This window comes from Myotis myotis, unplaced genomic scaffold, assembly GCF_014108235.1.
Source record: "Myotis myotis isolate mMyoMyo1 unplaced genomic scaffold, mMyoMyo1.p scaffold_m19_p_62, whole genome shotgun sequence".
Classification (NCBI taxonomy): Eukaryota; Metazoa; Chordata; class Mammalia; order Chiroptera; family Vespertilionidae; genus Myotis; species Myotis myotis.
In genome coordinates, this window is record NW_023416371.1 from 474,057 (window position 1) to 544,785 (window position 70,729).

The window sequence follows — 70,729 nt, forward strand, 5'->3', positions numbered from 1 at the left end:
TTTCCCTGCATGATCTACAATAATAATCTCTTCATGTTGATATTTACTGCTGTGTTGCTGAAAATTACCTGAAAGAGAAGTTGGGGTGCTTCACTGGGCTGGAAAAAGTTTAGCTACATCAGAAAGCAGGTCTAAGTAAGCAAGTTTATTCTATATCTATAAAAGGCTAAGTTGACTCGCACATGTGCGATACATATAAAGCTCTTGCTGGTGCCAATTGCATGCGTGTGTTTCGATCTGTCATTGTCGATCATGAGTTTGGTTGACACTTCTATTATAAAGAAAGGGCGAATAGTGATATTTAAATATCTCTTCTAATTAATTTCCTTTCAATGAATCCATGCACTGGGCCACTAGTTATAACATAATGCACCTAGCAACGGAGCCCAAAGACACAGAAAGCAAAAGCTGGCAGAACTGAAGAGAGAAATAGACAATTCAACAATATTAGTTGGAACTTTCAATCCTCCATTTTCAAAAATGGATAAAACACCTAGTCAGAATATCAACAAGAAAATAGCAAACGCTATAAACAACTAGATCTGACAAATATCTATAGAACTCTCCACCTAACAATATACATTTTTCTCAAGTGCACATGGAACATTCCCTGGAATGAACCATATGCCAAACCACACACAAACCTCAGTAAATTTAAAATGATCAAAATCATACTACACCTGTTATCTGACCACAATGGAATAAGTTAGAAATCATTAACAGAAGTTTGGGAAAATCATAAATATTTGGAAAATAAAAATACAGCCCTAAAAAAAAATCAATGGATCAAATAAATAAATCACTAGGGAAATTAGAAAGTACTTTGAGATAAATGAAAATGAAAACATACCAAAATTTATGGAATGCAGTTAAGCTCTGTCTAAAGGGAAATTTATATGTTTGAATGGCTACATTAAAAATCTCAAATCAATAGCCATTAGGTTTTTTTCCACCTTAAGAAACTTTCCACCTTAGAAAAGGAAGTGTAAATCCCCAAAAAATAGAAGAAAAAAAGATTAGACTGGAAATGAACGAAATTGAAAATAGAAAAACAATAGAGCAAATCAACATGACCAAAAGTTGGTGCTTTGAAACTATCTTCAAAATAGACAAAACTTTACCTAGACTGACCAAGAAAAAAAAAATTAGACAACTCAAATTACTAAATTTACTACAACACAAATAAAGAGGATTATAGAGGAATCCTATGAACAATTCTATGCCAACAAATTAGATAATTTATATGAAATGGGCACATTCCTAGACAGACACAAACTGGTGACGCTGACACAGGCCTCTAGGGAGTATGTATACACGCCAAGCTTACCAACGGGTGGAATTTAAGAGTGTGTGACTTATTGCCTGTTGATTTTACCCAAGTACCAAATGCAGCTGTTCAACACACACGAAGTTGAGGCACCTGAAGGTGCTGCTGAGCCCCCATTCGGAGAAAGTGCTTCCTAGGACTCAGACTAAAGGATCTTAAGACTGGGGGGCCCTTGGACGCTGCCATCCCCCACCTCCAGGACCCAGCCCACGGGAGGAGAGCAGGCAGCGAGGCAGACCACTTCTTGAAATAGAGTGGAGCCTTCACAACTCAAATCGGTCAGAGAGCAGTCAGCGATTTACTCCCTCGAAGCCTCAGCAACAGCAACGATCCGAAAGCGGTCACGGGGAGTAAGGGAACTTTTGAAGATGGCTCTCCTCGGGCCCTGGAGCGAAGGAGAACCCGAGGACAAAGCTGAGTTGGGCAGGCGGCATTCCGGTTCGGTACAGTTTCAGGCCGGCCCGTTCACGCCAGGGTTTCTTTTCCAAGTCGACCCTATAAAACAACGGACCGAGACCCGGTGGAAGTAGAGGAGCTGCATTTCCTAGCGGACCGTGGGCGCTGCGCCTCTTTCCGGCGCTGCAGAGGCGTGCTTGCAGCCGGCGTGCGGTGTTGCATGGATCCCGGCGGCCGGTGGCGGGGCTTGCCCGGCGGGCCCAGCCTCAAGCACCTGACGGATCCCGCTTACGGGGTCCCCCGGGAGCAGCAGAAGCCGGCGCTACAGGAGCTGACGCAGGCGCACGTGGAGTCCTTCAACTACGCGGTGCGCGAAGGGCTCAGCCACGCGGTGCAGGTGAGTGCGGCTCCTCCGGGCTCCCTGCAGCTCGGCGCTCGCTGGCGCTGCTAGGTCGGGCGGAGGAGAGGGGCCCCGTGGGGCTGGAGGCGGGCGGCGGGTGGGGAGACCCAGGAGGCGGGGTGAGCCGAGCACTGGCCGGGGACAGGGTCCCAGACAGAGGGGATGGCTGGAGGTCACAGTAGAACCCCAAATAGTTGTGCTTCTTGATCGTGGCAGCCGCAGCTCGGGGCTTGAGCTCAAGCCGACCGGGGGAAGATGTGTCTGTGGTTCCTGGATTTTTATGGGATTGGGAGCCGCAGTGCTTTGTAGGACAGTAGGTGCTGGAGGGTGAGGAAGTGGCCCGCGTGGGCTGAGCTTCCAACCGTAGCACATTGTCCCTAGCTAACACGAGGAGAGCTCCGTGGAACAGCAGAGCTTTTCCCGGGGAGGAGGGCGGGTACCGAAAAGCAGATGCGGTGAAGGGGGGGGCGGGGGGCAGGGAACCTGGTGGTACCACCTTTCCCTTGGCATGTATGAGACCACGTGGAATGAAATGCACAACTATCAGCCTAAAGAATGACACTAGAGTGTCCGGTCCTGAGTCAGGAGGTGCTTCCATAACTTCGCTCTGTCAGCAGTCCTGTCAGTCTTACTACCCGTGGAGAAGCTACAAGGTAAGGAGAGAGCGGGCAGGCTCTTGGTTCAGAGGACAGCTCTGTTCTGCACACAGTGGTCACCCTAGAGCAGTGGTTCTCAACCTTCTAATGCTGCGACCCTTTAATACAATTCCTCATGTTGTGGTGACCCCCAATTTCATTGTTACAAATTGAACATAATTAAAGCATAATGATTAATCACAGAAACAATATGTAATTATATATGTGTTTTCCGATGGTCTTAGGCGACCCCCAAAGGGGTCGCGACCCACAGGTTGAGAACCGCTGCCCTAGAGCCTGCTGCAGAAGCTGACACACGGTAGACATTCAGATGTCCGAGTTAACGCCGGATGCTTTTTGGTACATAGGGATGGTGTGAGTAGACTGGATGTAGCTTTAGCTGTTGTTTTAATGCCACATTAACATGAGAGGCAACAGTGTGTGTAGGAAATTCATGGGCTTTGGAAGAGTCTCAGTGAAGAGGTACCTGGGACATGCAAGCAGTTAATAATGTGAATTGTATTTCAGGCTATACCTCCCTTTGAATTTGCTTTCAAAGATGAGCGGATCTCTCTCACTATTGTGGATGCCGTCATCAGCCCCCCCACCGTTCCCAAAGGGAGCATCTGCAAGGAGCTCAGTGTTTATCCTGCAGAATGCCGGGGCAGGAGGAGCACCTACCGGGGAAAGTTGACAGTGAGTACAAGTGACAGTACGCGACTCAAACGCTGGACATGTCTGCGAATATTGGTGTCCAATAAAATGTAACCAGAATTCTGCTTTGTGCTGTCACCCAAGAGATCTCTTCTTTTAAATCTGAAGCATAAAATCATCTAGTATATGGTCTTTTTCCTCTTTTAAAATACTCATTTGTTCTTATAGCTCCAAATACTTTGGTTTTTTCGTAACTAATTTTTTTCATTTAGGCTGATATCAGCTGGGCTGTAAACGGAATCTCAAAAGGAACCATTAAGCAGTTTCTTGGCTATGTTCCCATCATGGTGAAGTCTAAGCTTTGCAACTTATACAACCTTCCTCCAAAAGCCCTCATTGAGCACCATGAGGAACCAGAGGTAATTTCAGGGGTGCAGGGCACTGAATGGGCAGACGACAATAGGAAGGGCCCGAGTTGGGAGTGAGAGGATATGAAGCTTGCCAGAGGGAGTCAGTGTTTCTTTCTCTGCCTCTAATTTTGGATAGATAACGTGGAGCATTGATCTCTTGTCTGCGTACTGTGCGCGGCTCATAATGAGTCTCAAATGAAGCAATGTATGAAAAACTGGCTGTGCAATTAGGTGATTATTATTATGATGGGGAAATAATTGGTAGGTTTTTCGCTAATTTTCTGAATGGTGTATATTTAGAGATATTTCTGTTTTTAAAGCCATCTTAAACGACAAAACTGTTTTCTAAGATGTCTGCTTTACCGAACAGTAAGATTCTGTGAGGATATAAAGTGCCTTATATGCTTTCCCTTTGGCATTTCTTTTTAGCTGTGTCAGGTGGCTTTGCAGCATTGAGTTGAAGTAATCAAGATTACAGATGGTCTGTAATAGAGACTGTTACCTGAGGGATGAGGGTTTGGTGTCAGATCTGGGTTTGGCATTCAGCTGCTGTCTTACTGGTTGTATGGCTTTGGAAAGTTTAATCTCCCTGAACCTGTTTCCTCTGCTAAAAATGGGCACAATAGCTATCTTACTCATTGTTATGAGGACTAGATGTTAGGATAATATAGAGCACCTGGTATGTTATGCCTACTTAATAATAGCTCTTTATTACAGAAATGTGATATTGACGAGCAATTAAAATAATTTTCCTATTAACTTTAATATCTGATTTCAAGAGATTTCATGTTGTCATCAGTTGTTTTTTTAACGTATTTGGGAAATCATACTTGTCTGGAGGCAAAATGTTTGCTATTTTCATTTGCAGACTTTTCTTTGGAATAAGGTGTTTGTTTAATGTCATTTGAAGACTAAGGTCATTTGGAGGACAGAAAGACAAATTAGATCAAAGCTGTCTGATAGAGAAAGTACTGACTTCCTCCCATACTTCCAGGTCCCTAAACCTTTTTCATGTACTTGAGAAGACTTAACTTACTGACAGCTTCCCGGGGATCCATGGCCCCCTTCACCTGCACTTTCCTCTCTTCTGCACTTAGAACAGGGTCTGCTAGGAGGTTAATTTTTGCAGTTAGTCAGTTTCATATTCCCAGTTACTTATCTTTGTTTAACAAATTATAATTCATCTCTTTGGCAGGAAATGGGAGGCTATTTCATAATCAATGGCATTGAAAAGGTCATCCGAATGTTGATTATGCCTCGGAGAAATTTCCCTATTGCAATGATAAGACCAAAATGGAAAGCTAGAGGGCCTGGCTACACTCAGTATGGTAAGCTCTAGTGATTTTTAGAATGTTGTCTTAGAAAAGTTTTAAGCTATTTTTTAAAAAAGGAGCTGCATCTAGAGTCTTTGACATTTTTCTCTTGTATGTATATAAAATTTTATTTTTCTGTTAAGCATTTCTGTGTTAAGATTTCATAGTAGCAGACCTACTTTCTGACATCTTTCAAACTGAAAGAACGTGTGTATATGTTAGTCTGAGGCTGGAGGCCGGCCTAACTTTGCCAGAGGTGGGTGTGGGCCCCAGAAGTCTTCTGGTTCAAGTACCATGGCACTCCCCTCAGGGTCGCGAGCTGGCAGCCAGCTGGCCTTTGTTTGGGGGAGATTTTTGCACTTTGGGGGAAATTTGACAAGGTCTGGAGACGTTTTTGGTTGCCCATCTCGGCTAAACTTAGTGTTATGGCTCTTAATTATCTCTAAGAAGGTAAAAATAATTCAGAATGAAATGATTGAAGCAGTTATAGTGTTACTGAGTTTCCGGCTTTTTGTTCTGTTTCGACAGGAGTGTCAATGCACTGTGTAAGGGAAGAACACTCTGCTGTCAATATGAACCTTCACTACTTGGAAAATGGCACAGTTATGTTGAACTTTATTTACCAGAAAGAACTGTTTTTTCTTCCTTTGGGATTTGCACTTAAGGTGTGCCTTGCTGAGTTTATTTCTTTTGTTATGAAGGGAGTCATTGGAAGCGTGTCCTATGCAGAATGAATAGGTTCTCCTTATCAGAGATCATGCTGCACTTGTTACCTACTGCTCCATAACACATTACCTTGGAATTCAGCGGCTTAAAACACATCAGTGAACGCTTCTCCCTCACAGGTTCTGTGGGCAGGAATGTGGGCAGCTCTGGCTGGGGTCTCAGAGGTTGCAGAGCGATGTCGCAGGGGCTGAGCCAGGGGTGGGCAAACTTTTTGACTCGAGGGCCACAATGGGTTCTTAAACTGGACCGGAGGGCCGGAACAAAAGCATGGATGGAGTGTTTGTTTGAATTTAATATAAATTCAAAGTAAACATCATTACATAAAAGGGTACAGTCTTTTTTTTTTTTTTTTCGTTTTATTCATTTCAAATGGGCCGGATCCAGCCCGCAGGCCGTAGTTTGCCCACGGCTGGGCTGAGCTGTGTAGAAGGCTTGACCAGGGCTGGAGGATCCCTTCCAAGGTGGTTCCTCGGGGCTGGCAAGTCGGTGCAGGCTGTTGGCAGGAGGTCTCAGTTCCTCTCCAGTGACCTCTCCATGGACTGCTTGGGGCGACCGTCTTCCCCAGAGCGTTAGCCCAGTGAAGGGAGAGAAGCTGCAGTGCCCCTGGTAGCCTAGCCTTGAGAGCTGGGTGTCACCTTTTCCGCCATATTCTCTTGTCAGAAGGGCTCTGATTTGGTGTGGGAGGAGGTGATGCAGGCTTGTGAATCCCAGGAGGCGAGGATCATTGGGGCCATCTTGGTGCCTATCTTCCAAGTGCCCTTACTTTGGAGAATTTACTTCAGTTTAACAATAGTGGGATGCTAGTGTTTCTCAGGGTATTAAATAGAAAAGGAGAGACTTGTTCCTGAATGAATTGGATGGTTTCGTTATTATTAGCAATGACAAAGAAAAATCTCTTTTCTATTCTAGGCACTTGTCAGCTTTTCCGATTACCAGATTTTTCAGGAGCTCATCAAAGGAAAAGAGGACAACTCTTTCTTTAGGAACTCTGTTACTCAGATGTTAAGGATGGTGATGGATGAAGGTTGTTCCACACAGAAGCAGGTCCTTACCTATCTAGGTGAACGCTTCAGAGTAAAGCTCAGTCTCCCTGACTGGTATTCAAATGAACAAGCAGCAGAGTTTCTGTTTAAGTATGCGTGCTTTTGCCTACACTGTTTACTGGGGGTGGGGGGTGTCGCTGGTTCTTTGTGTTGATGTGGTTGGGACTGGGGAGTCACGCGGGTTGAATTTTGGCCTGGCGAAGCGGGCTAGCTTTGTTTCTGTGGCCATCTTCACCTTTCTCTGGTTTTAGGTAGTATCGTTTTATTCTAATGTACTTTCTAACTTTTAGTTTGAAATAACTTCACACTTCCAGGATTGCTGCAAAGATAGTACATTGGACACTCATGTTGACTATTAACACTTTTACTATATTTGCTTTACTTGTCTGCACATGAGTAAGTGTTGTTCCTTCTGACCATTTGAAAGTTGCAGGCATCATGTCCCTTTATTTTCCCAAGACAAGGGCTCTGTCTTTGGGACCTGCTGTAGGTCAGCGTGGTCCAGTGCCCAGCTGTGGGCCATGCTGAGTGCTTGAATGGCCAGTGCAACTGAGTAACAGTTCTGAATTTTATCCCATTTTAATTAATATTTAAAATAGTCCTTGTGGCTTGTCACTACCATGTTGGCCAACACCGCTGTAGACCTTGTTTGAGACTATATTCTGCTCTTTTGCTGATGTTGCTGTAAGATGAAAAGGGATTTTTCTGAATATGAGTAAAGATTTTTAAGTAAACATGAATTGGGGGCCTTGGTTAGTAGAATGGCAAGTAGTGGTAAGCAGATGAATCATTTTAAGCTTTTTCTTTCTATTTTGACAGCCAGTGTATCTGTATCCACTTGAAATCTAATACTGAGAAGTTTTATGTACTTTGTCTCATGACCCGGAAGCTATTTGCTTTGGCCAAGGGAGAGTGCATGGAGGAGAATCCTGACAGTTTAGTGAATCAGGAAGTGCTCACACCCGGGCAGCTCTTCCTCATGTTTCTGAAGGTGGGTGCACACTGCTTTCCCCCGGGCCCCATTGTACCTCTGGATTGAGGTGATGACACCCCATGATGTAGTTTTGTGCATGTTCATAAGTTCTTGTTTTGGCAGTGTACATCTTCTCTTTTTTCTATTTGTTGTTTGTTTGCCTAGCAGAAAGGTACAGAATCAAACGTCCTAGCTTGTACCAGGTTCAAAAATGTCTGATATTTTCATGTAAGCTAAGTAAAGACAACATCAAATCTTGGTCAGACATTGATGATAAAGTGTAAGTGGCCTGTATGCATATAGTGACGGTCAGCCCTCCTTTGCAGAGTCCCTGTTACAAATTCCCCTCCTCACTGAGGTTTACTTGTAAGCCCAGTATCAGTAGTATTCACAGCTCTCCTGGTCCTTTGCAGATGTGCTTGGAGGGCTAATCATTGGGGTGTCCTGATGCCCACACTCCCAGCTGAGGTCTAGGAGGTGATGCTCTGCCTTGCTTCAGCTCCTGCTGTGAACGAGAGTCTATTTATTTAGTACCATGTTTTTCACATTTTTGTGTTTTTCTTGGTGATTTTGTTGTTTAAAAATGGCCCACAAGCATAGTGCTGAAGTGCTGTGTGAGGTGCTGAGCACAGGAAGGCTTGGATGTGCCTTACGAGAACATACGAGCGTTAGATGAGCTTTGTCAGTCACGAGTTACAGTGCTGCTGGCTGTGAGGCTGATGGTAGTACATCAGCAACATAAAACAAGGCATCTTTCAACAGAAACACACAAAACCAGCTTACGTATTTCTCAGTTGACTAGAATGTTGTGACTTGAGACTTGGAGGAACCTAATCCTGTCTGTACCTAGACAAAGGCTTAGTACCTGCTAATTCAGTGTTCACAGCAACATTACAGAGCATAGTTACTGTCAGTCACGAGAGCCGTGTGTGTGTGTGTATGTGTGTGTGTGTGTGTGTGTGTGTGTGTAGAAGAGTGTTGGCATAGCACAGATCAGTTCATCAGTAAGTTCATTTGGTGGTATTTCATATTTTGAATATTATCCCTAAAATGATTTAATCTAATAGATAACGTAGTGGGATAAAAGATGGAGAAGACTAAAGTAAAAATCTCCTAATTCCTTATTTACCCAGTAATGCTTATTTAAATTCTTACTGAAAGATAAAAACTTTTGTTTCTGTCTGCTCTAACCATGAAATTAGATAGAAAATTTTCAGCAGCCTAGAATTGCCCTGATAAAAATGAATATCAAGCAGAAGTTTTCTGTTATTGGTAATTTCAATATAGCCTTTCAAGTAAACATGTAATTTATTCATTTCAGGAAAAAATGGAAGCGTGGTTAGTATCTGTTAAAATAGGTATGGACAAGAAGGCTCAGAAGACCAATATGTCTATAAACAGTGAAAATTTGATGAAGATTTTAAGTCTGGGAATAGACCTTACAAAACCATTTGAGTATCTTCTTGCTACTGGGAATCTGCGTTCCAAAACAGGTGAAATTAAATAGATAGGCTTCAAAAAAATAGATAGTCTTCATTTTAGTTGTGTTTTTCAAATTATTTGCTTAATGGAGGTTTATATCAGTAAGAGAGGTTCTATTTAAAAGCGAGCTTTTCCCTTTCACTAAAGACATTTCACGTTATAAGTTTTGACTACGTATCAGTCTGAAGGGGTTTTGACAAGGTGCTGAATGGTTTAAATCCAATTCTGATGATCACATTTTCCTGTGCCTCCTAGAAAACTAAAGACAGCTCAGAGTTCTGTCTAAACTAAACATGTCTGAGGAAGGTCGCATGAACAGGTGGTCTGAGAGGGTTCTTGTGTGGCTCAGCCCTAAACCACTTGCATCAGAATGACTTAGAAAACTCAACTCTGGCAATTGAGGGCCCAGAAATCTGCAGTTTTGAAATAGATGCTACTACTGATACAGATTTTTTTAGAACTGACAACTGCTTGTGTGTTAATCAGCCTGTCTGATGAATCCCATTTAATTACTTGCTATTTTGTTTTTTGTTTATGGTTTCCCCACAGTGGAGGATGTGGAGGAGATAGGGAACCAGGCAAGGCTGATACAGTTTGTGAAATCTGGGGATTTTACTTCTTTTTGTACAGTATCCCTGCTCACCTGAGCTAGTGAACTTTGTAATCACCACTCCGTGACTTACAGTGTGCTCTGAGGCTTTTCATCAGAGCCTCACATAACAATATACCTTTATTTTTTTTCAAGTTGAGCCCATTTTTGAATGACTTTTGTTTTATTAAGGTCTTGGCTTCCTGCAAAATTCTGGACTTTGTGTCGTGGCTGATAAGCTGAACTTCATCCGCTATCTCTCCCATTTCCGCTGTGTGCACAGAGGGGCTGACTTTGCCAAGATGAGGACCACCACCGTGCGCAGGCTGCTGCCGGAGTCTTGGGGTTTCCTTTGTCCTGTGCACACTCCTGATGGGGAGCCCTGCGGCCTGATGAACCACTTAACTGCCATATGCGAGGTGGTCACGCAGTTTGTATACACGGCATCTATTCCAGCTTTGCTCTGCAACCTGGGTATGTGACAGGGTAACATTCTCGTTGTGTGTGTGTTATCACAGTTATGCTGCCTTCTCTGCAGGAATTTATTTTACTCATCTGTGCAGGAACTGGGCTGGTTTCAAACAGCATTTAATATGGGAAGTAACCTTTGAGTCATTCTCCTTGCACCTGTTGGGTCGGCCACTGCTCTAAGCTGGAAGCAGTGTCACTTTGCAGGAAGACAGTTAAAAAGGAGGTTGTCCACTCTGTACCTGGAGGTCCTCAGACCCACAGCCCTGTTCCTGGGAGCCTGGCGGCTGTCTCTGCTTTTGCTGGAAGGCTGTCTTGAGTGCTGTTCTTTGGGTGTGGTGCTGGGTTCGGGTTCACCTTCACCCATAATGATGCCCTTTCTTTGGGCATTCTTCACTCTTGGGATCTGGAGACAGAGTTTTCTGTGTCTTTGCTGGTCTGAGTGGGGTCTCCACTGGAATTCGTATTTACAATCTAAAACTTCCAGTTCATAGGATTCAGGTGGTAGGCATTCCAAACAACCAGAAAGGCATTGAGTCAAGAGCCAGGAAATTTCTGCTTAAAAGTATTCTGCCAGTTAGATCGTGGCCTTTCAGAGGGGAGTCCAACTAATTCAGAATTACTCGAGATTCAGAGGCCGTAACCAGTGTAAAGTGCTGCAGGTCCTCTGTCCACGAGGGAAAAATGATGTTGTTCGCCACCAGTGATTAAAATGTCAGAGTGCAGGAAAGCGTAGAAAGAAGGAAAAACTGTGGAGAGGTGGAGAGTGTATCCCAAGCAGAAGAGATGGGAAGGGCTCTGGTCCTGGGGGAGACAGAATGGAAAATGCCTAGCACCAAGCGGGCAACCTGTGAACTCGGTAAAACACTTCCTGTCTTCAGAGGTGGATTATGGATTGTGGAAGAGTGTTCTTTTTTACTTAATTACAGTTGGTTCTTGATGTTTGTGGTATTCTGTTTTACAAAGTCACAACTAACCCCGAATTTAGGGAAGAGGCATTGCTCCCAGGGGCACCTCATTTAACGTTGTGATTCACTAACATCGGGGTCTCTGCCGGCAGCATTAAGCTTCCCTAACACGCACTCTTCCTGAGGCTTACACAGCCTGTGCTCAGCCACACGGGCCAGCCCTGCGTTCAGGGTCCGATTAAACAGTGAAACCGCCAGCAGAAGGCACAAGCATGCATCCACGTGGCCCAGAGGAAGCTTGTTGACAGTCTGAGCTGAGACAGGAAGACATGTGTGACCATAGCTGGGAGCCTGTGCGCAGGTGATGCAGATTTTTCACTGAGTGGCCCCAAAAGCACCGTTAGTTGTTGATACTGGAATTACAGACAATCTTAGCAAATTTGCAGATAGGGAATCTGAATAATGGTGATCAAGTGTAATTAGATTTGGGGGAAAAGTTATATTTACAACCCTCAGAAATGAACATAGAAAAGGTGCACAGTGAAAGCCTCCTTGCACTCCTGTCCCTGCTGCTCTCCCCACAGGCCAGGTCACTAGTTCTTATGTGTCCTTGCTGAAATGATTTGGAAACTTAAGAAGTAAAAAACATTCTGGTTTAGAGACAAGATGACTAGATATCTAAATGATGGTACAGCTGCAGACCTATCTGGAGGGAATTTCTAAGTTGGAAAGGCATCCTGATGTGATGACCCTTGTCTGTTCCTTCCACAGGGGTTACTCCAGTTGATGGAACGCCTCACCGACCTTACGCTGAGTGCTACCCTGTCTTGCTGGACGGTGTCATGGTTGGCTGGGTGGATAAGGAGCTTGCTGCTAGTGTTGCAGCTTCTCTCCGGCATTTTAAGGTGACCGTGAGTCTTTGTGAATTGCTCTATCCCTGCATCTTGGGTTTCGGTCCTTTTCTAGTTGATGAGGTAGTCCAGGCAGTCTAGAGCACTCATGGGCCTGGGGGTCAGAGCTCATTTTGAGAGTACCTGACCTCCCCTGGTACTGACCTCATAGCCCTAGAGGTTGGGGTCAGTGACAGATATTTCACCCATACACTTTTTTTTTTTTTTTTTTAGTAGTAGTTTCACTGAAGCCCTAGTCTGCTAACTAACAGATTTTAACTTTTCTTTGTAAATTCTAGTGGCATGTAGGGGACATCAAAATATGAACTTTATATTTCAAGTAATGTTAAAGATATGCAAGATATGTAAGTCATACATATCCTGTTGCTGTCTGGGTCTTGAAAATATATTATTAAAAGATCAAGGAGAGGGACATTCTTTGGCATTTCCTCCTAACAAGAGTCTTGGCACAGAGAACTCCCATATGCCCATTAACCAGATCCACCAATTATCATTTGTGTGCTCTTTATAAATATACTAGTGGCCCATAAATATACTAGTGGCCCGATGCATGAAATTCATGTGTGTGTGTGGGGGGGGGGGGGGGTCCCTCAGCCCAGCCTGCACCCTCTCCAATCGGGGACATCCCTCTCACAGCTTGCCTGCCTGCCTGCCTGATCACCCCCAACTGCCCTCCTCTGCCAGCCTGATTGCCCCTAACCCTCTGCTGGCCTGATCTCGCCCCCACTGCCCTCCCCTGCAGTCTGATCACCCCTAACTGCCTCTGCATCGGCCCCGACCACCTTGGCTTTGTCCGGAAGGAAGTCAGATGTCCGAAAGATGGCTGGTCAACCCGGTCTAATTAGCGTATTACCCTTTTATTAGTATAGATGTATATATTTTTTCTTCTGAACCATTTGAGGGTGGCATGCAGACATGTCTCCATTTCCATAAAAATTTCAGTGTATTTTTTCTAACTTTTTCTCTTTAATAGCCATAGTACACTTACCAAATTCAGGGAGGGTCAGTTTGCTAGAATCCACAGCTGACACTCAGATTACAGCAGTTGCCTCAGTAATGGCTTTTATAGCTATTTTTTCTTCCTGGTTTGGGACCCACTCCAGAATCATGTGTTACATGTAGTTGTCATGTCTCTGTTCTTTTTTATTCTGGAATAGTTCCTAGCCTTTCATGTCTTGACTTTTTTAAAGAGTACAGGCCAGCAGTCAGAGAAAGACAAATATCACATGATATCATTTCTATGTGGAATCTAATGAACAAAATAGGTCCAGAGGCATGGATGCATGGAACAGACTGACAGATCCGGGTGGGAAGGAGGGAAGGGGAAGAGGTTAACCAAAGAACTTATATGCATAGCCCATGGACACAGACGATAGTGTGATGATAGCTGGAGTGGAGCAGATGCTGGGGGAGGCAGGGGGGTAGGGGGCATCTGTAATACTGTCAACAATAAAAAATAAACTTAAAAAAAAGAGTAAAGGCCAGCTATTGTGTAGACTGACCCTTAATTATGGTCATGTGTCACTTCCTCATGGCAAGATTCACAATACCATTTTCAGGAGGCATGTGATGTTGGCTTGTCCCGTGACCAGTGATGTCAATGTCGATCACTTCACAGCTGTATTTTTTAAGTTAATCTACTGTACTGTTACAGATTTTCTCTCATCAGTAATTTGTGGAGAAATATTTGGAAGCCCTTTTCCTCATTAAATTTTCACCCACAGTTTGTATTCTATTCTCTGCAGAATTATTACTATTCCATTGATGAGTCTTTGCTGTGTTAATTAGTACTGTTATGGTTGCCAAGTAGTTGTTTTCTAACCCTATCATTTGTCCTGTTTGTTAGTTGCCATTCTGTAAGGGAAAGCTTTCCTTTCTCTTCCATTTATTTATTCATTTATTTACATCAGATTTATAGATACTTGTTTTATTTTGTGAATATTGTGTTACTATTATTTATTTTTATGTTCATACTAGAGGCCTGGTGCACAGATTTGTGCACCGGTGGGGTCCCTCAGCCTGGCCTGCGCCCTCTCACATGGGCTGAAGCAGCTGGGGCCGGCACCGCACCATTCCCACTCATCCTGGCCCCGCTGCGCCTGCCCGCCACTGCTCAGTAGTGCGGCTGCGGAGACAGGAGAGGCTCACGCCTCCGCAACACTGCTGCAGCTGTGCTTGCCAGCGTCCCTTGATCAGCTGAGTGGCACTCCCACTGTGTTGCGCATCTGCCCCCCTGGTAATCAGTGCACGTCATAGCTACCGATCATTTGGTTTTTCGGTTGCTTAGGCTTTTAAATAAATAGATTGTATCAGGTTTGACCCCCTGGTCCCTGTAGGGTTGGTTTTGTGTTGTTTTTGTAAATATACGTAAAATTTAACCTTTTTTTGTGGCATTGAGTACATTCATATTGTTGTGCAACCATCACCCTATCCAGCCTCCAAACTTTTGCCTGGTCCAAAACTGAAACTCTATGCCCATTCAGCAATACCTTGCCATCTGCCCTTTCCCAGCTCCTGGTAACCACATAGACCACATGTGCTTGTCCATCATCCATCGATGGGCACTTGGGTCACTTCCCCCTTTTGGCTTATATGAATCATGCTGCTGTGAACATGGATGTGCAAATTTCTGTTTGAATCTGCTTTCAGTTCTTTTGAGTGTATACCTGGAAGTGGGATTGCTGGATCATATGGGATTCTGTGTTTAATTTTTGGCATCTTTGAAGAAAAATTGTAAGATTTTTTCCCCTTAGACAGATTAGGTGTATGATATTAATTTATTCCCTAACAATGATCATTCTCTAATAATAGCGATGAATAATGAGTCTTAAATTCCTGGAATAAATCCCACTTGGTCGTGTTGTGTTATTTTTTTTTTAATCTTTATTGTTGAAAGTATTACATATGTCCCCCTCTTTCCCCCATTGACCCCTGCTAGCCTGTCCCCATTCCCCCCAGGCATTGACCACCCTATTGTCTATGTGTTATTTTCTCTATTTAAGAAGTACTGATACTTTCTCAAATGTCAATAATTTATTAAGGTTTTTAAAATCAACATTTGTAAAGAATGCTCTGGAGCAGTGTGGGAACATTGGGCCACCTGGTGGCAGGTCTGTGAGAATTCCCGTGAGATCATTTGGTTATGGTACTTGGTTTGAGGGTGCTTTCTTGACATCTTTATTTCTTTGTTTTTTTTAATCCTCACCTAAGGATATTTTTTCCATTGCTTTTCAGAGAGTGGGCGGGAAGGTGGAAGGAGGAGAGAGAGAGAGAGAGAGAGAGAGAGAGAGAAACATTGATGTGAGAGAGATACATAGACTGGTTGTTTCCCACACATGCCCTGACCGGGGGCAGAGAGCAAAGCCGCAACCCAGGTACATGCCTTTGATCTGGAATCGAACCCGGGACCCTTTGGTGCTCTGGCCAACACTCTAACCACTGAGCACCACTGGCCAGGGCTAGACACCTTTATTTCTAATGTGGAAATCAGTCTTTAAGCTTTCTAACTCTGTTGAGGTTTCTTAACTTTTGATTTATGAATTTAATTCGTTTTTGTTCATTCTTTCATTTTTTATTGGTAATGTGTTTGTGAATCCCCATAAATTCTGATACATAGGTCTTGTTATATGTTTTCAAATTTCCTGTAATTTTGGTTTGTATTTTTCCTTTCACCCAGGAGTTAATTAATAGAAGTTTGTTGTTGTTGTTTTGCTTCTTAATACCCAGGTAGAAGGGCCTTTTCATTAAATACATTTTAAAATAAAACCAGCCCTGGCCGGTTTGGTTCAGTGGTTGGGGCATTGACCCACAGACTGAGGGGTCAGGGTTCAATTCTTGGTCAAAAGCTGGTGCCTCGGTTGCAGGTTTGGTCCCTGGCCCCAGTTGGGGTGCATGAAAGAAGCAACTGGTCAATGTTTCTCTCTCTCCCTCCTCCCTCCCTTCTCCTCTCTCTAAAAATCAATGGGAAAAATATCCTTGGGTGAGGATTAAAACAAAACAAAACCAGTACTCTATAATTTAGACATCAGAAAACAGAATTTTGTTTAATATGTCTACATGCACATTCTTGAGTTACCTTTCCCACAGTCTCAGTCTTAATTCATTACCAGTTTGCCTGATAGTGAGGCTGAGTCCCCAAGAAAGTAGAGCTTTTGCCGACTCTGGGTGTGGGGTGAATGGTATTCTCTGAGAAGATGAGACTGGCAGGGCACTATGTTTGTTACCTGCATAACGAACGTAAATTCTTAAGATCTACTTTTCATATTTGACCTCCTCCCCCATTCTGCCTGCTTCCCGGGTGTCAGGGTAGATGTAAAACATATTAGTCATTCTGGTTTGAACTTTCTTTTTTGTTGAAAACAGGTGTTGAGAGAAAAAAGAATCCCTCCCTGGATGGAGGTGGCCCTTGTCCCCATGACAGGAAAACCAAGTCTGTACCCAGGACTGTACCTTTTCACCACTCCTTGTAGGCTGGTGCGGCCTGTGCGAAACTTGGAATTGGGCAAAGAAGAGCTGATTGGAACTATGGAGCAGGTATGTGGACTGTGTGTGGACTGATTGTGTCATATACAACTTCCACAGACTTCAGCTGTTAATTATTATTTTTTTTGTTAATCCTCACCTGAGGATATTTTTTCCATTCGTTTTTAAAGAGAGTTGAAGGGAAGAGGAGAGACAGAGAGAGAAACATTGATGTGAGAGAGACACATCGATTGGTTGCCTCACACATGGGCCCTGACTGGGGCCAGGGATCGAACCTGGAACTCAGGTATATGCCCTTAACCAGAATCAAACCTGTGACCCTTCAGTCCACAGGCCTGTGCTTAACACTCTAACCACTGAGCAAAACTGGCTAGGGCAACTGTTGCTTTCTTTAAGTGTTACTGTTTAATAACAATTTGGCACTTGAAAGAAAGCCAGAACTACTTCTGCTTCCTCTGTGCCCAGCGGGAAGCAGTTTTCATGTGTCCCCTCACTCCGCCCACCATTGAGCCTGAGAAGGCTGGTGTCTCGTCACCTGCATCCCAAGCTCCTTCGGATGCTGAGGCTGGACCATTCCCTCATGCATAGTCTTTCCCTGCCTCTTTGCAGTTGCAAAGCTCTGCGCTTTGTACTACTTTAAAAATGTCTTTCTTTACTTCGCTGGTTTGGCTCTGTGGATGGAGCACCAGCCTATGGACTGAAAGGTCCCAGGTTTGATTCTGGTCAAGGGCACATGCCTGGGTTGCAGGCTCAATCCCCAGTAGGGGGCGTGCAGGAAGGAGGCAGCAGATCAGTGATTCTCACTCATCATTGATGTTTCTCTCTCTCTCTCTCCCTTCCTCTCTGAAATCAATAAAAGAATATATATTTTAAAAATAAAAATTAAAAAATGTCTTTCTTCAAATGCCTCTTCATAATTGGTCTAGGGTAGATTTATAATGAGGTATGAAAGGCAAGTGGTCGTTCTGACTGAGGCTTCCTGTGGGTCCCTTCAGTGTTCACTATACCAGGTGGGAAGGTTCCTTTCAAGTCTTTGAGTACTGAATTCAGAAAGAGTTAATGTGTTGGCATCCATCCTTCTCTCCAGCTCTTCATGAATATTGCCATCTTCGAGGATGAGGTTTTTGCTGGAGTGACCACCCACCAGGAACTCTTCCCTCACAGCCTGCTGAGTGTGATCGCCAACTTTATCCCTTTCTCCGATCACAACCAGAGTCCAAGGAACATGTACCAGTGCCAGATGGGTAAGTGGCATGGGGATGGTAGCAACCACACTCACAAAAGAGACATGTTTGTTACTTATTTTACTTTGAAATAATTTCAAATACAGAAAAGTTGTAAGACTGGTACAGAGAACACCCATAAACCCTTTACCAACATTTTGTTAATATTTTGGTCTGTTTGTACTATTTCCATTTGAAGGTAAGTTGCAGGCTTGATGTCCCTTTACCCCTAAATATTTCAGTGTCTGTATCTAAATAAGGATTTTCACTTGTATAAACAAGGATAATTAAAATCAGGAAATTTAACATTGGTATTATACTTTTTAAAAAATAAATATTTTTATTGATTTCAGAGAGGAAGGGAGAGAGAGAAACATCAATGATAAGAGAGAATCATTGATTGGCTGCCTCCTGCACACCCTGGGGATCAAGTCTGCAACCTGGGTATGTGCCTTTGACTGGAATCGAACCCAGGATCCTTCAGTCTGCAGGCCAACACTCTATCCACTGAGCCAAACCAGCTAGGGCTTATTATACTACTTTATGGGTCTGATTCAGACTTTGACCAGTTGTACCAAAAATAGGGGGTTTTTGTTTGTTTTGTTTTTAATATATTTTTATAGATTTCAGGAAGGGAGAGGGACAGAGAGATAGAAATGTCAATGATGAGAGAGTCATTTATCAGCTGTCTCCTACACGCCCCCTACTGGGGATCAAGCCTGCAACCTGGGCATGTGCCCTGATTGAGAATCGAACTGTGACCTCCTGGTTTATAGGGCAATGCTCAACCACTGAACCATACTGGTTGGCCATAAATAGGGTTTCTGGCAATTTTTTCTATGTAGTACCTAGTCCAAAATTGCACATTGTATTCCATTGTCTCTTTAGTCTTCTTTAAGTTAGAACATAACTTTTGTCTTTCTTTGTCTTTCTTGTTATTGACACTTTTGAAGAAAAAGGTAATTTTGTAAATGTTCAACGACTTGGGTTGGTCTGAGATCTTGAGATTCCATTTTTGACAACTACAGGCCGTCCACAGTCATTCTCTCTCCAGTGCTGTTCATTCCTGCCTGATAGTACCATACTATTCTGTAGTGCTTATTCAGACTTGACTAATTGTATCAAATACATGGTTTCATTTTCCTGGAGTGTAATTTCCCTTAGGCCTGAAAACTTTCTTTAGCATTTGTCACTGTTGCCAGTTGCTGGCTAAAATTTTCTTAGTTTTTATTGCTTTGAAATATCTTTATTTCCTCTTCCCTTGAAGGAACTAGGTATACAGTTCTGGTTTGACAAGATTTTTTTCTGTCACATGAAATACTGTTTGAGCTGTGTACTCTTTTTTTAATCCTCACAGAAGGATATTTTTATATAGAGAGAAACATCGATAGGCAGTCTCCCATATTCACCCTGACCAGAAATCGAACTTGCAACCTACGTATGTGCTCCGGCAGGAAATCAAACTTGCAACCTTTGGTGTATGGGACAACGCTCCAATCAGCTGAGCTATCTGGCCAGGCTAGCTGTCTACTCTTGGTCTCTCATTTCTAATTAGAAGTTGTCAGTTTTAGGTTGTTTCCCTGTTTTTAAGTTTTACTTTTTTCTCTGTCTTAAGATTTGCTCTTTATTTTTTGGTTTGTAACAGAATGACTATGGTATGCCTACATATGATGTTCCTTGTGTTTGTCTTATTTTGCATTTGCTGGCCTTCTTAAATCTGTTTGTTTGCTTGTTTTAAATTTGTAAAGTTTTCTGCCATTGTTTCTAAAAAATTGCTGCTGTCCATTCTGTCTCCTGAGATTTGTTATGCAACATGTATGTTAATCATTGCTGTTCCATCAACCATTGGTTTCTTTTCTCTTTTTTTAATCTTTTTCTCTTCACATTGAATCATTTTTATTCATCTGTCATCATATTCAGACTTTTTATTCTATTTCAGAGTCCAGAGTGCTAACCATTACACCATGGAACCACCACATTATTTCAGATACTTCATTTTCTAGCCTAAAATTTCCATCTGTTTCTTTTTTATAGTTTTAATTTTCTCTAGAATTTCATCTTCATTGTGAACATATTTTCTTTTATATCTTTGAGCAGTTATACAACCAGTGTTTTAAAATCATTGTCTATTAATTCCAATGTCTGGGTCATCTCAGATGTCTCCATTCATTGCATTTTTTTCTTGAATATGGGTATTGATTCTCTGTGTCTTTTATATCTAGTAATATTGGATCATATCATGAACATTGTGAACAAGTGATATGTTTTGAAGACCATGGATTCTGTTATGTTCCTTTGAGGAGGATTGGTTTTTAGATTTAACTGATAGATAACTTAGCTAAACAAAGCAGCTGAAGTCACTTTTGAGGGCTGCTTGGAAATGTTCCATGCATGTGTAATTCAGGACTCCACCAAAGATCTGGGATTGGTTCATATGTAGAATTTAAGGCTTTCCCTGTGTGGTTCTCTCCTTTCTGAAATCCCTCCCTTCCACCCTCTCCCCACCCTCAGTTTTTAGTTGCTGTAGTGCTGTGAACTCTTATGTTTCTTGGTTCTTAAAGCCAGTCAGACTATGGGTTTCTGTCCAAGTTTTAGGCACTACACTTGGCCATTAGGCAAAAAAACAAACAAACCACAGAACAAAACCTGACCTGGAAATACACCCATTGCAGTTTCTTTTGCCCGAATATAAATTCCACTCTAGTTTCTGACTGATTTTGGTTACTTTACAATACTTTCAGCTGGTGTGTATATTTGTTTGTGGTTACTTTTTTCCCCCCTGGGTCTTATGTGCTGAGGGTGGTTGTGAAGAAGGAACCCTCTGTAACTGGAAGCTGGAAGTCTCTGTTTCTGTATTTTAAAGAATTCCACTAGGCATGTATATTTATTTTAGTTTTTAAAATCATTTTGGTTGAGCTTTGGCCAGTATGGCTTAGTTGGTTGAGTGTCCTCTCATGAACCCAAAGATTGCCAGTTCAATTCCCGGTCAGGTCACATGCCCAGGTTTTGGGCTCAGTCCGCAGTAGGTGGTGTACAAGAGCCAGCCAATAGATGTTTTGCTCTCACGTCGATATTTCTCTCTCTCCCTCCCTGTGTCTTCCTCTCTCTCTAAAGATCAATTTTAAAATCTCTTTTAAAAAGTCATTTGTGTTGAATTGATTCTCTGTACTGAGAAGTGGAATAAAGAAGACTCTTACCTACCCCCTGTATGCCAGTACCCAGAATTAACAAATAGTGGCATTTTGCTTTGTGTGTAAGAAAGTAATTAGAGCTCTAGCCAGTTTGTCTCAGTGTATAGAGCATTGGCCTGTGGACTGAAGGGTCCCGGGTTGCATTCCGGTCAAGGGCACATGCCTGGGTTGCGGGCTCAATCCCTATTCTGGAGCGTGCAGGAGGCAGCCAATCAATGGTGTTTCTCTCATCATTGATGTTTCTATCTCTCTCCCTCTCCTTTCCTCTAAAATCAATAAATAAAATTTTTTTTAAGTTATTAAATAATAGCTACTCTCCTCATATACCCTTACTCTTTCCCAGTAACATCCCCTTTTTATAATATATGTGTCCATAAACCAGATATAGAATTGTTTGGGGTGTGTTACATAGATATACATAAATGGTATCATATTAAATGAGTTTCTGTCCTTTTTCCCTCTCAGCACTGTTTTCATGGTCTGGTTGTGATACATGCAGGTTCGTTCATCTTCACACTATAAAGCATAACCACCATGACTGATCTGTTCATTCCTCTATGGTGAATATTTAGTTGCTCCCAATTTTAAATATCACCTTTATAATCAAGGGAAAAACAAAAGGCTAAGGTGTTTTTCCCTTTGTAGGTAAACAAACTATGGGCTTCCCACTTCTCACTTATCAAGACCGATCTGATAATAAGCTGTATCGTCTTCAGACCCCACAAAGCCCTTTGGTGAGGCCGTGCATGTATGATCACTATGACATGGACAACTATCCAATTGGGACCAATGCCATCGTTGCTGTTATTTCTTACACTGGCTACGATATGGAAGATGCCATGGTAAGTTTTACCAAGAGTAGTTCCATTCTTTTAATATTTAATTTTAAAATTTAACTTTACTGTGAGGTCACTGTGTCCTCGAGTGCCTAGTATTTGGTGAGTGAGTGTCCTGTTAAATGGTCAGTCCCTACTCTGAATGAAAAGTGGTAGCCTTGGAGAAACCAACATGGCGGCAGAGGTAAACACCGGAAATTGCTGCCTCCCACAACAAATTAAACAATACAACTAGCCCTGACTGGTTTGGCTCAGAGGATAGAGCGTCTGCCTGAGGACTGAGGAGTCCCGGGTTTGATTCTGGTCAAGGGCATGTACCTTGGTTGCAGGCACATCCCCAATGGGAGGTGTGCAGGAGGCAGCTGATCGATGTTTCTCTCTCATCAATGTTTCAAACTCTCTATCCTTCTCCCTTCCTCTCTGTAAAAAAATTAATAAAATATATATTAAAAAAAAATACAACTAAAAGACAAAACAAATATCATCCAGAACCACAGGAAGGCTGGCTGAGTGGAAATTCTACAACTAGAAGGAAAGAGAAAAGCACACTGAGACTCAGAGGAGGTGCGGAAGTGCAGAGGTACGGAGGCCCACACGGCAAGGGCTGGCAACTGAGGACACGGCTGTCGTTTTGAATAGGGAGGGAGTCACAAGCCCCCGACTGCTCTGAACTCCAGTTCCGGGTGAGTCTCTGGGGACCCAGGACTCATACAGGGAGAAACTAGACTGTCTGGCAGCGGGCAGAACTCGGAACTCGAGGGCGGCTTTCTCTCAAAGGTGCTTGCAGTGATTACCAATTACCGGGACACTGAGATGCGGGGCCCCTTAGGGCAGGGCTGAGGATTAGCCATAGCTGCTTGCTCTGCCCTGTTGATTCCCTGAGACCCTGACCCTTTGCAATCTGAAAATTACCTAACAAACTGCAGCTGGGCCAGACAGACCCAGAACTTCCAAGAGAAGGCCCAAGGCCCCACAGCAGCTTGCATTGCTTCACAGCTGGGCCTCATTAGGGCACCTCCAAACTCCAAAGAAGGAAGGGGAATCTGCAGATCTCTTCATAGCTCCTGCTGGGTAGCCTCAGGCAGAGGCTAAATTAGCACCTCCTTAGATCCAAGAGCCAGTGTACCCAGTGGTCAGAGTGGGACCATCCAGATTACAACTCCTCAGATCCATAAGGGACACACTCAGGGCACAGACTCAGCACCAAAACCCCACTGAAGCAAGTCTTGCCTCATAAGGGTGTCTTCAGCACAGAAGTTCTCCCACCATAGACACAGCTGACTCTCACAGCCAATTGGCCTGGAGGTCAATTCCTCCCAGTGATACCTACAACAATCAAGGCTTAACTACAACAAGACTGTGCACAAAGCCCACAAAGGGATGAACCAAGAGTGTCCACTTCAGGTAATTGGGAAGGCTGAGCCACTGGGCCCTATAGGACACCTAGCACACAAAGCCACTCTACCAACACAGGTAAGCATAAAAAATGTGGAGACAAAGAAACAGGTCAGAAATGACAGAAATGGAGGAAAGCAAACGACTGGATATAGAGTTCAAAACCACACTTTTAAGGTTTTTCAAGAACTTTCTAGAAACTGCCAATAAATTTAGTAAGACCCTCAAAAAGACTGATGAGACCGCCGATAAATGTAGTGAGACCCTCAAGAAATCTAGTGAGACCCTCGAGGTTATGTAAAAGGACCAACTAGAAATTAAGCATACACTGACTGAAATAAAGGATATTATGTAGAGTTCCAACAGCAGACTAGAGGGCTGCAAGAATCAAGTCAAAGATTTGAAATACGAAGAAGCAAAAAACACCCAAGCTGAAAAGCAAAATGAAAAAAGAATCCAAAAATACGAAGATAGTGTAAGGAGCCTCTGGGACAGCTTCAAGCGTACCAACATCCAAATTATAGGGGTGCCAGAAGAAGAGAGAGAGCAAGATATTGAAAACCTATTTGAAGAAATAATGACAGAAAACTTCCCCTACCTGGTGAAAGAAATAGACTTGCAAGTCCAGGAAGCGCAGAGAAACCCAAACAAAAGGAATCCAAAGAGGACCACACCAACACACATCATAATTAAAATGCCAAGAGCAAAAGACAGAGAATCTTAAAAGCAGCAAGAGAAAGACAGTCAGTTACCTACAAGGGAGTACCCATACGACTGTCAGCTGATTTCTCAACAGAAAACTTTGAAGGCTAGAAGGGAGTGGCAAGAAATATTCAAAGTGATGAATAACAAGAACCTACAACCAAGATTACTTTATCCAGCAAAGCTATCATTTAGAATTGAAGGTCAGATAAAGAGCTTCACAGATAAGGAAAAGCTAAAGGAGTTCATCAACACCAAACCAGTATTATATGAAGTGCTGAAAGGTATCCTTTAAGAAGAGGAAGAAGAAGAAAAAGGTAAAGATACAAATTATGAACAACAAATACACATCTATCAACAAGTGAATCTAAAAATCAAGTGAATAAATAATCTGATGAACAGAATAAACTGGTGATTATAATAGAATCAGGGGCATAGAAAGGGAGTGGACTGACTATTCTTTTGGGGGAACGGGGTGTGGGGGATGTAGGAAGAGACTGAACAAAAGTTGTGCACCTATGGATGAGGACAGTGGGTGGGGAGTGAGGGAGGAGGGTTGGTTGGGAACCTGGTGGAGGAGAGCTATGGGGGGAAAAAAGAGGAACAACTGGAATAATCTGAACAATAAAGATTTAATTTTTTAAAAAAAGAAAAGTGGTAGCCTTGAGGGTTATGAACTAAATATTCATATATGCGTATTTCATGCATATTGCCTGTGTAGTTGAATAAATGTTGAGTGAATATAAAGTAGTGTTGGATATTTTTACCTTTTGTGTTTGTGCATGATTGGGTTTTGGACTATTTAATTATAAATTAAGTGCTTGGGTTTTATAAATTAAGTAGTGTAGGTGACTGAGAAAATGTGGATAGATTTTAAATCGAATGCCAGGTAACCTAAACCAAGTATAATTATGACCAGTTTTATTTTGAAAAATTCTCATTTTTCTGCACTCCCTTGATTCTTTGACTTCATAGATTGTGAATAAGGCTTCTTGGGAACGAGGTTTTGCCCATGGAAGTGTCTACAAATCTGAATTCATAGATCTCTCTGAAAAAATTAAACAAGGAGATGATAATCTGGTGTTTGGAGTCAAACCTGGTGACCCTCGGACTGTGCAGAAGTTAGATGAGGATGGATTGCCATTTATTGGAGCACAGCTGCAGTATGGAGATCCCTATTACAGCTATGTAAACCTCAACACTGGCGAGAGCTCTGTGATGTTCTACAAGTAAGTTGCAGTGCCAGGTGCTCATTTTAAAGGCTATTAGTGAATTGCTGGGGGCTGTTGAAAGTAATCTTTTAACAGGAAATTTTTGGAGAAAATAGAAGTGATACTCAATCGTAACTGAATTGGCATTTACAAAATGAGACAAAGTTTGTTGTCTTACTCCCTTTGCTTTTCTACTTGTCAGTCTCTTATAATTTGTGAGAGTTCTCCCGGCTTATTTTAAAAGTATATTATTGAGACTTGATCATCTCTCTCATGCATGTTAGGAATACTTCCCAGCTAAAATTTTATTATGCCTCCTGTTAAAAATAAATTTTTAGCTTATTTTACATCTGTAAGAGTGGATTCAACAGTAGGTCTTCATAATCTATAATAAAAGCATAATATGCAAATCGACCGAATAGCCAAATAGTGGAACGACGGTCCGGACACCCTTCTGGACGAAGCCGCGGCTGCAAGGGCTGAGGCAGCTGCCGGGGCTGCGAGGGCCTACTCTTGCACAAATTTTGTGCATCGGGCCTCTAGTCTATAGTATATATAAAAGCCTAAGCGACAAACAACCAGTTGCTATGATGTGCACTGACGTTCAACGCAGAAGCTGCCTCTTGGTGGTCAGTGCACTCCCACAGCGAGAGCCCGCTCAGCTGACCAACTCTTCCCGGTGGCCCACCAGCCCAGTAGCAGCCACTCACTCCCTCAGTAGTCCTGCAGGTCCGATCTCCGGAGAACGGGCCAGGCATCAATGGACTGGCGCCGCTGGCAGGATCCCGACAGTGCTGCAGGCCTCCTGGAAGTCAGCCTCAGGCACCGCGGCTGCTTCTCCTCCCTAGACACTCCGGAAGGAAGAAATGATATAAAAGTGGCCACTAGGTGACTCCCAACAACTGGCATGAACACTGGTGTGAACGTCAGTGGAACAGATCCAGATCCTGGGCCAGCAAGGGCTTCCCACCCCCTGCCCAGAGGGCCGATCGCATCTCGGCCCCCCGCCCACCCTCCACGGGATGGGCGCCAGATGCAGGGCTCACAGCTGGCAAGCACTGCTGCTGCAGTGTGAGCCTCTCCCAATTGGGACTGACTGCGGCAGGCACAGCGGGGTTGGAATGAGTGGGAGCAGCAATCAGCGTTGGACTGCTGGTTTGGGCCCAATCCCTGCAGGCCACCCTGAGGGCCCCCACCTGTGCATGAATTCGTGGACCAGTCCTTTAGTACTTTCATAATAGTTGTTCAGAGGAACAGAGTTCTGTAGTTAATATAACCAGCAGCCCTATTCATAGATACTTTCAGGGAAAAGAAAGATAAGACTGTTTTTTGAATCCTTTATAAAGCACTAGTTATATATAAAACTTATATGCCTCTATAAGCTTAAAGAAATAGTTTGACCTTTTATATGGTTTAATTTTTCCTAGGAGTAAAGAAAATTGCATTGTGGACAACATCAAAGTGTGTAGTAATGACACTGGAAGTGGAAAATTTAAATGTGTTTGCATCACGATGAGAATCCCTCGGAACCCAACCATTGGAGACAAGTTTGCCAGCCGGCATGGGCAGAAGGGCATCCTGAGCAGACTGTGGCCAACCGAGGACATGCCCTTTACCGAAAGTGGGATGGTCCCAGACATTCTGTTCAACCCTCACGGGTTCCCGTCCCGAATGACTATTGGTATGTTAATCGAGAGCATGGCGGGCAAGTCTGCCGCTCTGCATGGTCTCTGCCATGATGCCACACCCTTCACCTTTTCAGAGGAGAACTCGGCCTTGGAGTACTTCGGTGAGATGTTGAAGGCTGCTGGCTACAACTTCTATGGCACTGAGAGGCTGTACAGTGGCATCAGTGGGGTGGAACTGGAAGCAGATATTTTCATTGGCGTGGTTTATTACCAGCGGTTACGCCACATGGTCTCAGACAAATTCCAGGTCAGAACCACCGGAGCCAGAGACAGAGTCACTAACCAGCCCATCGGGGGGAGAAACGTCCAGGGTGGGATCCGTTTTGGGGAAATGGAGAGGGATGCTCTGTTAGCTCACGGAACTTCTTTTCTCCTTCACGACCGCCTCTTTAACTGTTCTGACCGGTCGGTAGCCCATGTGTGCGTGAAGTGTGGCAGTCTGCTCTCTCCGTTGTTGGAGAAGCCGCCCCCTTCGTGGTCAGCCATGCGCAACAGAAAATACAACTGTACTGTGTGCAATCGCAGTGACACTATCGACACTGTTTCTGTGCCTTACGTTTTTCGGTATTTTGTAGCTGAACTGGCAGCTATGAACATCAAAGTAAAACTGGATGTCATTTAATTGGTGTGGCCTTTTGGGTTAGGTGATCTGTCAGATTAAAACAAAATGTAACTTCAGTAAAGATGTTACCCTGAAATTTTTTTCAAGGTTGTTACAGCCCTCAACCAAGACCTGGCAAATAAGAATTCAAGGTTCTGAGTCTTTCTGATATAATAGCCATTGAAATTGATTTTCACTGTATTTGTTCGAGAAAACGTTACATTGATGAATAAAATATACAGGGAAGTTCCCAAACCCAGGGTCTTAGTATGCTGCTCTCAGTAGATGGTGACTATCACTGATTGTCCCTCTAGAACAGGGGTGGGGAACCTTTTTTCTGCCAAGGGCCATTTGGATATGTATAACATCATTTGCAGGCCATACAAAATTATCAACTTAAAAATTAGCTTGCTGTATTTGGTAAAATAATTAACTCACCCCTATGCCTTGGGAGGGCCAGACCAAATGATTTCGAGGACCTTATACGGCCTGAGGGCCCAATGTTCCCCACCCCTTCTCTAGGTCACCATCCGGTGGTCCATGAGGTCCAAGAGGTCCGAAAGGTTGGCAACTGCTGCTCTAGAGCATTGTCCATCTAGAGTCCCAACATGATGCAGGCCATGGGTGTGGTTTTGTATTTTCTAATGTCCACGTTAAAGTGGAAAAAGGTAGAAATATTTTTTAACAACTTCATTGAAATATACTAAACCCAGCCCTAACTAGTTTGGCTCAGTGGATAGAGCGTCGGCCTGCGGACTTAAGGGTCCCAGGTTCGATTCTGGTCAAAGGCATGTACCTTGGTTGTGGGCACATTCCCAGTACGGGGTGTGCAGGAGGCAGCTGATCGATGTTTCTCTCTCATCGATGTTTCTAACTATCTCTCTCCCTTCCTCTCTGTAAAAAAATCAATAAAATATATTTAAAAAAAAAATACTAAACCCAGATTGTAGGTTTTAACCTCAGTTGGGGTGTGTGCAGGAGGCAACTGATGTTTCTCTCTCTCTCTCTCTCTCTCTCTCTCTCTCTCTCTCTCTCTCTCTTAAATCAAAAACATACTTAAAAAAACAAACACTGCACATCTTTATTGTATATAGTTCACCATACGGGGTAATAAACATCACCTCTGAAAGCTTCCTGTGCCCCTTAGGGTTGTTTTGGTTTTTTATTTATTACTAGAGGCCCAGTGCATGACATTCGTGCATTGGTGGGGTCAGGAGAGGAGGCAGTGGTTATTGGGCCAGGCGTCTGGCCACCTCACGATTCCCCGCCTCCACTCCTTCCCTTGCCACCGCAGGCGGCCCCTGGGGAAGGGAGAGGATGGGAGTGAGATCCTCCTTCCCTCTCCACTGCGCTGGCACTGTGGCAGTTGGGCGGGTGGCCCCCAAGGAAGGTAGAGGACAGGAGTGAGACAAACCCTTGTGTTGAGGGCTGGCTTTCAATAGACCGGAGCGAGGGAGCTGCTCTGCTAGTACGAAACCCCAATCAGAAGCAGGTCATCTGCAAATGGTTTAGCACCAGGGGTTGATTGGGGCTGGCCGCAGGGACCATGGCAGTTGGCTGGACACAGGATGTTGGCTGTGGGAGCACACGGACCACCAGGGGGCAGACGCTCAACACAGAAGCTGCCTGTAGGCCCCGTGCCAGCCAAGGCAGGTGCCAGCAGGGTCCCATCGCCCCACTGGTCGCCCTGCAGAGGGGGGGCAACAGGCGGGGGTGGGGCCCACAACCAGGTGTCACTAGGCCGGCCAAGGCAGGTGCCAGTGGGGGGGTCCCCCCGATCGCCCTGCCAGTCGCCCCTCGGATCGGCCCTGATCGCCAGCCAGGCCTAGGGATCCTACCCATGCACGAATTTCGTGCATCAGGCCTCTAGTATTATACAAATAAAAGCATAGTTTGTGACCTTCTGAGATTGGCTTTTTCCACTCAGTTGCCTTGAGATGCATTGAAGCTGTTGCATATATCAGTTGTTCATTCCTTTTTGCTGCTGTACGGCTATGCCAGTGTGTTCAACCAGTTACCTGTAGGAGCACATTTTGGTTGTTGCCAGTTTATGGTGTTTACAAATAAAGCTGCTCTGAAAACTCATGTACAGTTTTTGTGTGAACATACATTTCATTTATCTGGGACAAATGTCTAAGAATTAAATTGCCATGTGGTGGTGGTGTGTTGCCTTAGAAGAAACTGCCAAACTGGTCCAAAGTGGCGGGACCATTTTACATTCCCAGCAGCAATGAATGAGATCCGTCGTTTCTTCCACATCCTGACAGGCACTTGACAGTGCTCCTGTTTCATTTAGGCTATTCTGATGGGTGTGTAAATGATATCTCACTGGGGTTTTAATTCGCATATCTAATGGTTGACAATGTTTAACATCATCTTTTCATGGGCTTTTCTGCATTTATAACTACTCAGTGAAATGTGTCTTTTGCTCATTTTTTTAAAATATATTTTTGTTGATTTCAGATAGGAAGGGAGAGGGAGAGATAGACATCAATGATGAGAGAGAATCATTGATCAGCTGCCTCCTGGAGGCTCCCTACTGGGGATCGAGCCCACAACCTAGGCATGTGCCCTGACCTAGAATGAATTGTGACCTTCTGGCTCATAGGTCGGTGCTCAACCACTGAGCCACACCGGCTGGGCATGTGCCATTTTTGTCACACATTTTATCTATACATATGTGATGAACCCCATAATACATTATTACCTTTGCTCTAAGCAATTATCTTTTAAAGAGATTTATAAAATAGAGGCCCAGTGCACAAAAATTTGTGCACTCGGGGTGGTCCCTCAGCCTAGCCTGTGCCCTCTCACAATCTGGGACCCCTCGGGGGATGTCCACCTGCTGGCTTAGGCCCACTCCCCGGGGGATTGGACCTAAGCTGGCTGTCAGACATCCCTCTGGAAGCATGGGAGTCCTCGTGGGATGTCCACTTGCCAGTGGGGAGCAGGCCTAGCTGCAGTCGGACATCTTTAGTGCTGCTGAGGAGGCGGGAGAGGCTCCCACCACCACCACTGTACTGGCAGCCATCAGCCTGGCTTGTGGCTGAGCAGAGCTTCCCCTATGGAAACGCACTGACCACCAGGGGGCAGCTCCTGCATTGAGCATCTGCCCCCTGGTGGTGTGTGTCCCAGTGACCAGTCATTCTGTTGTTAGGGTCAATTTGCATATTACCCTCTTATATAGGATTACTTAATAACACCACATTTACCACGTCTGATGACATTTATATACTGGACTTCTACCTCATGGCGTTTTTCTTCAACCTCCAGGGCTTACTTCAGTGTTTCCTGTAGCATTCTTAAGCTTTCTTAGGTGGGATGGGGGCAGCCATCAGGCCTAATTGTCAGCTGTGCTTCTGACCAACTAGCTATAGATTGAACACCTCCGTGGGTTCGACTAATTTGCTAGAATGGCTCACAAAACTCAGAAACATTTTACACACCAGATCACCAGTTTACTATGAAAGAATATAACTTAGGGCCCTGCTGCGTAGCTCAGTTGGTTATAGCATTGTCCCGATATGCCAAGGTTTCAGATTCTATCCCCAGTCAGGGCACATAAAAGAATCAACCAATGAATGTATAAACAAGTGGAACAACAAATTGATGTTTCTCTCTCCCCCTTTCTCTAAAATAAGTAATTTTTTAAAAAAATACTATTTAAAAAAAGGTGCAACCAATGAATGCATAAATAAGTAGAATGACAAATTAATGTTTCTCTAGAATCAATTAAAAAACGTAAAAGACCCTGAGCAGTGCGCTCAGTGGTTTTACTGTCAGCCCAAGTACCAGCCGGGGTACATGTGGGAGGCAACCAGTAGATGTTCTCTCTGGCATCAACATCTCTCTCTCTCTACTCCGTTCCCTCCTTCCACTCTGAAAAGCTATGGAAAAAAATATCCTCAGGAGAGGATTAACAACAAAAAACAAACAAAAAAATGTAAAAGTATATGACTTGGGAGGAAATAAAAAGGGCAAGGTCTAGCGACAGCTTGGAGCTGCCACACTCTGAGTGTGCCACTCACCAACCCAGAAGCTCCACAAACCTATTTGGGGTTTCTATGGCGGCTTCATTCCTTAGGTGGGGCTGATTACACCACTTCCAGCCCCTCTCCCCTCCCTGATGCCAGGGGGGTGAGACTGAACGTTCCAACCTCTAGTCACAAGGCTGGTTCTGGAGACCAGCCCCCCTCCTCAGTGAGGTCCAAAAGTCACCTCAGTTAACACCAAAAGACCAACCTCTGTTGCTCTCATCGCATGTGAAATCCCAAGGGCTTCAGGAGACTTGTGCCAGGACCAGCGGATGAAGATCAAATACGTATTATAAATCACATCACACCTCTGACCACTCTCCCAACACTTCCCCTTCCCTTCCCAGAATGACCACTCTCCTGGTGAATGACCATCACTAGTGTGCCTTTCTTGTTTGTTTTGGTAGTTGTCTGTCCCTCCGCTAGCATGTTCAGCTCCAGGGTGATATTTCTTTCTAGTGCCAAGACAGCAAATTCAGTCCACCACTCCTCTGCCCGCGCCAGACTGTGTGGGGACCCACCAGTGACGAGGAGACAATACAAGGCTCAGATCTGCTTCACCCCAAACCCGGGACACCGACGTCTCCCTTACACTCGATCTCCAGGGAGCCACAGCCCAAAGGCGGCCAGAAGTCTGGGGGCTCAAGGCAGCTCCCCTGCTGGGTCTTCAGGGAGCCTCCTTACAAGCCCAGCCACATGCCTCCCATGGGGCCCGTGAGCTGGGCTTCGGGATGATTCGGGGACAGGACGTGGGGCCGGCTGCGGACATCTGAGGACTCGGTGCACATCTGAGGTCACAGAGGAGAGTCCTGTCCCTCCCTGTCCGCCCACGAAAGGCCACCTGGAAGGCTGTGCGGGAAGGAGAACGCAGGGGGTGAAAGGTTTTCCTTCGGCGCGCGTGGCTCCAGACCCGGGTCACGTGGCCGGCTCAGGTGTCAGCTCGGGAACGGCTCCTGCACTGGCGCAGACTAAGCCCGTCGGGGGGTGTCACTGTCACACCCCAGTTCCAGAGCCGCGCACGTCGAGGCCCCGGCTGTCTGACTCACGGGCAGGGCAGCCCGTCTCTGAAACGCGTGTGCTCCTCTGGCCAGAGCCGAGGGCGTCCTGCGTGCTCCCGCGGGGGAACGGCGCCCCATTGGAACACAGACCCGGCCGCCGCCGCAGAGGCGCGGGTCCAGCCCCACCTCACTCCCCGGAAGCCTCGCCGCACCGGGAGGGATTGCAGAGGAGCCAGGTGGGAACTCACGCCCGCAGGTGGCGCAGACCCGGCCCGGCTCTGGGGCGCGCCCCTTCCCGCCGGCTCCCCGCAGGCGCCCGAGCAGCCAGCACACGGCAGCCAGCCGAGCCGCGAGCCGCCCGAGTTGAGGGTCTGCAGCAAAGGGCCGGCGCGGGCCACTAGTTTTCCAGTCGGGCCCGGCCCCACAGGGGTTCGCGGCTGAGCGCCACTCTTTCTTAGTGCAGAGGCACCGCCGTACTTTCCCTTATTTACTTCCGGTGCAGTTCGGAGGCCGCCTGGGAAAACCGGAAATAGGATTGTGGCCACCGAGCGGGCCGGAGTCGGAAGTGGCTAGCAGGGCGCCGCCATGACAGGTCTGGGCGGAGGCCGGGGTAGGGCGCCGCCATGGCAGGTCGGGGCGGAAGCAGAGGCGGAGCCCCGCCATGACAGGTCGGGGCGGAAGCAGAGGTAGGGCTCTGCTCTGATGGATTGGCGCTAAAAGCAATAGGGCCGCTTGGCTGCTGTGTGAACGGAATAAACCAGGCAGGGAGGGCGCCGCCATGACAACCTGACACCGGAAAAGGCGGGACTCTCCTCCGGACTGTTTCTCCCGGCACCTGCCTCGAAATGTGAGTAGCAGGAGCACCTTCCCTTTACCTTCCGCGCACACCTTTTTCTTGTATGTGACCCGGACCTAAGTCGGGATCCGGGAGGAGGGGTGGCTTCTGTTCCTTGAACCTCCGGACTCCGCGCCGTCAGCCCTCCCCGCGCGTCCAAGCCCCGCTCCCCTCCTCCTGGGAGGCGAGGACTCACACCCAGGCAGCTCGCAGGACTCCAGGCCCGGCCTCGGAGCCCCCGTTCCGCCCCCGGGTCACCCCACCTTCTCTCTTGAGACGAACCCGGGCCCCAGCCCTACCTGGCGCTTCCAGATCGTGCCCCGAGGACCCTGACCCATGAGGGCCTCCAGTGTCCCTCCAGTGCCCTGTCCTCAGGTCTCCGCGCTAAGACTGGTTGGGAGACCCTTCCTTGGACCCGACTCCACACCCACCTGTGGCTCCCAGGCCCTCCCAGAGCCCTGGGTCCTACTTCTAAGGCCCCATGGGGGGAGGGGGGGAGGTCCAGGACCCTCTGCCCGACCCCGACCGCGCATTAGAGTGACCACATCTGTTCAGGGACCCTCACCTTCTATCCCGAAGCCCCTGGCCCGCTCCACAGCCCGGCACCCCGCGGGCCTTGCGGTGCGATCGTGAGACTCGGGGACCCACCCCACACCCTCCACCCCTACCCGCGTGTCCCGCAGGCAGGCGGCGCTGGAGGTCACTGCCCGCCACTGCGGCCGCGAGCTGGACCAGTACGGCCAGTGTGTGGCCGCCAAGCCCGAGTCCTGGCAGCGGGACTGTCACCACCTCAAAATGAGCATCGCTCGCTGCACCTCTAACCAGTGAGTGCGGTACAGTCCCGGACTGGGGCGGTTCGGAGGGGGCTGGGAGTGCAGGAGGGCAGTGCAGGGGCCGGGAGTGCAGGAGGGCAGTGCAGGGGCCGGGAGTGCGGGAGGGCAGTGCAGGGGCTGGAGTGCGGGAGGGCAGTGCAGGGGCCTGGAGTGCGGGAGGGCAGTGCAGGGGCTGGGAGTGCAGGAGGGCAGTGCAGGGGCTGGGAGTGCGGGAGGGCAGTGCAGGGGCTGGGAGTGCAGGAGGGCAGTGCAGGGGCTGGGAATGCAGGAGGGCAGTGCAGGGGCAGGCAGCACTGGGAACAGTGGGGAGGTGGGGAACACGGGGGGGTGGGCAGTGGGGAGCCAGTGCCGGAGTGGGTAATTCGGGGGACCAGGCAGTACCAGAGGTGGGGCCATTGGGTCGAGGGGGGACAGTGGGGTGGGGTAGTGCCAGGAAGGTCGAGCTCGAAGGTGCCCTCCCTGCAGCCCAATCATCCGTCAGATCCGCCAGGCCTGTGCAGAGCCCTTTGAGGCCTTTGAGGAGTGTCTTCGGCAGAATGAGGCGGCCACAGGCAACTGTGCGGAGCAGGTGCGCCGCTTCCTGCAGTGCGCTGAGCAGGTGCAGCCGGCAAGCCCACCTGCAGGTGTGCAGGTAAAGACCTGAGGTCACCCTCAGCCCCACCCTCCCAGCACCGACCTTCACATGCATCCAGAATTCACAACACTCACCTCTTGCCCCGTCCATAGCCCCTACTTTAGTCCAGCCACCTGCCCTCCAGGACACCTGTCCCATGGTCCCCCTGGCCTCTATGAACCGCCACAGTACCTGCCTCCGGCCAGAGAGCACCTAAGAACTGAGGACTGGTCACATTACTCCTTTGATATTGTTCACATCAAGGAACAAAACCCCAGGTTTGGGCAGCCTCTGTCTTCCCCAGGCTAACTGTTCAATTTCCTTCACCCTCTCCTGCCCCTCAGCTGTCCTGGCAGGTGTGAGGTTGGGGTAAAGGTCTTACTTTTTTTAATGTATATGGTACTTTAACAGATACAGTAGGTCTATGGTATTACAATTTCATGGATGGGACCAGCCAGTGGTAGCTCAGTGGTTGAGCATCAGCTCATGAACCAGGAGGTCAAGGTTCAATTCCCATGTTGCAGGCTCGATCCCCATTAGGGACTGTGCAGGAGGCAGCTGATCAGTGATTCTCATTATTGATGTTTCTATCTCTCTTCCCTCTCCCTTCCTCTCTCTGAAATCAATACAAATATATATATATATATATATATATATATATATATATATATATTTTAAATAAAATAAAAATTTCATGGGCACAGTTTAAAATAAATGTCTAAAAAGACTCCTTAGTGGGGCAATTTTGGAAAAAGGTTGAGAAACCTGGTTTAGATGTTTATGGGACTGTGAGCCCCAAAGGCAAAGATCCCCTCTTCACCAGCCCTTCTGGTACTCTCTCATCTGCCCCTCCCTGTCTCTGTGGCCCCGTCTTCCCTTCTTGCTCCCAGGGGAGAGGCTTTCTCTTGGCCTTTGTGTTCCTTTCAGTCTTTCCAAATGACTTATTTTTTGCAGTGGTCCCCAAGTGTTGCGAGCGAGTCTGACTGGGTTCTGATTTACTTAAAACCCTTTCCATAGACCAGGTCTCAACTCGGTGCTGCCTATGGGCCCTCCCCCTTCCTCCAGTCCTGTGTTCCAGCCCCAGGGAATGGAACTTACTCCACCTCATGTCTGTCCTGCTGGCAGGCTTTTATCTAGCTGTTTCCTTCCACCTGGACTGCCACCTAGTTCTGCTCACCTCCCTCAGAAAACCTCGTGTGATGGCCACTCCCGATGCCGGGCTCCCACCGCCCCTGACTCCCTAATTATGGCTTACACACCACTGCTTTGTAACCACTGCCCTTCCATCGCTTGTTTCAGAGAGGTTCTTGCTGAAACTGGGGCAGAAGCCCTCTCACCTGGACCTCAGTCTTGTGTTTTCACGAGGCAGGATAAGTGAAAGGTTCAGGCCCCAAGAACTCCCAGTAGAAAGGACTTTTAATTCTTCTCAGGAAATATTCTTAAGGAGCTCATGCTCTTCACGGTAGTTTCTTAGTCATATGTTGGTGATGTTTTTTCAAGATTTTGGGGCATCTGAATAGTAAAAACCCCACCTTCCCATCTTAGGTTCAGTTGCTCCTTTCCTCCTGAGATAAGCAACCAGCCTGTCCCCATCTCGTAAAGTATGCTGTATGGTTTAAAGTGCCACCTACATCTCCCCACATACACCTCTCTCCACCTCGTTTTCTTTGTAGACAATCAGTCGAAATATTTTTGTTCATTTGTTGTTGTCTATCCCTCCTGAGTTGGAGACTTGTGCCTGCCTGTGTCCAGTGCTGGGTCCCCAGTACCTGTAGCAGTGCCAGGCACACAGTAGGGGCTCAGTGCATACAACAAGCTGCCTTCCTTGCTCCCAGTGACGGTTCACTAGGTCCCCTGTTCATGGGCTCCACAGGCAGCCTCTGCTTTGTCTACACAATCTCCCCAGGGCGGGCACAGACGGTGGCAGATGATGATGTGTTTTCCACAGGCACGGCCACTTCCTGCCTCCTGAGGACTCTGGACCATGTGAAAGCTGGACAGGAGTGACTGGCCACTTACTGCCCCAGCCCTGAAGAGTGAATGACCAGATGCTATTTTGAGGGCCCTGGATATGGGCCCAGTCTCTGGACATCGGGACTCACAATAAATAAAGACTGTGTACACCAGGCTTTGATTCCTGCCTTCAGCACTGAGGGCCCTAGACTCCCTTCTGGGACTTCCAGAAGACTGCATGGGACATCCCTCACTCTTCAGGGGGCAACTTCCGTCTGTCACTGAGGGCTGTTTTTGTGGGCACTGACCACCTAGCACTTCTGCCTGCACTGTGGGCTTGAGCGGCTCCTGCCATTAGAAGAGCCCTGGGCAGCACTCAGCACACAGAAGGGGGTGCCATGTGGATCCAAGCAGTGGCTGCTGCAGCTTCTTCCTCTCTCTTAGGGTGTCAGGTTCCATGGGCACAGCTGGTGATCACAGGCTCGAGAGGGCAGGTCTGCAGGAGAAGAACCCCAGAGTGCTGAGCTCTGCATGCCTGGGGCTGCACCCAGATTTACTATTTAGACCTGTTGCTCCCCTGGAGGTGACTCCAAATCTCCAGAAATTGGAAGTGACTTGCCAATGCTGACTAGACTGTCCATTTGAAACCTGAGGCTGTGCCCTGGCTTTGTAAAAATGAGCTAGAGTCTGTCCTGGGATATGATCTTTAAGACAAAGTCAGTTGGCCTGGGAGCTAAGGTGTAAGTCCAAGTGGTCAGGGTGGAGGGAGCAATGCGGTCCCTGAAGGGCTGTGGGGATCTGGTGGCTTTTGTTTCCAGCTCCAGTTTCCTTGGGTTGTAGACTGAGCCCTCCAATTTCTGGCCAATGTCACTTTGCCTGAGTGGGTTCAGTTCCATGTAACTGAAAAGTGTGATAACAGATAAGGCAAGATCGAGACTACATTTCAGAATACAGTGGGACCTTGACTTAACGAGTGTCCTGACTAACAAGTTTTTCGAGATACGAGCCATCTCTCGGCCGATTTTTGCTTTGAGTTGCGAGCTAAAATTCCGGTTACGAGCCAGCTTCAGATACCCCACCACTAGTTGGCGCAGCGAAGGTCACAGTGAACGCCACAACATCAGCCCAGCATCACGTGTCTCACTTGTTCACTTTAAGATTTGACATACGAGTAATTTGAGTTACAAGCTCCGTCACGGAACGAATTAAACTCGTAAGTCAAGGCCCCGCTGTATCTTCCAGTAGGCTAGATCAACTCCCTATGTGGTGACCTCAGGGGTCCAGGGGAGCCAAATGGAAGCCTTAAACCTCTACCACACACCATTGGTCAAAGCAAGACCTGAGACAGGAGTGGCGGGGGTTGGCGGGGATAGCACCTCTCAATGGCATTTAGCTGCAAAGACTTTTTGCCCGTGTTTAAACTACCATAAAATCTTCATCGTTCCTATTCCTGGGTGTTGGTGAACTATTTTTATGAGTTTTTCACATGATATGAACTTTCAAATTGCTATAAGATTGTTAAGAATATCATAATTCTTGTTTTAAGGTCTACAGAATCTAGTGGAAGCCCCTTTTCCTTTCTGGTGTTGGTTATTTGTACCTTTCTTTTTTTTTCATCATGTTGACAGGACTTTCTCAATTTTATTAACTTTTTCACAGAATTTGGTTTTGGCTTTGTTGATGTCTCTATTTGTATATTAATTTTTAATTTTCTTCTCTTTATTTCCTTCTTTTTGGATTTAATGTTTGTTTTGTTTTGGGGGCATGTTTTTGTTGTTGTTGTTGTTTATTTGCCTTTTTGACGTGATTGTTTAGCTCACTGATTTTGTCTTTTTCTAATGCATGCACTTAAATTTCCCATACAGCATGACTTTCTACTTTGCTTTTTTTTATTTGTCTCAGATATAGAAATTTAAAATTGTGTTTCTTAATTTCTAAACAATTGGGAATTTTTCTAATCATCTTGCTCAATTGCTATTGGGATGGAAACATGTTTTACATGATTTCCATTTTTTTGAAACATGTTGAGACTTTATGTCTGGGAACATGGTCACTCTTGTGAATAATCCTTGGTTCACGGTGCACCACTTGGGTTCTTCTGGAACCAGACTTGGGGACAAGGATTTGAGAGATGCTCCCTTGTATAACTAAGGGCCAGTTAAACAGGAATACCTCCTGCCTACAGTTTGTTACAGGAAGAGGACACACTTTTATTCAGAGCACGCAGCACATCCTGACTTCACGTTATGCATATGCTGGCTGGTTTGACTCTCATGCGAACATGCCATCATGACAAGCTCTTTGAGCTTCTAGTGCCTGGCCCATAGGAGATGCTCAATACATACCTGATAAAGGAGCCAATGAATGAATTCCTCTTAACCCAATTACAAATTTGATGAGATCCCAATCAAAATTCCAAGGGAATTTGGTCAAATGATTCAAAATGCATACATACTAAAATTTAGAATATGTGTATCTTTTGAAACATTTTATTCGCAGGAAATAATTCAAAACCCGGCTGGAGTGGCTCAGTGGCTGGAGCATGGACCCATGAACCAGGAGGTCATGGTTTGATTCCCCTGGAAACATGGCTGCATTGCAGGCTTGAGACAGCTGATCAATGATTCTCATCATTAATGTTTTCTACTCTCTCCCTTTCCCTTACTCTCTGAAACCAAAAAAAGTATATGTTAAAAAAGAAACTCCATATCCCTTATCAGTCATTGCCCTTTAAAAAAAAAGGGAGAGAAAATAATTGAATAAATGTTCAGAGGTCGTCACAGAATTATTCATAAAGCAAAAAATAAAATAATGTTAAGTCCATTAATTAGAGGTAAATTATGTAATTTATGATGTAGCAGGAGAAAAGATACTAGATGTTATTTTTCAGAAACATTTTTAACATTTGAAGTAGAATATATTATCAAACAGAAATATAACATGATTTAAAAATATAGATAAGTGCATATTTACATATATGACTAGCATATCTGAAAGGATATGTATAAAAATATATGTAATTATTTCCAATTTAGTATGTGGGTGCTCACTTATTTTAAACTTTTTTCTACCTATAATCACAAATCATTTTTTAATAATCTACTTTTATTTTTAAAAAGAAAAAAATCAAATCTAATCCAATTTCTTTATTGTAAAGATAAAGAAATTGGTCTCAAGATTTAAATTGTGTGTGTATTTGAGTATTGAAATGAGGATAAAGAAGTGTGTCTAGTGTAATTCACCTGGAAAGATGAGCTGGTTTGTTTTTGCCTAAAGGTTGGCAGTGTTTTAATTTTTTCTGAACCAAATTGTATTTGTAAAAATAAATCCCATGACTAGCCACAATTCAGAAGTTCATGCACTTGACTAATTGTATCACAGACATTAATACAGCAAAACACAGACCCACAAATATCTCAGTTTTGTTCCTTCCTTCATCCCCACACACATTTTCTTGTTTCTACATGGGTCTATTCTGCCTTGTTCATTTCTCAGAATAGTCTTAGGACTCTCAATTGCCTTGCTTTCTGCTGGTAAATTTATATTTATTTCAATTTCCATTCTATTCAACCTCATCTGTCCATTCTTTAAGCTTCTTGCTATTCCGTTTTCTTTGATTTTCTTCTCTTTAAAATCTCATTCTCACATAGTTGAAGAAAAAAATCTATTTTAATATCATATAAAGTCACAACTCCTTAAATGGTTTTAGTTCTTATAGTTTTTCACTGTTTGCACTAAATATTTTACTCAAATTTCTTGCACCTTATCTTACATTTCACATTACCTTCTTTTAGTCCTCCACCTTCCCTTTATCACCTCACTGTGGAGTGTATCTCAGAAGACTTGCCTCTGGTTCAGTTCATCATTCTCCTTTTGTAAAGTACAATTTCCATTTAATTTTTTCCAGATAATGTTTCTTCAGTCCTTAAGGACTTAGCTCCTTACATGGGCTTTGGTGGAGGTCATGGGGCAGCCCCCGCAGGTCTGACTCGGGTGGGGGTATTTGATCCCCCCTCTCCTCTGACCCTTGAGTGCCCCCCAGACAGGCTCCCTCACCTTCTTCTGCAGCCTCTTCTTGGACCTTTGGATGTTCTACATCAGGCAAACCTGGAGGGCTGCCTCCGCCAGAGTGGAGGGAAGGGTCATAGAGGTCATGCTCACCTTACGCCATTCCTCCCACCACACCTGATCTCACACCTTGGACATTTGACCCAAGTCAGCTGGTACCAGTGCCACCCCGACTCCAGCATGCTCTGATTCTGGACGACTCCCAACTACAACGCTCACTCGCTGTGTGTGACCTTAGGCCTGGGCCTGGCCTCCCTGACCCGTTCCCTCCTTTGGAAAGTGGGAGACCTCCACCGAGCTCACAGGCTCTCCTGAGGACTCAGTGTCATTCCTGTCATCATTGTTCTCACCCTCAGCCCTCCCAGTGGCACAGGCCAGGGAGCTCTGCACTGTCCTGTTCTGTCCTGAACTCATGACCACCCTGTGAGGCCTGCAGTACAGGATGGTCACCCCTCAGTGTCAATGATGAGGAGACTGACTGGGTGCTCTAGGGGCGCAGTGGGAAGTCTCAGGGAGCACACCCCTCTGTCTCTAGTCCAGCCAGTGGGACCTGAGGCCAAGCAGCCCTTTTGTTCCCCTTTCCCGGGGCAATCCCCATCCCTGGGACAGGCAGGAGGCACTCTCCTTGGAGGTGTGGAGAAGACACAAGTGGGAGCAGGGCCCTGGCATCCTGAGGACAGGCTGGGCTGGTTTGGGGAAGAAACGTACCCCACCCACCTGTTCACCTAACAGCCTGGAGGGAGCTAAGGGCCAGCAGGAGGGGCCCACATGGAAGCCAGAGACCTGCTCAATGTGCCAGCTCTGCACCCTGTCCTGGAACAGCCCGGCCACCACCCTGTGTGCCATGACCGGGGCCTCTTGCCCTTGAAACTGCCCCCCACCCCCACCTGCCCATGGACCAAACAGATCCCTCTTCCTGGTAATTGGGACCAAGAGGGTGAACATTTTCAGAGAATCTTTAAGTGACAAACTACCAAAGCCGCATCCTGTGCAGTCCCCCCTTCCCTCGCGCCCTCCTCTCTGCAGACCTCCAGGCTCTCTCTATCTTGATGAGCTGTGCCCTGCTCAGTGAGTTGTCTCCCTCACACAGCTTTTGGAATGTAACTGCCACCTCCTGAAGGGAGGGAAAGAGGAAAGACATGTTTAGGAAAGATGGGGGAGATGGGTTAAGGGCAAATCCCTTTTGACAATGTCATGCTCAAACTGCCCTGGTGAGGGTTGTCACAGGGTTCCTCTGAGCGGGAAGGTTTCTGTGGGACTGGGGCAGGGCTCTCATGTTGGTCACATGGGCCCCCTTCACATATCTATGGAGCAGCTCTGTTTTGACGATTTGGAGTTTCAACTGGGCATAGTGTTCTGGTGCTGGAAATGGGGTTCTGGTGCTGAAAATCTCCACTCACACAGACGGCAGCACTCATTCTGCTGGGGTTGCTGGCCCTCTGCTTTGTGGATTGTGCAGCAGCAAGTGGCTGGGCTGGTGAGGCCCACAGATCAAGAAGTGTGGGGAAGCACAGGACTTGTTTGGAAAGTCTGGAAGGAGGAATCTCTCAAAGGTCGGGGGCCTCTGGGGGACCTTGCTGAGGCGGCAGCCCCTGCCTTGACTTTTCCAAACAGGTCTGAGCCCGAGGTATTTACTGGAATCTTTATGTCTGTCTTTAGATGTCCTTGCTTAAAGGACACTGCAAATGCATGTGTCTTCTCAAGGCTACTTACCCTTCTGATAGTATCTAGAAGTTAATTTTAGTTCAAGCTGTTGCTACAATAAAAGCCTAAGGAGGCAGGAGAACAGGGCTGTTTGGGTTCTCAAGCCAAGCAGTCCCTTAGCCGTTTCTTTCACAGAAATGTGTGTCAGAGTAGTCATTCATCTGTCATTCAGGGTCTGCCAGTCAGCCCAGCAAAGAAGCTCCCTGTGACCTTTCGGAGCTGAGGACACCTGCAGCCACAGCCACAAGAAATCCACCCCTCAGTCCTACACAGGAAACCAAATTCTGCCCACAACCAGGGTGAGATTGGAAGCATCTCCTTTCCTCCTAGACACTCAGGGGAGACCACCGTCTTAGCCAAAACCCTGGTATTGTGAGCCCCGAATCAGAGGGATCGCTTACGCCATGCCCTGCTCCTGACTGCAGAAGCTGTCAGACAGTCACGAATGTGTAGTGTCACTAAGTTACTGATAACAGCAAGGAATAACTACGCCACATCCTTTATCAAATCAGGTTCTCCGTCCTTAGTTGACTTGTATAGAAGAAACTTCCTACTGGAGAGGGTGCTCATTCATGACACAGTTTCCTGAAAGTGAAAGTTACCTGTTGCTTTGATGGGAGAAGTTCTCTGTGGGGCCCTGTGCAGCTTGGTGGAGGTGAGCTGTAGGCCTCTGTGAAGGCCCAGAGAGGAAGAGCTGAGGGGCAGGAGCTGCAGGGGTTCGGAAGAGAGGACACCTGGCCCACAGTTCACTCTTTTAAATGAGTAGTTTAAGGCTTCATACTTATCAGATGGATACTGGAAAGTGCTATGGGCTGCTTCTGAGACGACCTCCAATGTTCCCTGCTTCCTGTGTAATCCCCTCCCCCTGAGTGTGACGTGGAATGTGTTGGGGACAGGTTCCTCAGCCAGGGACTTGACCCCTCTGGATGCAGGAAATTGGAAGAACACACGAGTGCCAGTAAGTAGGTGGGACATGCTTTATTACGAACAAAGCAGCCGCAACTGGCTGGTCAGTGGCACCTTATATACACGCTCAAACAAAAGAGGCCTCGTGCCAATTAGTGACATCAGTGCTGCATTAACATAAACAGGTTATATAAGGCTGTGCCTGCACAGTATGTATATTGCTACTGCTGAGTCACTGCCCTCGTGCACATGAGTAGGGCCAAGGGGACTTTAACATAGTAATACTGCTGTGTCCGTGCCTGCACGCATACGTATGGGGAGTAGGCCTTGAACCCCTGGCGTATTCTGGTCAGGCCCCCACAGAATGTCAGTGTTGTGACTGACTTCTTGCTAGTAGACTCTCTCTGCTGCCCTCTTGCCTTGTATGTTTTGATGATGTTGGGGAACCCATGTGACAAGAAGTGGTGGGTGGCCTCTTGCTGCTGAGGAAAGCCTCTGCTTACAGCCAGAAAAATGCTGAAGCCCTTAATCCTATAACCACAAGAAACTGAATTCTGTGTGAGCCCAGAAGCAGAACTGTCCCCAGCATAACCTGTGATGAGCCCCACATCCCAAGCAACGCCCTGGTTGCAGCCTCCTTAGACCTTAAGCAGAAGACCCATCTGGGCCTGGACTCCTGACCCACGGAAACTGACATAATAAAACTGTTAATGTGGTGATACTGTTATGCAGCAATAGCTTCTAAGGTAGAGGCCTGTGTATTTGTCACAGACATTAAAAGTGAGAATTAAGGGTTTGATCTATTCAGATTTTCTCTGCACACTGATGATATCTGGAGAGTTTTGCTAACAACTGGGATGAGTACAGCAACCAAAGAGGTCTATGTGATCGTATCGGGCATATCTGTGTCTGTATCCAAAACAACCTCAGGGGCCCTGAAGTGAACTGCTCCTGTTTGTAGGACACAGCGTAAGAGCAGTGAGTTGGTGGCCTGCAGGAGTCAATGCCAGGGCTTCTGCGCTCTGAGGAAGCGGATGCCTCACGTGGTAGCAGATGAGGATGGGAGGAGGACGGAGAAAACAGGAGAGCGCTGTTCTCCGAAACCAGCGGATGTGAGGTATGAACCCCATGAGCAGAGCGGGTCATGGCAGAAGCAAAAGATTTGTTTTCTTAAGAGACTTTGTCAGATCATGAGTCCAGGCGGTGCTGTCAGTGCCACTGGAGGCCGCAGGGCAGCAGGTTCTGCGGGGAAGGCAGCACAGCTCTGGCACCTGAGCACAGGGGTCTTTGGGAGGACTGGGGGCAACTGCCAGCACAGACTGGGGTCCTCACAGAGAGGCATCTGGACGTTTATGGGCAGACCAGGGAACACCAGGAGGAGAGATGGATGCCCTTGTCAGTGATGCTGCCTCACAGGTGGGACGATTAGCAGGATAAGACACTCTGTGGATTGTCCTCTAGCTTCCCTAGAAACCATAGCTGGGGCCATGTTTGGTGAGTGCTGATGCTTTAGCACCAGATAGAAAGGATGAGGGGAGGGGAAGGAAGCAGGGAAGGATGAGAAGTCCCCACTGGCACTGCATTGCCACAGGCTGCCAGGACCTCAGCTGCCTGCGTGGGTGCCCACTGTCACACAGGACATCTCCTTGCACCCGAGAGAGAAGAAATGAGACTTTACTGGCTCCTTCCTGCCTTATTCCTATGGATCAAACTTTGCCCTCTGTATCCTCAGACCAGGGAAATGTGTGGATATTTTGGTTTTAGGGAAATGACCACAGAGAAAGGCAGGCCACTCAAAGTTCTAAGAGTGACTCTCTCTTAGTATGTTTAGGCTGCTCTGACAAAAATACCATAAACCGCATGGCTTATGAGCAACAATTTATTTCTCATAGTTCTGCAGGCTGGGAAGTCCAAGATCATGGTGCTGGTAGTTCCAGTGTCTGCTGAGGGCCTGCTTTCTGGCTCATTGACAACCTTCCCTTCACTGGGTCCTCACTTTGTGGAAGGGGCACTAATGCCAGTCATGAATGCTCCACTCTCATGACCTAAGCACCTCCTTCAAACACCATCACATACAGCATATGGTTTCAACATGGGAATTTGGGGGGTGGGGGGGGGCACAAGTATTCAGTCCTCTCGGCACGCTCCTTCTTGGATTGAATTCTTCTGAGAAGAGGCATTTGAGCTAAACCCTGAGGGTTGGCATTCCAAATAAAGAAATGAGGATGTACCCAGATACCAAGACCACAAAATGCAAGGAGTGTTTGGGGACTCTCAGGAGATGATCTTAGTGCAGACATAAGGTTTCAGTCAATTTTATATTTCAGGATAAAGAATTTGAACTTCATTTCTTAGGCCATAAGCTGTCTATTGAAAAAAAAAATATACACACACACACACACACACACACACACACACACACACACTAGAGGCCTGGTGCACAAAATTTGTGCACTGGGGGCTGGGAGGGGTCCTCTCAGCCCGGCCTGCACCCTCTTGCAGTCCAGGAGCACTCAGGGGATGTTCCACTGACGGCTTAGGCCCGCTCCCCATCCTTAGAGCTGCTGTGGAGGTGGGAGAGGCTCCTGCTATGGCAGGTGTGCTCGCCAGCCAGCCGTGAGTCTGGCTTCTGGCTGAGAGGCGCTCTCCCTGTGGGAGTGCACTGACCACCAGGGGGCAGCTCCTGCATTGAGCATCTACCCCTGGTGGTCAGTGTGCATCATAGTGACCAGTCCTTCTGTTGTGAAGTCAATTTGCATATTAGCCTTTTATTATATAGGACTAGAGGCCTGGTGCACAAAAATTTGTGCACTCGGGGGGGGGGGGGAGTCCCTCAGCCCGGCCTGTGCCCTCTCACAGTCTGGGACCCCTCAGGGGATGACCACCTGCTGGCTTAGGCCAGCTCCCCAGGGGATTGGGCCTAAGATGGCAATCAGACATCCCTCTGGAAGCCCGGCAGACCTAGGGGGATGTCCACTTGCCAGCGGGGAGCAGACCTAAGCTGCAGTTGGACATCCTTAGCGCTGCTGAGGAGGCAGGAGAGGCTCCCACCACCACTGCTGTATTGGCAGCCATCAGCCTGTCTTGTGGCTGGGCAGAGCTCCTCCACTGTGAGAGCGCCCTGACCACCAGAGGGCAGCTCCTGCATTGAGTGTCTGCCCCCTGGTGGTCAGTGTGTGTCATAGTGACCAGTCATTCCCAGTCCTTCTGCTGTTAGGGTCAGTTTGCAAATTACCCTTTTACTATATAGGATAGAGGCCTGGTGCACGGGTGGGGGCCAGCTGGTTTGTCCTGAAGGGTGTCCCGGATCAGGTGGGGGTCCCGCTTGGGTGCCTGGCCAGCCTGGATGAGGGGATGATGGCTGTTTGCAGCTGGTCACACCCCCTTCAGGGTGGGGGTCCCCACTGGGGTGCCTGGCCAGTCTGGGTGAGGGGCTGAGGGCCGTTTTCAGGCTGACGGGTGACTGAAGCTCCCAAACTCTCCTTTTTTCTTTTTTATTCTGGGATTTATTTACCTTCTATGGCTGTCACTGGAACTGAGAGCCGGCTTTAGCTCTGAGGCTTGGCTCCAGCTCTGAGACCTTGGCTGCTGAAAGCAGGTATCTGGGTTTGTTTGGCTTCTATAATTGAAACACTGTTGCAGCTCCAGCTCTGAGGCCCGGCTGGCTGAAAGCAGGTTTCTGGGGTTTGTTTAGCTTCTATAATTGCAACATTGTTTCTTAGAGTGCAGCTCAGAGGCTGGCAGCGGCATGCGGGGAACTTTGGCTTCCTCCATCACTGGAGCAAGCAAGCCTTATGTTCGCTTCAGCTGCCTGGCTGCCGCCGGCCATCTTGGTTGGCAGTTAATTTGCATATCGCCCTGATTAGCCAATGGGAAGAATGCAGAGGTATGGTTAATTACCATGTTTGTCTATTATTAGATAGGATTCCTCACCTGAGGATATGTTTACTGATTTTAGAGAGAGGGAGAGAGAGAGAGAGAGAGAGAGAAACATTGATATGAGAAACTTCAATAGAGTGCTTCCTGCATGCCCCCTCACCAGGGATCAAACTGCAACCTAGGTATATGCCCTGATTGGAAATCAAACTCACAGCCTTTTTTGGTTACAGGAGGACACTCAGCCAATTGAACAACGGGGTCAGGGCTCCATTGATATCTTTACCTAGAGATCCTATGCAGTGGGAGAGCAGAGCTCAAGTTTTCTAGTTTCCATCAGTGTGGATTGTACAGCTAAGTCTACGGAGAGGGAGGGCCGGTAAAGCTGGGGTGCTTCATCCAGGTCTAGGGGTCACCCGGCGGTGTGTCTGTGAAGCTCAGAAATTGCACGCCATGTTTCTGTGAGGACTCCATGTCTTTCCTGCACTTTTCACAGGGTCTGGCCCTACAGGGTGAAGGAGCACCTGCAGAGAGGAAATCAGCGCGCCCCTCACTGCCCCAGTCCCACGGGGGAGCGAGGAGAACCGGCCTGGAAGTGCGGCAGCTCCGGGGGGGAAGGAGCTCAAGCTCCTAGTGACAGGACCCGGCGCAGATGGAGAGGCCAGGACGGTCCGGTCACAGCTCAGACTCCAGCGGACCGGGTCCTGCTTCCGGGCTCCACGCAGCGCCGGGGACGGAGGCGGTACCAGCTGGCGGACCCAGCATCCTCCCCCAAGGGGAGCAGAGCCGGACCGCCGGCTGCGGCACCTCCCGCGAGACCCGGTGCTTCAAGGCCCCGCCCCCGGGCCCCGCGCAAAGCAGGACGGGAAACTAAGCCGGGTCCAGTCGTTTGCTTTTAGAGCGGGAGTTAACGCCCGCCGGTTCTCGGGAGCGGGGGACGGAGGGGGAGGAAACGCTCAGCGGCGGCGGAGTCCCCGTGACCGACTCTGCTGTGGCCCCGCGGGCGCAGCCGGGCTCCCGCGCCTCACGCGTCCCGAGTGACTCAGGCGAGGCCCGGCCGGCGGCGCTGCTGGTTGCCGCGTGTCCCTGTCCCCGCACCCGACCGCCCCGGGCGGCGTGGCCTGGGCTCCGAGGCGCCCCTTCCCGCGCCGCCCCCCGGCCTCCTTCCCAGCTGAGCGCGGTGTCCGCGCGGCCGCGGCTCCGGGCGGGCCCGCCCCGCGGCCGGGGCTGCCTGAGGCCCCGGCTCAGCCCGCGGGTCTCGCCGACCCTGAGGCCCCGGACGCGGCCCTTCCGCCCCGACCCGGCTCCGGTGCCTCTGGTGCTTCGGGTCCCCCGAGCCGCCTCGCGTGCCCCTGGCAGGTCCGTGTTCCCAGGAAGCGAGGCCGCGGTCCCCATGCAAGCGCATCAGTTCAACGCGGTGCTGTTATAGGGCCCCTGGGAAGCGCACACACAGTTGGGGCTGCAAAGTACTAAATATACTAATCAGCACAAAGTGGTCATTGTTCTGTGCAGGCGATTCTTTAATTACCGATTCTGTGGCTTCCTCTCAGTTAATATGTTGGTTAACCGGTTGACTAGAACATAGGAAGGCCGGCTGGATTTTGTGGGTGTTTGGTGTAAGTTTTATAAGGCACTGTGGGGTGCACAGTCCTCTGCCAGCGGCTGTACCCACGTGAACGCCGGGCAGTAGACAAAGAGGACATGAGAAGACAGAGGCATATAGGAGAGTCTTTTTAAAAAAATATTTTCATTTTTTTACATAGAGGAAGGGAGAGGGATAGTTAGAAACATCATGAGAGAGAAACATCGATCAGCTGCCTCCTGCACACCCCCTACTGGGGATGTGCTGCAACCAAGGTACATGCCCTGGACTGGGACCCTTCAGTCCGCAGGCTGTTCTCTATCCACTGAGCCAAACCGGTTAGGGCAGGAGAGTCTCTTTTGCAGGCCATGTAGCCATTGCTAACAAGGAGCCAGCAGACAAAACGGTGCTTCAAAGTAGCTTCACACAGTGGCTGCGCCAAGCAGCCCTTGCTAATACAGTAGCAAACAGGAGCCATACCAAGCAGCCACCCACTGGCTGGTTAGTAACACGTTTATACTAACTTAGACACAAAGGCTTCCTGCCGAGTAGTGACATCAGTATTTGGGTTATAGTAAGGTACTCCTGCCCAGTGTGTACAGTACAATCTCTGTGTCCTTGCTTAGATTGGCCTTGAACATCCTGATTAGGATTCTCCTGCTCAGATTGGCCTTGAACATCCGGCGTACTCTGATGAGGCTCCCACAGGCACTATCTCAGTCATGGCCCAAGTTTAAGTGTTCTCAAAACTGACTTATCAGAAGGAGGAAAAAGTGTCATGAATGTGACATAACCGTTCTCTCAGGAATAACACTTAATTCACAGAAAACTTAACTGCAACCCTAGAGGAGCTGCATGGGAACCACAGGCTCAGATATTTCAGCCAAGAAAGCTGCTGGTGCCAAAAAGACCTCAGAGGAGAAACCAAGTCAAATTAAACTGTTTGTGATGTGAAAGCCATTTCCAACACTGTTTTTAAAGGTTGTCTAGTGCTGACATGAATGTTTGTTTTGATTCCTGTATTTGAGGATTGCAGCTTAACCTCTATGCCACAAAACCGTTTTCCATATAAGAGTTGTCTGAGACAGAACTGTCATCCACCTTCTACAGTGGCCGAATTTGACTGGCTGTCAGTTACTGTTCGTAGAAATGTTCTGGAAGTAAGGGGTGAGGGCTGTTTCCACCCACAGCTCATCCACTTCTTTGTAGTAATAAGCTGAACTGTAGTAGATTATGTTCTTTCAAAGCTAGAACTGTTAAGTTTGCAAACAAGCATGACTGTTCCATTGCCAGTAATTTTATTCATGCCTTGGTCTTTTGGGTTTGCACCAGAAATTGGAATTGCTTGCAATTATATGTTTAGGTGGATTGAGGCTCAAAATTAATGATGACATTGAATAGTTTCTTAAAGCACCAAGTGGTTCAACTTTTGATGAATTAGAAATGATATGTTGTTTTTGTTTGTTTCATTTCAATATGCCAGTGATCTGTTAGGTGTGCTTTTTAAATGTTGTTCCAGCATTTGAACAGAAATGCCCTTAAATGTTGAGAGCCATTTACTATAAAGTAAAACTTGTCTAAATCCTTAAATGTGAAATGTGGAGAAATTAGTGAGTAGTAGTAGGAAATGTAGGATCAATATTGTCAGACATAAGTGCTTATCTCTCAGCCCAGTGATTTCCTACAGTTGATTTTGTCAGCAACTAACATGTAGCTGTAATGTTAATTATGTACTGATAGTGTAAGGTAACTATGAAATGGTAACTAATTACCTGAAAGAATCAGATCTGGAATGCCCTTTGATGTTATGATTACTTGTACACCTACAGTGTGATAGGATTGTATGACACTCATCTAAGGATTAATGGCTCTTCTGTAAACTTCTGATAATTTTCTTCTCGTTTTGATTCCAACAGCTGTCCAGAATGTGTTTGAATTCATACAGAAATAATATTGATATCTGAAAGCCATGTTGAACTTCTCTGAAGAAAGGGAAACAATGATTGCAGCTGGGGATTTGCAGGAATTTGTTCCTTTTGGTCGAGACCACTGCAGACACCACCCTAATGCTTTGAACCTTCAGCTTCGGCAGCTGCAGCCAGCCTCTGAGTTGTGGTCGTCTGATGGTGCTGCTGGCTTGGTGGGATCCCTGCAGGAGGTTACAATCCACGAAAAACAGAAGGTTTTATCAAGGTTCTCAGTTTGCTTTTGAAATGTAGAGAGATTCGATCTACTTGTAATTTAAGGCTACCCAGATGCAACTGAGAAATGAGTATGATGCTACTTCTAGGGTATTGGTTAAGATTTGGTCATTTTTATCAAAGCTAAAAATAATGACCTTAATTGTATTATAGTGTCATGGCTGTTTAGACATATAACTCAGGGATTTATAATGAGAGTCACTATGATTATGGTCCATTTAAATCTCTTTTTCTTCACTTAGTATGTGGGACCAGATTTCATGTTATTTGATGGTTAGATAGTCGAGTTAGCAATGGTCCCTGCTGCCAAAAACTTACATGTTTCTAGAGGAGAAAAGAAATGCCACATAAGTAGATACAGTACTAGTTTTTAAATAGGGGAATGAGAAGTAAGTGCATGTTAAACAGTCAGTCTTTCTCATCTTAATTCCATTTCTGTATCCCTTTTGGGATACCAAAATTTCCAGGAGCGGAAGTCTGTAGTTAGGAATCCAAACCTTTCTCTGCCCTGTTCATTTTGATGGTTGGCACAAGGGCAGGAAGGTGAATGTATATGCAGTTGTGAAGCAGGGAAGTCTGCATGGTGGGTAAGCTCCCCCAGTGTCCCATGTGCACTTCACTGCCCCCTCTGCTTCACCCCCCATATGCTTCATATGTCTTTAGTCTCCCAAGAATGTTGGTTTAATTTTTGGATATATAGGTAAGGTCTAGTTTTTGTTTATTTATGTTTTTGGCAGCATAAAATGGTAATGTAATAATAAAATACTTAATATAGAGAATTCTTGAGGTAAATTCCCATTTTTGAAATCCTGTAAGATACAGTATGATACATACACCCACACCCCCCTCCTCTGTTAATCAGTGGCACCAAACCTAAGAGTTGGGCTTGGACTGAGTCTTACTCCACAGACAGAGTAGGAGACTTGTATCTGGATTGCTGTTCAATTTTAATTAATAAATCTTGCTCCATAATGTTGCAAAAGAAATAAAAACCGCGTAAACATGTCTTACGTATGTAAATTTTTAAGGAAAGCTGGCAGTTAAGGAGAGGCGGAAGTGAAATTGGAGAAGTGGATTATGACGAGGAACTCTATGTGGCTGGAAATATGGTGATCTGGAGCAAAGGAAGTAAAAGCCAGGCATTGGCTCTTTACAAGGCCTTTACAGTTGATAGTCCTGTTCAACAGGTGAGTTGATTTGAATTTTAGTATTTGATTGATTATTGAGTAATTTTTTTAAAAAAACAAAGTTTTTATCCTAAAATTTAACAGAAATAATAAAAACAATATATAATGATCCCAGTAGCTAGATATATGTTTTAACATGTAGTGAAGATAATGGTAGGGAAATAAGCATTTCATTTATTTTCTATATCATCATTTTTTGCACTGTTCTTTATCAATTTCATGGTAATGTTTAAACACTTGAGTAATTCAATTAGTTATTGCCAAAAAAATTTATAAGACTTAAATTTAAGGGTATAAGAATATATTAGCACATGATTATATTTGGTTGCAAAGTGTTAAATAAATAAAAATCAAGTTCATAGTAAAAATACTCAGAGAGTAAGGGAAAGGAAAAAAAAATAATTTGCTGAGGAAGATGGCGGCGGTATAGGCAGACGCGTCCCAGGTCGTGTCCCTGAGCAAATGGAGTGAGCAGCTGAAACTAGTAACATCCACCCCGAATTGGCGAAATTCCTCAGCTGGCGAGACGGTTTGCAGCCGGGAAGAGCAGAACTCCCCTGGAAAGGTAAAAAAAAAAACAGGGATTTGGGCAGGAAAGTTTGCCAGACCTCTGAGCCCAGAGAGTCGGAGGGAGACCGCGTGGCAGACAGCCGCGTCCCTTGGGACAGGCACAGCCCCTAACAGGGGAAAGGAGAACCGCGGGATTCCTGGCGCTGCCGGGGGAATTGAGAGCTCGGTCTGTGATCACAGAGGACTGAGCCTAAAGGGGGCAGCCTGAAGAGCTGACCAGACCATGCAGTCCCGGTAAGAGAAGAAGCTTACAGAAACCAAGCCTTCCCCGTTTCCGCGGCCGGCGTTTGTTTGTTTGTTTTCACTGAACCCTGTTCATGGGACATTTCGGATACAGACACTCACCTGTGCTGAAGAGAGGGAGAGTGTGCGGAGGAGTGGAATCTGGGGAGAGACTGAGGAGAGAAGGGGGGCCGGGAGAGGTGGCAGCGAATTGAGTGCTGAGACACCCCTGAGCCCAGGGCTGAGGCAGCCATTCTTTCCGGAGAGTGAGACTCCTCCCCCCAGCCCCCAGGCAAGGAGCACAGCCACACCCAGATTCCACCCTGTAGGAGATCAAGGATTAAAATAACCTGATCAGTCCCTGGGAGTTAACAGGGTCTGGCCTATAGAGGGATTTTCAATCCCAGCAACAACACAGCACTGGTAACTCTTACGCAGCCAGCTCTGGGCAGTGAACTTCCACTGGACAGAGAGGCCCTGTAGCCTCAGAGGCCAACCCCAGAACACTGCCACCCAGAGGCTGACCCACAAACTGACTCTTTGCTAAACACAAAATAAGGCAGTCTGGGAAACAAATGCGGCTTGCTTTAAAATAAGGACTGTGGTTTACAACACAGAGGAACAGTGTATCGCAGGGAAACTCAACACTCTCCTGAATACCTGGCAGGTCTAAGGCGAGCCACACTGAAGAATAGAAGAACCGAAGGACCTTCACTACTGCAATATTTTTTTTTTCTTTTTTCACCTTTTAACTAAGAAACCAATTTTTTTTCTTTTTTTTTCTTTTCCTCTTCTTCTTCTTTTTTTTCTTCTTTATTCCATCACCTGATTTTACCCTTTTAATTACTACCTTCTTATTTTTAACCAGTATTATTACTGCTACCATTTTACCATTTTTTTTTTAAGTGCCATTTTATTTTCTCTTTATTTTATTTTGGGATTAGTGTTCTCCATTCTATTTTCATCGTTATATTATTGGTTGTTTCTAATTTGCATTCATCTCCAGGGAGCTGTTGCTGGAATTTATTGGGATTAATGGCTGTTCTATAGGAGTATTCTCCTCATATAAAAAAGTCTCTTCCCCTCTTCCACTTCATTCTCTCTTTTCGCTCTTTTTTTTTCTTTTCCTTTCTTTTCTCGCTTTTACTTTCCCCCCTCCTTTTTCCCAATTTCATTTTTGCACTCCTTTTTTTGGTCCCCAATTTTCTTTTCTTTTTTCTCTTTTCTCTTTTTCTCTTCCTTCTTCCTAATCCCCTAATTCTCTTAATTCAGGTGGTCACCTTTATTTGGGGTTATTAATATCGTGAATATATTTGTGTATAGTGCCTGGTACGTGGTGCCTTGTTGTGTTGTATTTTGTGCCTTTAAATCAACGCAGCAGATCCAAGCAACAGCAACCTCCTGAGCACCACACCCTCTGCTGAGGAACAGCAGCTGTACGTGAAACCTCGCCCCACCAGCCAGAAGAGCCACCACAGCTGTGAACAGCACCCACCAGAGGAGTTGCTGCCAACTGAAGAGCAGCTGCTACCGCAACCGCCCGAAGAGCAACCGCAGACCAAGGAGTCACTGCCACCAAGGGAGCAGCCACTGAACGACTCAACGTCTAGATATGTCAGTGAGATCAAACATGGGTAGACAAAGAAACCCCCAAAGGAAAGAGAAAAAAATGAAAAGACAGGAGGAGAGCCTAAGGGAGCTTTGGGACAACATGAAACGAAACAACATACGAATAATAGGGGTACCAGAACAACAGAAGGATGAACAAGGATTAGAAAACCTATTAGAAGAAATAATATCAGAAAACTTCCCTGAGGTGGGGAAGAAAAAAGTCACACAAGCCCAGAGAGTCCCAAACAAGGTGAACCCAAAAAGACCCACACCAAGACACATCATAATTACCATGGCAAATGTTCAGGACAAAGAGAGAATCTTACAGGCTGCAAGAGAGAGACGGAAAGTTACATACAAGGGATCTCCCATTAGATTGTCAAATGATTTCTCAACAGAAACACATCAGGCCAGAAAAGAATGGACGGAAATTTACAAAGTGATGCAAAGCAAAGGACTGAATCCAAGAATACTCTATCCAGCAAGGCTATCATTCAAACTTGAAGGGGAAATAAGAAGCTTCACAGACAAAAAAAGGCTAAGGGAGTTTATCACCACCAAGCCAGCAATGCAAGGAATGCTAAAGGGACTGGTATAAAAATAAGAAATAAAAAGCTCAGAAAGAAAACAGCCACACAAAAACAGAAATGCCTACAAACAAGTACCTTTCAATAATAACTTTAAACGTAAACGGACTAAATGCTCCAAACAAAAGACATCGAGTGGCTGAATGGATAAAAAAACATGACCCATACATCTGCTGTCTACAAGAAACCCACCTCATTAGAAGGGACTCACACAGACTGAAAGTGAAAGGATAGAAACATATCTTTCAGGCAAATGGAAAGGAAAAGAAAGCTGGGGTAGCAATACTTATATCGGACAAAATAGACCTCAAAGTGAAGGCCATAACAAGAGATAAGGAAGGCCACTTCATAATACTAAAGGGATCAATACAACAAGAAGATATAACCCTGGTAAACATATATGCACCCAATGCAGGAGCACCCAAATTCATAAAAAAACTCCTGGAAGATATCAAAGGAGACATCGACAACAATACAATCATAGTAGGGGACTTTAATACACCACTGACAGCACTGGATAAGTCCTCTAGACAAATAATCAGCAAAGATACAGCAATCCTAAATGACTCACTAGATCAGATGGACTTAATAGACATCTTCAGAACACTTCACCCGAAAGCCAGGGAATATACATTCTACTCAAATGCTCATAGGACTTATTCAAAAATAGACCATATATTGGGTCACAAGCAAAGTATCCCCAAATTCAAGAAAATTGAAATCATAAAAAGCGTCTTCGCAGACCACGATGGCATAATATTAGAAATAAACTACAATAAAAACAACCCAAAATACTCAAACACCTGGAAGCTGAATAGCATGCTATTAAATATTGATTGGGTTACCAATGAAATCAAAGAAGAAATTCGAAACATCCTGGAAACTAATGACAATGAAAACACAACAATCCAAAACCTATGGGACACAATGAAAGCAGTCCTGAGAGGGAAGTTTATAGCTCTACAGGCCTATCTCAACAAACAAGAAAAAATGGTAGTAAATCATCTAACTCTACAACTCAAAGAATTAGAAAGAGAGCAACAAGAAAACCCCAGAGTGAGCAGAAGGAAGGAGATAATAAAGATTAGAGCAGAAATAAATGACATAGAGACCAAAAAAACAATACAGAAAATCAATGAAACCAAGAGCTGGTTCTTTGAAAGGATAAACAAGATTGACAAACCTCTAGCCAGACTCACCAAGAAGCAAAGAGAGAGGACCCAAATAAACAAAATCAGAAACGATAGAGGCGAAATAACAACAGACCCCACAGAAATACAAATGATTGTTAAAAAATACTATGGACAGCTCTACTCCAACAAACTAGACAACCTGGAGGAAATGGACAAATTCCTAGAAAAATACAACATTCCAAAACTCAATCAGGAAGAATCTAAAAATCTCAACAGGCCAATAACTATGGAAGAAATTGAAGCAGTCATCAAAAAGCTTCCAGCAAACAAAAGCCCAGGACCAGACGGCTTCACAGGGGAGTTTTACCAAACATTCAAGGAAGAACTAAAACCTATCCTCCTCAGACTACTACAAAAAATTCAAGAGGAAGGAACACTTCCAAGCTCATTCTATGAAGCCAGCATCACCCTAATACCAAAACCAGGTAAAGACAACACAATGAAAGAGAATTACAGGCCAATATCCCTCATGAACATAGATGACAAAATCCTCAACAAAATCTTAGCAAATCGGATCCAGCAGTACATCAGAAAGATCATACACCATGACCAAGTAGGATTTATCCCAGGGATGCAAGGATGGTACAATATCTGCAAATCAATAAATGTGATACATCACATAAACAAATTGAAAGAAAAAAACCACATGGTCATATCAATTGATGCAGAAAAAGCATTTGACAAAATTCAACACCCATTTTTGATAAAAGCTCTCAGCAAGGTGGGAGTAGAAGGATCATACCTCAACATAATAAAAGCCATATATGACAGGCCCACAGCCAACATCATACTCAATGGACAAAAACTAACACCATTTCCCCTAAGAACAGGAACAAGACAGGGATGCCCCCTCTCACCACTCCTGTTCAACATAGTACTGGAAGTGTTAGCCATTGCAATTCGGCAAGAAGAAGAAATAAAAGGCATCCAAATTGGAAAAGAGGAAGTAAAACTGTCCTTATTTGCAGACGACATGATATTATACATACAAAACCCTAGAGACTCCATCAAAAAGCTACTGGACTTAATACATGAATTTGGCAATGTAGCAGGATACAAAATTAACCCCAAGGAATCCGAGGCATTTCTATACACCAATAGTGAACTTTCAGAAAGAGAGATTATAAAAACAATCCCGTTTACCATCGCACCAAAAAAATTAAGCTACCTAGGAATAAACTTAACTAAAGAGGTAAAAGACCTCTACTCAGAAAACTACAGGACGTTGAAAAAAGATATAGAGGAAGACATAAACAGATGGAAGAACATACCGTGTTCATGGATTGGTAGAATCAACATCATTAAAATGTCCATACTACCCAAAGCAATCTATAAATTCAACGCACTTCCCATTAAAATACCAACAGCATACTTCAGAGATCTAGAACAAACTCTCCAAAAATTCATCTGGAATAAAAAAAGACCTCGAATAGCTGCAGCAATCCTGAAAAAGACCAAAGTAGGTGGGATCTCAATACCAGATATCAAGATGTATTACAAAGCCACTGTTCTCAAAACTGCCTGGTACTGGCACAAGAATAGGCATATAGATCAATGGAATAGAATAGAGAGCCCAGAAATCGGCCCGAACCAATATGCTCAATTAATATTTGACAAAGGAGGCAAGAACATACAATGGAGCCAAGATAGTCTCTTCAATAAATGGTGCTGGGAAAATTGGACAGATATATGCAAGAAAATGAAACTAGACCACCAACTTACACCATACACAAAAATAAACTCAAAATGGATAAAGGACTTAAATGTATGACAGGAAACCATAAAAATTCTAGAAGAATCCAAAGGCAACAAAATCTCAGACATATGCCGAAGCAATTTCTTCACTGATACAGCTCCTAGGGCACTTGAAACGAAAGAGAAAATGAACAAATGGGACTACATCAAAATAAAAAGCTTCTGCACAGCAAAAGAAACCATCAACAAAACAACGAGAAAACCCACTGTGTGGGAAAACATATTTGCCAATGTCATATCCGATAAGGGCCTAATCTCCAAAATTTATAGGGAACTCATACAACTTAACAAAAGGAAGATAAACAATCCAATCAACAAATGGGCAAAGGACCTAAATAGACACCTTTCAAAAGAGGACATTCAGAAAGCCAAGAGACATATGAAAACATGCTCAAAGTCACTAATCATCGGAGAGATGCAAATCAAAACAACAATGAGGTACCATCTCACACCTGTCAGACTGGCTATCATCAACAAATCAACAAAGGACAAGTGCTGGAGAGGATGTGGAGAAAAAGGAACACTTGTGCACTGCTGGTGGGAATGCAGACTGGTGCAGCCACTATGGAAGACAGTATGGAGTTTCCTTAAAAAACTGAAAATGGAACTCCCATTTGACCCTGTGATCCCACTTCTAGGAATATATCCCAAGAAACCAGAAGCACCAATCAGAAAGGATATATGCACCCCTATGTTCATAGCAGCACAATTCACCATAGCTAAGATCTGGAAACAGCCTAAGTGCCCATCAGTAGATGAATGGATTAGAAAACTGTGGTACATCTACACGATGGAATACTATGCTGCTCTCAAAAGGAAGGAACTCTTACCATTTGCAACGTCATGGATGGAACTGGAGAGCATTATGCTAAGTGAAATAAGCCAGTCAATGAAGGAAAAATACCACATGGTCTCACTCATTCATGGATAATAGAGACCATTATAAACTTTTGAACAATAATAGATACAGAGGCAGAGCTGCCTCAAACAGATTGTCAAACTGCAGCAGGAAGGCTGGGGAGGGTTGCGGGGCAGGAGGTAGGGGGGTAAGAGATCAACTAAAGGACTTGTATGCATGCATAGAAGCATAACCAGTGGACATAAGACATTGGGGGATAGGGGAGGCTAGGGGACTGTCTAGGGCGGGGGGATAAAATGGACACATATGTAATACCCTTTGTAATACTTTAAGCAAAAAAAAAAAAAATAATTTGCTGTCATTGCACATGCTTGGGTTGCTGGCTTGATCCCCAGTAGGGGGCATGCAGGAGGCAGCCAATCAAAGTTTCTCATCATTGCTGTTTCTATCTATCGCTTCCACTCTGAAGTTAATGAAAATATATTTATATATGTATTTATATTTCATAAATTTATGTATAAATTTATATGTACATTTATTTATATGTAAACTACATATATTTCTAACTGATTATAAAAAAAGAATAGAAACAAATAAAAATTAGTAATTAAAGGGAGAGAATTAAGCATTTGCCCTGACTTTTTAGGAAGCCTTGCAGTTCATCTCCTGTTAATAAAGGAAAACCCTTATTTAAAGAAGAACGCCCCCTAATAAATATAGAAGGAATGGTAGAATTTGAAAATCGCTATTCTGTGTAACCTCTTACTCCAGTGTAACCTCTGATTCAGACAAGGATTGTAAATGGGATAGTAATGCCATTGCGTGAAAGGTGTTAGCATGGCACCGAGGTGTCACCCAAAGTGAAGAAACAAATGCATCTCTACTTTGAAGCTGCATGTTGTTCTCCACCTCCACAACCTGGTGGGTTTACCATCACTGATAGGGGACAGAGGACTCTTTTATACCTACAGCTATAATGTGGCATGGAGACATGATGTCATCTACTCAGTTTTCTTCCCCAAAATATTTGACATGAATATGTAGACCTAACTTCCAGTTATAGGAAGTATGGGGGCTAGAGGATCAGTTTGTAAAATGAGATGAGGAATGGATGGAGGTACAGATGAAACAAGAACCACCAGAAATTGGGAATTATTGAAAATGGCTGTTGGAGATTTATTATGTTACTCTGTTTACTTTGTATATATATGAAATTTTCTATAATAAAGACTTAAAGAAAAAACCACTATGAGATACAATTAGACAAATCCAGAATATGGGATAGTCTACATTCTGGTCTCCTTAAAGAGTTAGTCATGGAGGGGGAAAAAGGTGGGGCCTATTCTAGGTTAAAAGAGACTAAAGGGCATCACCAAATGCAATATTTTTTGCACCATTTTGAATGAACTTTGATTGAGTCCTGGTTCTAGAAAATTATCTTAAAAAAACATTTTGGGGAAAATTTGAAAAAGTTGCAAATGGACTGAATATTAGGCGATGTTAGAAAAATTTTTTCTTAGGCAAGATGATGGTTTTGTGGTGTATAGGAGAGAATATTTATTTTGGGGAAATGCATGATGAAGTCATGATGTGGGGGATTTTCAGGTAGTCAGCACCCCCCACTCAAATCCCTCACATGCACATAAGCAGATATGGCATAATGGTAACCACAGTTAGATTTATTTGTTTATTTTTAAAACATTTTTTATTGATTTTAGGGAGGAAGGGAGAGGGAGAGAGAGAGAGAGGAACATCAGTAACATCAATGGTAAGAAGAGAATCATTGATTGGCTGCCTCCTGCATGCCCACTACTAGGGATTGAGCCCGCAACCTGGGTATGTGCCCTTGACTGGAATCAAACGCAGGACCAGTCCGCAGGCCGATGCTCTATCCACTGAGCCAAATAGGCTAGGCCTTAACAATTGATAGATTTAGATGAAACAGTTGTTCACTGTATTATTTCAACTTTTCTTACTGAATATTTTTAGAAAAAAAGTTTTGGGGCGAGGGAGAATATATTTATAGCAGTTGAATTAATTATTGGGCTATTGACAAGAGATTTCAAGACTTTTTGACTAATGTTAAATTCCTTAGTGGTAAGCACTGCAATCTTGGTACCTGGACATTGCTTTTTTGTGTTTTCCCCCATTAACTGTTTCCTGATGAACATTGTACCCTTCTAACAATATACTGGGAACGATAAACTGAATTATTCCTAAACTTGAGGGCATGTGTAAAAGCATTTCTGTCCAGGAGTGTTGAAGCCAGTGACCATTTTTTTAAAAATATATTTTTATTGATTTCAGAGAGGAAGGGAGAGGGATAGAAAGATAGAAACATCAATGATGAGAGAGAATCATTGATCGGCTGCCTCCTGCACGCCCCCTACTGGGGATTGAGCCTGCAACCCGGGCATGTGCCCTTGACTGGAATCGAACCTGGGACCATTCAGTCTACAGGCTAACGCTCTATCCACTGAGCCAAACCAGCTAGGGCGCCAGTGACCATTTTGATGATATTTCCGCCCCGCCCTCCCTCCCACCCCCATGTAACCATATGGTTAGTGTAGTTGTGAAAGTGGCATGACGATATCCAACAAGTGTTTGGTTTTTTGTTTGTTTTTTTTTCTAATATGTATTTTTATTTTTCAGAGAGGAAGGGAGAGGGAGAGAGAGATAGAAACATCAATGATGAGAGAGAATCATTGATTGGCTGCCTCCTGCACAACCCACACTGGGGATCGAGGCTGCAACTCAAACATATGCCCTGACCTGGAATCAAACTGTAACCTCCTGGTTCATTGGTCGATGCTTAACCACAGAGCCATGCTGGCTGGGCTCAAACTAATTCTTTGCTTCTATGTTTCCATCTTAAATTCTCCAAAGGATGATTGCATGTTTACTAGATTCCATGGATGTGCAGTTAGATGAATTGTCTCTTTTGTCTCCTTTATCTTAAGATTGCTTGTAAATAGAACGATAAGATTTTTAATTTCAGTCCTTTTGGTCTGGAAAACATATTGTTCTTTAGTCTTCTTACTATATGGGGGAAGATATTTTGTATTTGGTTAGGAATCAATACCAGGTGTATGTGACTCAGATTTAGTTGAACAAATAAATAGATAACTAAAATGCTGTATGCAGATAAATTAAAATGCCAAATAATACCTGTGTGTCCACAGTGTGGTGAGAGTCAGGGGACTGGCTCTGAAGGAAGGATTTCTCAAAGAAGTTGCTGATTGAACTGGAAGTTGGGAAAAGAAGGGCATTCTAGGCAGAGCGAATCAGCCAAACGATTTATGGAAAAACATATTTTCTAAGTTCAGAACGGATGTACTCAGGGTTTGGGTGTGGAGAGATGCTTGCAGGTGCTGAGTGGATCCAAACTGAAGGGCCTTGTTTGTACCTGGGAACTTGAAATTTAAACTGTACACAGAAGGAGCCTGTTAAGGATGTTAAAATGGAAAGTACATCTTCAGTTCTGTATTTTGAGAGGTTATGACTTTGGTGGCAATGTGTAGGATGTGTAGGATTGGCTGGAGAGTAGAGAGACTGTTGTCAAGGATACTGTTCTATGATAGTTCAGGGGGAAAAGATTGGCTCTGAAGAGAGAAGACAGAGATGAGAGACAGAGCTGAGGGAATGTGCAAGTCCTGAGACATCCATCAGGAGTAAGGGAGAGTATGAAAATACTATTGGGAAGTCCTACAACTAGGAGGAAAGAGAAACGCATACGGATACTCAGAGGAGGCGCAGTGCTGAAGTCAAATTCTGAGGTGCGGAGTGCGCGGGCTGGCGGCGGAGGGCGCGGTTGGCGTTTTCAATCGGGAGGGAGTCGCAGACTCTGAGCTCCAGATACAGGCGAGTCTTTAGGGACCCAGACTCAAACGGGAGAAGCGGGACTGTCTGGCTTCGGTCAGAGCGAGTGCAGCTTTCTCTCCGAGGTTTGCAGCGGGTGCTGGGACTCAGAGAGGCAGAGCCCCTGGGGACAGGACTGAGAGCCGCCATAACTGCTCTCTCCGGCCCACCCTGTTGATCCTGTGCGACCCGCCCGGCCCAAGCCCTGCACAGAGGCATTTGCCGGATAGCCTCAGGCAAATGCCAGATTAGCACCTCCCTAGAGGACAGAAGTTCTCTCACTGAAGACACAGCTGATTCTCATAGCCACTTGGCCTGGAGGTCAAACCCTCCCTGGTATTAGCTACAACAATCAAGGTTTAACTATAAGACTGCACACAAAGACCACTAGGGGGTGCACCAAGGAAACATAACAAAATGCGGAGACAAAGAAACAGGACAAAATTGTCAATGGAAGATATAGAGTTCAGAACCACACTTTTAAGGTCTCTCAAGAACTGTTTAGAAGCCGCCGATAAACTTAATGAGATCTACAAGAAAACTAATGAGACCCTCGATATTATATTGGGGAACCAACTAGAAATTAAGCATACACGGACTGAAATAACGAATATTATACAGACTCCCGACAGCAGACCAGAGGAGCGCAAGAATCAAGTCAATGATTTGAAATGCGAGGAAGCAAAAAACACCCAACCGGAAAAGCAAAATGAAAAAAGAATCCAAAAATGCGAGGATAGTGTAAGGAGCCTCTGGGACAGCTTCAAGTGTACCAACATCAGAATTATAGGGGTGCCAGAAGAAGAGAGAGAGCAAGATATTGAAAACCTACTTGAAGAAATAATGACAGAAAACTTCCCCCACCCTGGTGAAAGAAATGGACTTACAGGTCCAAGAAGCGTGGAGAACCCCAAACAAAAGGAATCCAAAGAGGACCACACCAAGACACATCATAATTAAAATGCCAAGAGCAAAAGATAAAGAGAGAATCTTAAAAACAGCAAGAGAAAGAAACTCAGTTACCTACAAGGGAATACCCATATGACTGTCAGCTGATTTCTCAACAGAAACTTTGCAGGCCAGAAGGGAGTGGCAAGAAATATTCAAAGTGATGAATACCAAGAACCTACAACCAAGATTACTTTATCCAGCAAAGCTATCATTCAGAATTGAAGGTCAGATAAAGAGCTTCACAGATAAGGAAAAGCTAAAGGAGTTCATCACCACCAAACCAGGATTATATGAAATGCTGAAAGGTATCCTTTAAGAAGAGGAAGAGGAAGAGGAAGAAAAAGGTAAAGATACAAATTATGAACAACAAATATGCATCTATCAACAAGTGAATCTAAGAATCAAGTGAATAAATAATCTGATGAACAGAATGAACTGGTGATTATAATAGAATCAGGGACATAGAAGGGGCATGGACTGACTATTCTTGGGGGGGAAAGGGGTGTGGGAGATGCGGGAAGAGACTGGACAAAAATCGTGCACCTATGGATGAGGACAGTGGGTGGGGAGTGAGGGTGGAGGGTGGGGCGGGAACTGGGAGGAGGGGAGTTATGGGGGGGAAAAAAGAGGAACAAATGTAATAATCTGAACAATAAAGATTTAATTAAAAAAAAAAAAAAGAAACTACTATTGGGGTGGGGATGGGAGTGGCCTGGAAGAGATTAATGCGGGGAAAGGAGGACCTATGTAATACTTTCAACAATATAGATTTAAAAAATAAAAATAAAATAAAATACTATCTGCTTTTAGAGACTGGGAGGATGGGATTTCATAAAAGGAAGCTGAGTCAATAATAGGTACAGTGTAGATTTGAGACATTTCAGGTGGGAGTGCAGCTCTAATGCCGGTTTTTCCTAAATTCAACAACCACAGATCAGACAATTCAATTTAAAACTGGACAGAGGGCTTGAACGGGAATTTCTCTAAAGATATGTACATGGCCAATGAGCACATGAAACAGTGCTCAGCATGTTTAATCATTAGGCAAATGCAAATCAAAACCACAGTGAGATATCATGTCATACCTACTGAGATGACTGATATATTAAACAATGAAAAAAATAAGTGAGGATGTTGAAACTGGAACCCTGTGATTACTGGTGGAAAAGTAAAAAATGCCACTGTTGGAAACCATTTGCTGTTTCTCAAAAAGTTAAACCTAGGCAGGGTGGAGGGGATCAATGGGGGATAGAAAGGGACATCTATAATATTTTCAACAATAAATTTCAAGATAAATTAGGGGGGGGGTTAAACCTAGAATCACCATATGATTCAACAATTCCCCTTTTGGGTATATATACACAAAAGACAGAAGCATCGATCAGATGCTCAAACCTCAGAGGGAAGGTAGGGGAGGGTGGGGGTAAGGGATAGAGGTCAACCAAAGGACTTGTATACATGCATATAAGCATAACCAATGGACACAGACCCAGGGGAGTGATTTCATGAATGGGAGTGGGGTGGGGGGCAATGGAGGAATAAGGACATATATGTAATACCTTAATAAAAAATGTTGAAATAAAAAGAAAAGATTTGAAAGCAGGGACTCAGTCGAACACCAGTGTTCATAGCAGCATTATTCACAATAGTTGAAATTGGAAACAACCCCAATGTGTATGGAGAGATGACTGGATATACAATATGTGGTATATGCCTACAACGAAATATTTAGCCTTTAAAATGAAGGAAATTCTGAGATGTGCTACAACATGGATGAACCTTGAGGATGTTATACCCAACATAACATAAATACTGTATAATTCCACCTTCATGGGGTACTTTGCTTCGAATAGGTAAATTCATAAGGACAGAAAATATAATAGAAGCTGAGGGAGGGAGAAAGGGGGAGTTGTTGAATTGGCAGTTTCTGTTTGGGATAATGGAAAAGTTCTGGAAATGGATAGCATTGAGGTTACACAACTTTATGAATGAATGTATTTAATGGTACTGAATTTGTACACCATAAATGGTTAAAATGGTAAATTTTACATTATGTATATTTAACCACAATTAAAAAACCCATAAAATACCATTAAATAATTTCAAGTAAGGCATGCTAGTGAAAGTTGAATGGCATTTCCTAGTTATGTTTTGCAAGATGAAAGGGAAAGTTTAGTTTTTCTAAAGATTTTTTTCTGACTGTCTAAGAATGATGAGATCATTAAGAAACCTGTAGGTTATGAATAGCTCTTCTGGTAATCTTTAGTTTTATAAAGGACATAAGGTCAATACAGGTTGAGCCACGGTTTGAGGACACTTTTCTGGCAAGGCTTCTATCTAGTAGATTTTTAAATTTTTGTCTACTCTTTTCTTAAAATTTATTTACACACATACTTTATCTTTTCTTATAATATTTATCATTAATCTGTTTAATTTTATTTTACCTTTTTTAGTTCCCATGGTGCATGTGTTGAGCTGGTGAGAAGATAGTATATAGCTATATGTCATAATTATTTATTTATTTATTTTTAAAATCTTTCCTTTTGAAAGTATTATAGATGTCCCCCCCCTTTTTAAAAATATATCTTATTGATTTCTTACAGAGAGCAAGGGAGAGAGATAGAGAGTTAGAAACATCCATGAGAAACATCGATCAGCTGCCTCCTGCACACCCCCTGGGGATGTGCCCGCAAACCAGGTACATGCCCTTGACCAGAATCGAACCTGGGACCTTTCAGTCTGCAGGCCTACGCTCTATCCACTGAGCCAAACCGGTTTCGGCGTCCCCCCTTTGTTATTGTTCCCTTCTAGCTCACCATAATTCTTATTTAGATACTATTTGTTAATAGGCTATTATTTAGATGCAATTCTTAGATAAGCATTTTGTTTTAATTTTAGGCATTTATCATATCACAGGGTAAGTCTGAAAAAGCCTACAATAAGTTTCTTTTTAGAATTTTATTGAACTTTTTGATTCCAAATGTATACCTCTTTTTTTTGTTGTTGTTCAAAACAAAATGAATAATTGTGGTTTTGTCTAAGCATTTTTATATTATTCATTAAAGGAAGAGTCCCACATCTCCTTCTGGAGAAGGTGCTGTGGAGACTGTGGAAATGACATGAAAGAGCCTCAAATCTCGTGGAGAAAGTGCTTTGGAGACTGGAAATGACAACAGAGGATTTAGAAGATCACTAAAGTTATTTAGGTGTTTTGATATTCCTTTCATTTTCCAGCATTGTGATTACTTAATTTTTAAAATGTTTTAATTGATTTCAGGGACAGGAAGGGAGAGGGAGAGAGATAGAAATATCCTTGATGAGAGAGAATCATCAGTTGGCTGCCTCCTGCACACTCCCTCCTGGGAATAAAACCGGAAACCTGGGCATGTGCCCTGGTCAGGAATTGAACCATGACCTCTTGGTTCATGGATTGATGCTCAACCACTGAGCCACACCTGCTGGGCCAGCATTGGGATTTTTTTTTTTCATATTCTTAGATCAACTTAATGTGAAAATGGAACTTGAATGCTTTAATTGAACTTTTTATTGTTTAAAGCAGTGGTTCTCAACCTGTGGGTCGTGAGCCCTTTAGGGGTCGAATGACCCTTTCACAGGGGTCGCCTAATACCATGGGAAAACACATATATAATTACATATTGTTTTTGTGATTAATCACTATGCTTTAATTATGTTTAATTTGTAACAATGAAATTGGGGGTCAACATAACATGAGGAACTATATTAAAGGGGAAGGTTGAGTTTAACACTGGTTTAAAGTATTACATATGTCTCCTTCTCCCCCCATCGACCCCTCCTTGATCACTCCCACCCCCCTAATTACAAGGAGGCATGATTTAAAAAATCAATATCTGTTTCTTCTTCTCGGGATTGGGAGTATTTACTGAATTCAGACCACCACCAGAAGGTTGAGTCTCACCTTTTGAACAGATCTTTATGTCTGAATCCTTTGGAAAGTTTCTCAGATGAAGGATGAAGACTTGTCACAGAATCTCAGTCTGGATTCTTCTACACTTCTCTCACATACCTGCAATCTTTTTCCTTCTTCACTGGGTCTCTGAGGAGCCTAAATGGAATACTCTGATGGGAGAAGGAATTCATTCACTTGTTGACCCCCCTTGTTCAGTTGGCAAGGTAAATACTGTGTGTAGAGTGAAAACTTCCAGGAGTGCTCAGGTGACTCAGAAATTGGCCTTAAGAACCCAGAGCATTTTTTGCAAAACACAGAATTGTTTGAAGATATTGGCTATGTAAGGGCTTGTGAGTCATCTTTGTCCTAAGATCAGCAGGAAGCCAGGAAACATGGTAAATAAACACTGGGGGTGACCCTGTGCATTTCATGTTGACAAGCTGACTGCCTGCACTGTGGTTGAAGGTCTATAACAATACCTGCTATGCTGTAACAATACCTACATTCTAGTAGTGCTTACAGTTCAGAGAATTGCAGTTTAGCTAAATGAATTGTCAACAAGGCCAGGGAATCATGATCCCCATTAGTGATGAGAAAACCTGTCAGAGTGTGTTTCCAAGACCATGACGCTTGGTTAGCTGTGGGCTCTCTGCTGCACTTGTGCTGTTGCCTTCTGTGTCTTTCAGGTTCCTAGTGGATCTACGTTTAAATGGTGCTAACACTGCACTTTCACAGCCTTGCCAGCACTCTGTTTAACACTGAATTCTAAAGGTCACACACTTGGGTATTGTGACCCTTGATAATAAAATTGAATGGAATAAAAATATCAACATCTGAGTTAATATTACAGCACGTTTTCTAATTTTTGTGATCTTCCTTGAGATAAAGAAGTTGTATTCTGAGACATGGCACTTTTAAATTTTTTTATTTCTCTTAGGACAAATCATTACTATCATGAAAACTGTTTTATAATGAAATGATTTCCAACCCTAATAACGGGCTCTGGTATTTTTCACATATTTTATTTAGTTTTAAAACTTCACAGTGAATTAACTGGTATTTCCCCATTTTCTGGAGAAAATATTGAGGCTCTAGAGATGGTTTTTTGAAGATCAACAGCTAATAGGTAATGGAAGAGAACCGAGATCACAGTGTTTTTACAGTAGTTTCACCTGCACAAAATTTGTCTAGCAAAAGTAGTTGAGGTTGCACTTATCATACTGGGCACTGGAAAGTCCAGAAATAGAATAAAGGGGCTCTGGATTTGATTATCTTTTTTCTCATAAGTATGTTTTTAAATGGGAAAGTTCTACTGATGAATGCTAACTGTTGGGGGTAAATATTGTAATACCTTCCTAGTTATTTATATTTTATATGTTCTTGTTGTTGTAGGGACTAAAAATTGGAGTTTTACTTAGATCATTACTGCAAGGATTACACAATGCTTTTCAGAACAACTGAAGAAGTATGCACACTTGATCAAGGTAAGCATCTGTGTCATTAAAGGTTTTGTGAACAGTATGGTGACATTTGCTTGTATTTCGGTTATGTTTGGACTCTATGTTATAAACTCGCTTCTAAACAACATCGAGTACAGCCCAGCTGATGGGGTGTCAGGTCGTGTCACTTGTCTTGTACTCTCGTTCTTGAGGTCCCTTCCTTCCTCTCAGCTTCTCTCTCGCTTTCTCTCTGTGTGTGCGTCTCTGTCTGTGCCACTGACCTGTTGTTCTGTCTGGAAGCTGAGTCCACACCCTTTTCCTTACCACTTTAGTAAATCTTGGTTTTGGTAAGTTGTCCACTTTGTTCTGAGAGTGTCTTGGTCTGAGAAAAGATACGGCATATCGTGCTACTTTATTGTAACTTCTAGACATAAGCTGTCAAGTCCCATGAGTGGGATAGATTTCCACCTTGACATTCCTGATACGACGATTCTAGTGTGAAGCCATCCAGGTGAGCAGCAAGAGTACTAAGCCACATTGACTTCAGGGCCTCCTGATCCCATGTGTTCTCTGTGACCTGTCAACCTCTAGTATCGCCAGGTCCCTAAGCATTCTCTACCGGCAGCCCGAAGGATCTTTTGAAAATGTCAATATGATCATGTCTCTTCTGAAAACTGCCAGTGGTCTCCTATGGCCTTTAGAAATGAGTCCCAAATCCTTAGCGTGTCCGTCCAGGCCGTCCATGATCCGACCTTAGCTTCTTTTGCAGTCTTGTCTCTCCCTCACCCCTTTTCTGTGGTCACACTTTGAGATCCTCATTGGCATCACACTCTGCCAGCCCAGCTTAGAGCTGTGCCGTGCCCTTTATCCGGACGTCTCCCTCTGGAGTCGGTGGAAGGCTGGTGTTCTTTCCGGCATCTCCCATCCTTCCCCTGTCCTGCTCTCTGCTCCCATCTTTTTTTGTTTTTGTTTTCGTGTTTGTTGTTGTTGTTGTTTTGCAATACCATGAAATGCTACAACCTTGTCCACCCTCAGGAGTGTTAAGGATCTCATTCAGTGTGGAAGCTGAGAATTATAAGCAGCAGAATAGTGATGAAGCTAACAGTAGGGACTTGTCTTTCTCACAAAAGAACAAGTCCACAGGTAGGTGGATCCAATATTGAACTCAGCTGCTCAGTGATGTCAGGGTAAGCTCCCAGCATCAACGAGAGGAAAAAAATCCTCTCCTCGCTATTGTGCTTTATATCAGGGAGGAAAACAGTGTCTCAGAAATCAACTATGAGACTCTTGCGTGAACCCTTGGGCAGAACGCGCCAAATTGCAAGGGACATGGGGCAGTTTAGTGTCAAAGTGCTCCTGAAGGAGGTGCCTCAGCCCAGGAGGAGGTGGTGAGGGGAAGGGC

General features: G+C 44.9%; 2 protein-coding genes and 1 long non-coding RNA gene across 6 annotated transcripts; all 3 read left to right on the forward strand.

Annotated features, from left to right (window-relative positions):
• Window positions 1-399: 399 nt before the first annotated feature.
• On the forward strand, window positions 400-29,649 carry POLR1B (RNA polymerase I subunit B). 2 transcript variants are annotated; one of them, XM_036315865.1, is made up of 15 exons: window positions 400-2,120; window positions 3,287-3,454; window positions 3,685-3,831; window positions 5,018-5,150; window positions 5,664-5,737; window positions 6,771-6,994; window positions 7,724-7,895; window positions 9,199-9,370; window positions 10,141-10,422; window positions 12,096-12,229; window positions 16,598-16,768; window positions 17,805-17,961; window positions 21,777-21,973; window positions 25,040-25,293; window positions 26,703-29,649. In XM_036315865.1, the coding sequence occupies exons 1-15, from the start codon at window positions 1,944-1,946 to the stop codon at window positions 27,583-27,585; spliced, it is 3,345 nt and encodes a 1,114-aa protein (XP_036171758.1). In that variant the 5' UTR covers window positions 400-1,943; the 3' UTR covers window positions 27,586-29,649. The 2 variants fall into 2 exon arrangements, with proteins under 2 accessions (XP_036171758.1, XP_036171757.1); XM_036315864.1 differs by having other exon boundaries at window positions 401-2,120; window positions 5,664-5,800.
• A 3,026-nt stretch (window positions 29,650-32,675) lies between these two features.
• Window positions 32,676-37,005, forward strand: CHCHD5 (coiled-coil-helix-coiled-coil-helix domain containing 5). Its single transcript, XM_036315870.1, has 4 exons — window positions 32,676-33,443; window positions 34,115-34,255; window positions 34,730-34,895; window positions 36,826-37,005. Coding segments are annotated over exons 1-4 (333 nt in total). The 5' UTR covers window positions 32,676-33,441; the 3' UTR covers window positions 36,850-37,005.
• A 12,290-nt stretch (window positions 37,006-49,295) lies between these two features.
• On the forward strand, window positions 49,296-70,718 carry LOC118659626. Of its 3 annotated transcripts, none has more exons than XR_004968649.1 (6): window positions 49,296-51,148; window positions 52,196-52,354; window positions 67,026-67,166; window positions 67,856-68,112; window positions 69,281-69,372; window positions 70,363-70,718. It is a non-coding gene; the product is annotated as an uncharacterized LOC118659626 (long non-coding RNA). The 3 variants fall into 3 exon arrangements; XR_004968648.1 differs by having other exon boundaries at window positions 49,297-51,148; window positions 67,936-68,112; window positions 70,363-70,716; XR_004968650.1 differs by lacking the exon at window positions 67,856-68,112 and having other exon boundaries at window positions 49,298-51,148; window positions 70,363-70,717.
• The last annotated feature ends 11 nt before the right edge of the window (window positions 70,719-70,729 follow it).

Excerpts from the sequence above, each read along its gene's own strand:
- POLR1B (XM_036315864.1), top strand. The coding sequence starts at position 1,944 with ATGGATCCCGGCGGCCGGTGGCGGGGCTTGCCCGGCGGGCCCAGCCTC. Across the intron at positions 9,371-10,140 it reads GAATCTGCGTTCCAAAACAG|GTCTTGGCTTCCTGCAAAAT; the intron begins GTGAAATTAAAT and ends TGTTTTATTAAG. Across the intron at positions 25,294-26,702 it reads AGCTCTGTGATGTTCTACAA|GAGTAAAGAAAATTGCATTG; the intron begins GTAAGTTGCAGT and ends AATTTTTCCTAG.
- CHCHD5 (XM_036315870.1), top strand. Across the intron at positions 34,256-34,729 it reads GCTCGCTGCACCTCTAACCA|CCCAATCATCCGTCAGATCC; the intron begins GTGAGTGCGGTA and ends CCCTCCCTGCAG. Across the intron at positions 34,896-36,825 it reads GCCCACCTGCAGGTGTGCAG|GCACGGCCACTTCCTGCCTC; the intron begins GTAAAGACCTGA and ends TGTTTTCCACAG.